Raw genomic sequence first — 61201 nt, 5'->3', positions numbered from 1 at the left:
ACTTAAAAATCATGAACTTAACACTAGTGGTGGTAAGCTAGTGTTAAAACTAAGCTAAGCAGCATGTTTTATATTGGTAAGAAGCACACTTTTTTGTTCCATAGTTTTTATTTGTGAATTATGAAAATCAAATTAAACCTTGTTAAGTAGTACTACATAATTGTATAATAAATGGTGCATTTATTAAAAATACATTCAGAAGAAGGGTGTTTTATGTCATTTCTACACATCTGTAGACATCTATACGTCTCTTCTTCTAGATGGTAAATTAAATAAAAATAAAATACATAAAAATACATCCACTTGTAAACTCAATCCTCCAAAAATTACATGATTTTCACTGAACAGTGAGGTCAGTTACAGGAGACACTATAGCACTCCAGTGCATTTCATGTAAAGGGACGATTCAGTTTTTTTCTGATCTAAAGGTCGTGTGTGTGTGTGTGTGTGTGTGTGTGTGTGTGTGTGTGTGTGTGTGTGTGTGTGTGTGTGTGTGTGTGTGTGGTTGATCAAAGTGTGAAAAGGCAGGACCATAGAATAAAAAAAAAACAACAAGCTATTATTTTAGAGAAAGCTAAACTAACTGATTTTGTCTATACAAATCATTCAGATTTTAATTTGGGGTACACCAAGCTGCCAGGCATTCAGCCAAGCTAAAAATGATCAACATGATCCACATTTATGCAAGTACACATATGCTCAAACAGCAAAATGTGCACGCTTTATTCTGTCTGTTCTCGGATTGTGCAACAGGTGTAAACATCAGATTCCCATATGGAGACTTGACATAGACTTACACACCTTAGTTTTGACAGGATTCCTTGCATTTCTATCAAATTGTTGGACTATATATTGATGTTTAATTACTAAATGCAATACACAGCCACCGCATTGTATTAGCATTATATCCTATGGTGTTTTCTTAAGCTTATCTAAGCAAAACACATAACAGAGTCTCATTATAATGCAGCAAGGTTATGACAGGTGTAGGATTGAAAATTAAAGAAAATGTAGTGTACATGCATAGTAAAGCTTCTATAAGGAGTTGCTATGGAAATACAAATTGGTAAAACACAGTTATACAAAGTGTAAATCTTAATTAAAAAGTGATGTCAGTATTATTTTGAGAAAGGCAACACTCAAGACTACTTCAGATCACAGAGTACCTCCACAGTACTTTGCTTTTCTTAGAAGTGTTTTTGTTCCTTTTAAAGTTTGGTTATTTACAGCCAGTAGCTGGCAAAGCTATGTATGGTGTAATCAATAATCATTCTACAGTTAATGTAAGCTGTAAAGATTTGTATAGTTTGTGTAGTTTTGTTAGCTGTTGCTGCTTTGGTGCTTTGTTGTTATTGTTATGATGTTGTCAGGATCCATTGTAACTTCATTCTTATTTTATAAGCTGGCAATACCTTGCTTGTATTGTAATTTATATTTTCATGGAGTCAATGTCCATAAATAGCATTTGTTGATGGGACAAGTGGGTTGTCCAGTGAAGTCACCAAGGTTTAGAATTTACATTAAGTTCACAGCAACTGCTCAGACTTTAAAAATCCTCAACATCGGCTGAACCCAAACAAGATGGATGGTATCTGACAATGATCGACTCTAGCAGTACAAACACATATCAGCTCCTAGTTGTTGTTGTTTTGGGAGATGGCCACTCTCTGAGCTCTCTGCGTGAGACACTGAAACACACCATGCACAACCTAGACTGCTTTACAGAAGCCAAGCACATATCCACTGCATATCAGAGGCCATCCATCATAGCCAAAAGGTCATCACCTTTGCTGCTGGAGCTTGGAACTGGCTCGTCTGACTCAGTGAACTCCCCCATGATCTTTGCCAATTCTGCATTGGCCAGATTGTCCTGAAAAACAGTGAAGACAACCAATGAGATCATGAAGAATGTTTTCCTCTCTCATTATGTGTGTTTAATCTCAACGAAATCTGCTAATCCTTGTGTAATCTGTGTAATCCTTAATATAACTGACATGTCTATTAAGATGAGCTCTGTCAGAACATGCCGGGATCATTTGCAATCAGTGATGTCTCTGTACTTTGGTTTGCGTTGTACGGGGGAAAAAAAAAGAAAAAGAAAAAGAAAAAAAGACTTTGGGGCATACTGTTACAGGAAAACAATCAAGGACGGGGTGGTGTATTGCAGCCCTATGCGAAGCAGATAGCATTTCCTAATGTGTTTTATTCCTCTTATACCATAGCAATTTTCCAACAATACAATCTTTAATGTATTAATATACAATATATTGTACCTCTAACCGTTTATAGTTATGTTTAGTTAGTTCCTATGCTATAAGCAGTCATTCTCTCACTAGCTTCTCTTGATGTAGGTAAGACCAATAAAACCACAGGCAGCTTGCTATGTTTCTGAGAAACAGGAAAGCAGAAAGTCCTCTGGCCAGAAGACCATGGTGGAACAGTCACTGACCTTCACAAAGTGCTTTTTTTTTTTCTTTTTTAACAGAGACTTCTTCCACAATTGCTAAATAAATGTTTCTTAACAGAAATCTTTACCATATCATAGTCTATGTCTTTCTTTGTTAAACATCACACATCATTATATTATATATTATGTAGAGCTTCTGCCATTTGTTACTATAGAAAAAAGCTCATTAATATATACCTGGGATTTGAACTATAACACTACGGTCAGACCTTCTGGCCAATCAGATTCAAGAATGTAACAGAACAGTGGTATAAGGAATGGTATAATTCAACACTAAAAGCCACTATAGAAAACCGTCATTGTAGACAAATTCCTTCCTACCTTGGTTGCTTGGATATTTATAACTCCATAAGAGAGCTCTGCTGGTCTTGAGATCAAAGCTTCCCTGTGGGAGAAAATTAAAATTTCAATCATTAAAGAACCACTGTAGTTTCAGTGAAATAAAAACTATGCCATTAACCTGGGTATAATGTATGCCCTGTTCGGATGTGAAACAATTAGAGGATCACTCAAATAACAACTCACTCTTCCTCCTCATCTGTAGCAAAGAGGTTGACACGGAAACCAGAGTCAGTGTTGCTTGGTTTTCGAACCTCCAAACCTCCCATCAGCTTAGCAAGTAGATTCAGCTCTTCTTTTGCCAGTGGGTTTGGTATTGTGTTGACCTTAATAAACATGAATTAAATGCACAATAAATGCAAAAATATTTACTATATGTATTAAAAGTAACTTACTGCTGATGAAACACACATGCTCATTTATTTAGATTTGTTTCTATACAGGTATATATTCATTCAAAACACTCACTCCCTTACCTTTGTATGTTGTGAAGAAATTTTGGACGTTCCAGACATGTGTGTCTCCACTGGGCGACTTACACTGTACCTGTTACGGGACATTCAATGTTTAATGTTTAAACATTGTTAAGTTTGTGCTGACAAATCTGTAGATCAATTTTTTTATAATGCTTTATACCGCAGCTCTGTTGAAAGCTTGATTCTGATTGGTTAATTAATTTCTCTAATACCATGGCTCATACAGTAGTTCCAGCTGCAACGTGATCATTCAAATAGGACATTGTTTGTATAGGAACAATTTGCACAGGAAATTATGTGGTGCACAATCCACATAAATGGATTTAAACAATGTGTGTAATTGTTCATATGGTAAAGCTTTCTGTGAGTAGTTGCTTATTTTGCATTTTTGGAAAGAGCGTCAGTACTTTTTTCAACAGTCAGTGATAAGTCATGTTTTGTATACATTAAACATGAATGCACAATAAACAATTCGATGTGTTGTTTTTTTATTTCATAACAAATTGCTGTAGAATAAGATGAATAGAACACTTCAGGACATGCTGTTATTGGAAAATAATCAGGGTGGTAACAGTAACTCTGCTTTACATTGGGTTGCAACACATCACCCCATATTTTCCTATAACAGCACGCCCTGTCATGTTAAGCGGTTACTTAAAATATCAGATTTTTATAGAAGGCTTTAAAGAATGAGGCTACACTTTTATGGGGAAATCCCAAGTAACCATACATTTCCCTTTAAGGTTGAATGGTGCAGTGACACTCACATGTTTGTGCCTAGTTTGATAACTCGGTCACCAAACAGCTCAAAAGAACCCTCACGGAGAGCAGCTGTATAGTTTCCCCCATCATGAAACTGCAACCTCTTCACCTCCTCACCATTACAGCTTAACATTCTGGAAACCAGGAAAAAGAAATGCGATAAGTGTTTAATAAGCACACCAGGAGGGAAGTATCAGCAGATGGTTTCTTTCAATCATCCTCTTCAATGTTAGACAGTGCTGAGGGCTACATATTTGCATTTCAGAGAACACGTCATTAAAGTACATTATTTTTCATGATACAGCTGTTGAATGTGTTTATTTTGTTCTCAGGGATATTTTCCCTTCACTATTCTGTAAGCACTCAAAACGCTTACACAGAGATCTGAGCTTGTTAAATTGAGAAATTCCAATGAAACCAAGTTAGTTGGAATTATTTCTACCAGTACTAATTAAACTGAGTAGATAAAGTAATAGCACTAAACATATCTTTCATGACTTTCTCTAACTGCTGATTTTCCCCCTAACAGGTTATTTATTTATTTATTTGTAAATGACACTTTATCCACAACTCACTACATAGCTAATACAGGTACATTAAACACAAAGTGATACCGTATAAGTCCTGGAGAGTGTGTGCCATATGGAACAGGTCCTGATGTAGGAAGTACAAAGCGTCCATTGGAGTTTTGCACTTTGTCTTTCAGAAATATGGATACCTATCAAATCAGTCAAATACAATTTAGTTTATAACCCTTCTATATACACATATACACATATATATGTATGCATTATATATGTTTAATATAATATAAAAATTATAATGTGTACACATAAAAAAAATGCATAATATATAATGCAACAATGCATTATAAAGCAAATGGATGGCTTACTCGTATATGCATATCCTGAAAAAAGATTAGCAATGTTTGTCTAATTAGTTGAAATTCCCCACAAGATAAAGGAGTATATATCTGAAAGGTAGAGAGAAAGGAGAAACATGTTAAATATTTTACTTTCCAACACTGATGAATATGTTTGGTATATAAAAGATACCATTTGCCTAAAAATAACAGCAATATAGGAAATATTCAACAATACAGGACAGCTGGCCTACCTCTATGAGTTGAGTGTATGTTTCATCCACTTGGCTGAGAATGCTGGGGGTATCCCGCACAAATTCCTTTATTGCATCCATGTGATTGAAGGTCACAAGAAGAATATCTTTAGGACGAGGGCATAAAAGGACTTGATATTTAAATGCCATAGTCATCAAGTCATAAAGCTGGACAAGGGAAAAACCCAAAGCAAATATGTTAACAGAACAACTTTTTAATAGTCACTTTTCATAGATATGTACACACACTAGAGGGTGCCATTTGGCACATAATTACCAAATAGAATATTTGCAATAAACAATGTCATAATATAAGCAAAGGTTTAAGAAAGCTTCCAGTAATAGTTAAGCCTACATTGAGAGTATACTATAATTATCAGTATTATTTGGATAAAATACTATAGAATCTCAGCACCCACATTTTAAATCTAAATCATGCTCAACAGCTGTTCATCATCTTAGAAAGTAAGTTACATAAAGCACTTTAAAGTATACCCAATTATAAATATGGGGGCAATATAACATATAATAGAAAAGACTTTCATCAGCTTGAGAACAAAGATAATAGAACCAAATGACAAATTTATAGCTCCCATAACCAAGGCAATGCAATATATGGACAATATAATTAGGGCTGCAACTAACAATGATTCTGATCATTGTTTAATCTGTCGATTATTTCTTGGATTAGTTGGATTTAAAGGCCAATTTTTATTTTCTGCATTAAAAAAAACCCCAAAACAAACCTTATTTCACATTCCTCCCAATGTTGCCCTTCAGACATTGTGCAAATTGAAGGTGAAAAAAGGTATTAAATTTATCCAAGTATACTATAAATGGTGGAAATGAGTTTTAAAAATATTAACATTATACTTTGAAAACAAAAAAAAACTGATTGTCCACAAGCTTTAAAGCAGAAGTTAAATCGCTATATCAAAAATGCTAAAAAAAAAGAAAAAGAAAAGCACAAATTAAGTGTTAACTGGTAAGAGGTTGAATGTTCTGCAGTAACACACACATTCACTCATCTGAACACAGTAACGTTACTTTATTCTGTAAATGTATGACACTTTTTACATTTATATACAATTACATGTTATAACTATTACAGTTACTGCTCTGATAAAAAAAAAAACACACACAATTACATTTGTTTCTAAATATAGCATCAAACAACATATTTGATCAAAATTAATATGTTAGAGTTATTGCGCTTCCTTTCTATTGCGCTGTTTGATTGATGCGCCTGCGTGTACTTGCGCTCATTCAGTGAAGTTTAATGGAGACTCACTCGCTGTTGGGACGCACAGTCCCAACCCAACCAGACTTGCTGTCCAAAACATGAGAATGTTTTTTATTAAGCGCTTCAAACAAACTTGTAAGCATAATAACGTGGTTTGTCGTGTCAGATGCTGAGACAGATGTGCGTGCTGTTTAATGTGTTCCAGACATGTTTTCTTCAGCGCAGAAATTACATTTTTATGTTTATATACTTATCTGTAAATGTTAGAAATTCATGCCAGTATTCCCATTTTTACATAAAGGCTCATCCTGATAGCAAGTGAGTCTCCATTAAACTTCACTGAATGAGCATGAGTCCATGCATGTGCATCAATCAAACAGCACGCAACAGAAAGGAAGCGCAATAACTCTAAAATATTCATTTTGATCAAATATGTTGTTTGAGGCTATATTTAAAAACAAAAGTAATTGAGTGTGTTTTTTTTTTTATCAGAGCTATAACTGTAATGGTAATAACATGTAATTGTATAGAAATGTAAGAAGTGTCATACATTTACAAAATAAAGTAACGTTACTGTGTTCAGATGAGTGAATGTGTGTGTTACTGCAGAACATTCAACCTCTTACCAGTTAACACTTACTTTGTGCATTTGTTTTTCTTTTTTTTTTTAAATTTAACATTTTTAATATAGTGATTTAACTTCTGTTTTTAAGCTTGTGGACAATCAGTGTTTTTTTTTCTTCCAAAGTATAATGTTAATAATGTATAGCATAGCCCATACAGATACTTTTAATACCTTTTTCATAGCCTTCAATTTGCACAATGTTTGAAGGACAACATTCGGAGGAATGTGAAATAAGTTTGTTTTTTTTTTTAATACAGAAAATAAAAATTGTTCTTTAAATCCAACTAATCAATTAATCGAAGAAATAATCAACGGATTAATCGATTATCAAAATATTGTTAGTTGCAGCCCTACCTATGTATTATCAGACAACAAGACAACACGTGTGTAGTCTGATTAAACATTATGGTACCCTTGATACGCTTTATAATTACTGTGCTGTTTATAATGCACACATTAATTGTATTGTGCTTGACTTTTTTGTTTTTTTTATTATACACTGCACCATAGTCCTGAAGGCACGTTAATCTCTCCCCACTGTATATGTGTATAAGCTTGGGATGACTTAGAAGGACAACAAGCTTGATTTGAATATGATGTTACCTTGTCCATACTGGCTTGGTTAAGTCTCATAATAGAGGCATGGGCAAGTCGATCAAAGACCGTCCTCAAAGCCTTCTTGGAGTACAGCTCTTGTGGCTTGAACAGCTCCTCTAAGAATTTCTTGTTGAACATCGTGGTGATTATGTCATTCATCACTGTCACAACACACAGCAGAGAAATAGAAGAAATAGAAATAAGAGAAATATTAGATGAGAATACATTCGTGTTAATGGAGCTGGAACCCAAGCAAGCAGCATGCCATCTACATAGCTGAAATAGTACATGCCAAGGTGCGTTCTCACAGAGATATGTATATAACATTTCTCTAATCTTTTCAATGCAATGTTTCTAGGTTATTACATTGAAACATAAAGTACTGTCCTAAATCTTCTGCTATCACTCACTTTAGCAAGTTGACATACATTATTTCTGTTCTTATACAACTGATGACAAATAATTTGCCATGACAAAAAAAGGTCCCAACTCTACCCAGCATGGTGTTCTGCTTCCTGCAAATGCTACTTTGCTATATAGCTAGCCATTAGCAAAGCAAGTAGGGGAACAACAATACCTCTTTTTCTGTCCTCCTCTATCCATCCTGCTACAGTGGCTATAAAGATTGCAAAAGGACATGTTGAACACTTTGTGAAAGCTATTGCTGGCTACACAGTCACCACAGTGACCCCACCCACTCATTTTCCCACTTCACGTGTGCATTTTCCTCCAGGCTACTTCACATTTCAAACCCATCATGGTTAAAGAAATGCTAGTTTCTATAGTAAAATGTGCATTCCTGTAACTGTTTTGCTTGTAATTAGATATGTGCCAAAATTAAATTCTCGTATCACAATAACTAACTGGCAGATGTTTCTCCTGTTGGGGCAAATCTTATAAACTGATTTTTCAAGGCTGCAATTGCCCCCTATTCTCTTCTGCTCACAGTCGATTTATGATATCTTTATCCAAAGAGGTCCCCATCCACCATTTGGAAACAACCAGTAGAGTAAAAATGCAATGCTATTAAAAGCAGGAGCATGGGTGGTACAGCTGCATTTCGGTCACTGCCACGTCTAATTGCAGGTTCAATGCTTTGATTTAATCTAATCACAGTTTCCTTGTTCAATTGGTACCTGTTTGAAAATTCAGCACCATCATAAAACTCAACAAGGTTGAAACGCTCCCTTATTTTTCGGCAAGGGACACTTTCATTTTCTCCAATCCACCAAAGAAGTGCTATCATTTTGACAATTCAAACCTCTGCGTTTAAAGTGATGGAGCAACAAGATTATAGTTATTAAATCCAGGATTAAAGTGATGGTTTAAATGTAAGCCTGCTTATTTTTTAACAAGGTTTAAAGTTTGCCGCAACAGAATTACTAGATAAACCTTGATTTAATCTAGATTTAAGATGAATCCTTATTAGTGCAGCCCACCCTATGTGATTTAGGGATGCAGTGATCTGATACACGTGTGTTGAGACTGGCAAGCCATTACTTTCATGTAAATACAGGCAAGTACACTTTGTGTCTCTGTTGATGTTTCAAAGAAGCTTTCTCTAAGAATATTGGTAAAAAATTGCCTACCTGCTTTTCAATAGAAGAGTTAGTGGTGATATTTGAGTGATATTGATATTTAACATTATCGTGTTGAATATGCGCGATGCGTTGCTGATTATCGGCACGTACCTCTTATATATATATATATATATATATATATATATATATATATATATATATATATATATATATATAAAGCCATTTATGGTCAGCTGCTGCTATTTAAACGTCAGAAGTTCATTCATAAGCATGCTCCTAGAGCAAATGAATAAAATAACATTTAAAACGAGGGGTGGAAACAACCACGTATATCAAACGACAAAGGTAAAGACAAATAAACACACGCCTTCTGGTGTTATTGGTATTTAAACACACTCTGAGTTAGCCAGCTCCGTCTACACTGCTTAGATTCAGCTAACTATCATTACCTTTCTTAGCTTTGTCGGTTGGGATATTCTGAGCGCGCAGGCGCTGGTCCAAGATGTACAGCATTTCCCCTCCGAGATTAATGAACACAAGAGGCAGAGTTCGCGTCGACATCTTCCCGAGTCTCCTACAAACAGCGCGTACTGAGAAATACCGCAAATTGGCCCGTAAACAATGCAATGTTTAAGGGTTTGACGGAAATAGATAAAGCGCAGGGAGGACGGGAGAGCGTCCGCGAGCTGCCACACGGTTGCCAGGTCACGACCAACAAGAACCAATCAGAAAACGCCTTACTGATGTGAGCGGCGCTAGAACGCTAGGTAGAGGAACACAGTTAGCGCAGAGAACATGATAGGCTAGAGAAAAAAAGCCGTATCCCGAATAACCATGTAGCGATAGTGCACTACATGTGGTGTAGAAGCACTGTCTGGCTTTTGGTCTTCTGCACACTAAGTAGTGCACTTACTGTAAGGGATTAAAAATAACGATTGGTGCCAAAATGGCGTCGGACAGTAACTATGGCTTGCGTGTCGCTCCTTGCAAACGTTGTGTTATTTAATTGTTGTTTTTTCTTAAACCGCCGGTTCCCAAAAGCTGAGCTGAAGTCGGGGAAGTTAAAGCAGGGAAAGCTAGATTTTGCAGGATCAGGGTTGGGAACCGATGCACTAAAACAACCACTGATTGTACTGCCTCATGCACTGCAACAGGTTATGCTGCAGAAACTATCACTTAGGGACTTTAAACCTGTCACGTTGCACACTGCATATAGAGTATACATTTAGTATATACTATTCTATACTATTCGTTCATCCATCTTCAGTAACAGCGTCATCATGGTCAGGGTGGTGGTGGATTCAGATCCTAACTTAGGAAAGCATGGCACGAGGCAGGAATACACCCTGGGTGGGACACCAGCCTATGGCAGGGAACTGCGCGCGCACACACACAGACACACTCTTAGGGGCATCTACTGGCATTTTTTGTGAGATGGGAGAAACCAGAGTACCCAGTGGAAACCCACACAGACACAGGGAGAACATGCAGAGAAACACCACACAGTAACCTGAGCTCAACACTGAAATGGGGATCCTGGAGCTATGAGGCAGCAACACTACCCACTGCGCAGCTGTGCCAGCCCTATACTATAATATACAGTATATGGCCAAAGGTTTGTGGTCACCTAACGATCACACCAATATGTGGTTCTTTCCCACACCGTTGCCACAAAGTTGGAAGCGCACAATTGTACAGGATGTCTTTGTATGCTGTAGCATTGTATTTCTCTTCATTCAAAATAAGAGGCCCAAACCTGTTTCATTGTGTCAATGCCCCTGTGCACAAAGCAAGGTCCAAGAAGATATGGTTTGCCATGGTTAGAGTGACTTTCACAGAGCCTTGAATTCAACCTCACTGAAAATCTTTGGGATGAAATGGAACACAGACTGCACCCCAGGCCTCCTCGCCTTAGTGCCTGACGTCACTAATGCTCTTGTGGCTTCACTGCTGCACTCCAAATTTTAGTGGAAAGCCTTCCCAGAATGGAGGTTATTATAACAGTAAGAAGTGAACTGAGGCTGGAATGGGATGTTCAAAAAGCACATAAAGTATAAGTGTTATGGTCAGGTGTCTACAAACTTTTACCCTTATAGTGTATATACTGCTCATGCTTTACAAAATCACATTCTATCATTGTAGGATTTTTGCATCATTATGTATCTTTCGGTGTCTGAGATATTTTGTAGCTTTAAACTCTGCTGTAAAACTATGGACACATCAGTTTAATCTACTTAAATTGCTGCTATCATACAAGCACCCAGAATATAAGTTACAACTGTGCAGTTTATCTCATCATGGACATGAATATCATGGCAATATTGGGCTTTCAAGAATTTCTTTGAACTTTTCTTTTTCTGGGGCAGAATGATTGTACAACATACATCTTTAATAATAATAAAAAAAATAATAATTTGGTTCATAAGTTTTCATTCATTTGGGGTTTTCTATAATCAACACAAGACCAAAATTATACATACAGGGTCAAAAATATACATACAAACACTTAGATTATTAATTCAATGGTGCTGAAAGTACAAAACGTTCTTTAATTTGCCAAGACCAAGGCCTCTTAATTTCCTGTTAGTGATCATGACTGACTACAGCTGGCAGTTTCTCTGTGCCAACATAATAAGGGTTTGTTTGACATCACTCATTGGATTGACCAACACACAGTACTATGGGAAAGTACAAGGATCACAGTGCAGATGTGAAAAAGAGGATGGTGGATTTACACAAGTCAGGAATGTCTCTTGGAGCCATTTCTAAACAATTGCAGATTCCAAGATCATCAGTGCAAACAATTGTACATAAGTACAAGATATTGAGTTATTTGTGGGGTGGCTGTGGCTCAAGTGGTAGAGCGGGTTGTCCACTAACCATAGGGTTGGTGGTTCGATTCCTGGCCCATGTGACTCCACATGCCGAAGTGTCCTTGTGTTGCTCCCGATGGCAATTTAGCACCTTGCATGGCAGCTCTGCTACCATTGGTGTGAGTGTGAATGAGACACAGCGTAAAGCACTTTGGATAAAAGCACTATATAAGTTCGGACCATTTATTTGGCCCCAACGACCAAAGGCATTATGCTCTGGGGCTGTTTTGCTGCCAGCAGAGCTGGTGCATTGCACAAAGTGGGTGGAATAATGAAGAAGGAGAAAACCATCATGATGCTGTATGGTGTCAACTGTGATGACATACTTATGACATTCTGATTCACAGTTTCAGGTAATTCGGTCATCTTGTTGTAACCAGGACAAGCGTCAGCAGAAATTATTCAGCATAATCTTAAACTATCATCCAGACGGTTGAAACTTGGACACAATTGGGTGTCCTAGCAAGACAGTGTCCCCAAACACACATCAAAGCTGGTTGTGGAATGGATAAAGCAGGCTAACATTAAGCTTTTGGAATGGCCTTCCCAAAGTCCTGATCTCAACCCAATCGGAAATTTGTGGACTGTGCTTAAAAGTCTAGTCGGCCAGGAAACCAACAAATGTCATTGAACTTTACTAATTCTGCCAAGATGAGTGGTCAAATATCCAACCAGAGTTCTGCCAGAAGCAGGTTGATGGCTACCAAAAGCGTCTGCTTGAGGTGAAACTTGCTAAGGGATATTCAACTAAATATTAAGTGTGCTGTATGTATATTTTTGACCCTGTATTTATAATTTTGACCTTGTGTTGACTACAGAAAACCCCAAATAAATTAAAACTCGTGAACCAAATTCTTGTTAAAAAAAAATATATATATTAAAGATGTATGTTTTACAATCATTCTGCCCCAGAAAAAGAACAGTTCAACAAAATTATTGAAAACCCAATATTGCCATGACATTCATGTTCATGATGAGCGTATGTAAACTTCCGACTGCAACTGTAAACTAATCTAATGTTCAGCAAAAGTCAAAAAGAAAACCACCATGATGCTGTATGATGTCAACTGTGATGACATACATATGACATTCTGATTCACAGTTGCTGGTAATTCGGTCAAATTGTTGTAACCAGGACAAGCGTCAGCAGAAACAGTTCTGGAGGCCCACACAGAGGAAAATAACATAAGGGATGTAATTATTACATTAGCATATGTTTTTGAGGATTAATATAATCATTCATCGATGTTTTATCAATCAATGTTTCAGTGTATTTTGAGAGACTAAAACACCCCTTTGCATTTATCATATTCAAAACTTGAATGTAAACATATGTGAGGAAGAACCAAGTGCTTTACTCAATTCAAGTCAAGTCAAATCATGTGGCTTTTTTGACATTTCAACCATATACAGCTGGTACAGTACACAGTGAAACGAAACAATGTTCCTCCAGGACCATGGTGCTACATAAAACAACACAGTAACCACATGAGATGACAACTAAATAACCACAACTAAATAAGACCTACAAATTTCTCCATAAAGTGCACCTGCAAATGTGTGCAAACAACACAAGACAATACAGTAACTACTAAACAGGAAAAATAGGCACAGTAAGTGACAGTGTAGTGCCGACCAGTACACAGTTCTAGTATGGAAGTGTCCGATATAACGGGTAGTGCAAAATGTATTGACATGGGGAAAGAAATGAAAAGTATAAGTAGTTAAAAATACCATTAGCCATAAAGAAGGATCTAAAGAGCACAGTGTCAAAACAGCCCAATTTTGAAGAAGAAGCCTTTATTTGTCACATATACATTACAGCACAGTGAAATTCTTTTCTTCGTATATCTCAGGTTGTTAGGAAGTAGGTATTTTGATGACACGTATGTTTCAAAAGCAACTGTTAACTTGAAAATGTTACATAAAATAACCCCTTCCTGAGAACTTACCACAAAATGTAGCCCTTCTCATTTTTATGAAAGGTGCTAATAATTTGGCAGGTGACAGAACAGGTTGTCAGACAGTGGTGAGTAGCACTTGCAACATTGGCAGAGTTTTGTGGGGTGGGGGCGGAGGCGCAAACATCAAATCCCTGTACATCAAATGCATCCAGAAGAGAGCTTGAAAAAAGTCATTTGATCCCTTCCACTCAACACATATCATATTTAAGCCCCTTCCCTCTGGCAGACTATACAGATTCCTGATGACTGATGAAAATAGTTATTTCTTTCCTTCTGCCAACTCAACTCAACTCTACTCATAACTGCTCTTTAGTGGCTGCTGCAGATCCTCTGGTTCTCTCAATCTGAACTCCTGTAATGTTTGCACAGACTATACTTTATCACTCTGTTAAATCTCCGTTCCTAACTCTGATAGTGTTACTATGTAGTCAATACACCTACTTCAATCACTACTGCATCTACTTGTTTGTGTCTTTACTATTGCAATATTTACATATTCCTCTGCTAAATATGACTCAGGATTAATGTATATAAAAAAAAATCCATTTATAATCCCGGATGCCATTGCTGTATCACTCATTTTAAGAACACTTGTAGTTTCTCTAGTATCTTGCACATGTTGTCTTGCCCTGCAAATTACTGTTTAGTTTACTGTTGAGCTGTACCAAACCCACGTACCCCAAACATAACTGTGTGGTGTTAAAATATATTTTTTAAAAATCATCTTTTGGTGAGGACATTTCCAAAGTGTACCCAATTTCACTGGATTTGGTACATCAAGGAATAAAGTACAGTTTATTTTTATTTTATTTTATTTATTTATTAATTTTTTTAGAGCAATCTGGTTCAATAACAATCTGAAATCTTGAATGATGTTAGTCATATCATGGTAATGTTTCCTGGCATACTGTGATTCATGGTCAAACCATGATGAAACTAAGCAATAACTAAGCAATAACGAAGCATCATATCCTGCTTCAAAAGTAATACTAATTCATTATATAATTTTAATAATATGTTTTTTTTTGTGTAACTTTTTATGATAATTATTGAATCAATTATGAATTACATGTTCATTTATTAGGTAATTTCAAATGGAAATAAACTGAAGTACACTCTGAGGTTAAATGGTAAATGGTATGCACTTATATAGCACCTTTTAACCCTTTAGCAGTTCTACAATGCAATTTACACTGTTTCTCAATCACCCACTCACACTCAGACTCACACACACACACCAATGCTAGTAGAGCTACCATGCAAAGCACTAGCCTGCCATCGATAGCAACTTTGTGTTCACTGATTTGCCCAAGGACACTTCGGCATGTGGAGGTGTGTGGGCCGGGGATCCAACCGCCAACCTTGCGATTAGTGGACAACCCGCTCTACCACCTGAGCCACAGCAGCCCAACAAAACAACAAAGTTCCTGCATACTTTGGTTTGAAGAAATCCTTAAAGATTCTATGTAGAACCTTACTAATGGTTTCCCTATTAGAGAGGATTCAAAATAGAATCTCTTTATGAAACTTAGAACCCTTAGCCATCTAAACAACCCTTGAGGAAGAGTTTACTTCATACATAATTACAGCTTAAAATTAACATACCTTCATCCAGGATGGTTATGGGCTGATGACCACTACTCAAGAAACTATTTAGGGAAGTCAGTACCAATAGCTATATATAGAGGGAGATTCTACTTCGAAGCCTCTCTAATAGGATAACCTCTGTAAGCGTTTACATAGAATCTAAGGATTTCTACAGAGGAACAAACTAAAGAATGCTTGAGCTTTTGTTTTTTTTTTAGCCTCAGAGTATACTTCACTATATACAATTTCAAAATTACCTGAGTACCTACCAAAAGTGGCTCATTGATACATGTGGGGAGCGAAGGCTAACCTGTTTAGTCCGATCTCACAAAAGAGCTACTGTATCACAGGTTGCTGAAAAAGTTGGCTATGATAGAAGGGTGTCAGAACACACAGTGCATCACAGCTTACTGTGTATGGGGCTGCGTAGCTGCTGACTGGTCACAGTGCCCATGCTGACCCCTGTACACTGCCGAAAGCTCCTACAATGGGCGTGAGAGCATCAGAACTGTAACATGGAGCAATGGATGAAGGTGGCCTGGTCTGATGAATCATGTTTTCTTACACATCATGTAGACAGCTGGGTGCGTTCTTGTGTCCTGGCATTCATGTGGATGTTACTCTGACATGTACCACCTACCTAAACATTGTTGCAGACTAAGTACATCACTTCAAGGCAACAGTATTTCCTAATGGGAGTGGCCTCTTTCAGCAGTATAATGTGCCCTGTCACACTGCAAAAAATGTTCAGGAATGTTTTGAGGAACATGACAAAGAGTTCAAGGTGTCAACTTAGCCTCCAAATTCCCCAGATCTCAATCCAATCGAGATCTGTGGGATGTGCTGGACAAACAAGTCTGATCCACTGAGGTCCCCCTTGCAACTTACAGGACTTAAAGGATCTGCTGCTAACATCTTGGTGCCAGATACCACAGCAAGCCTTCAGAGATCTTGCGGAGCCCAGGCCTCAACAGGTCAGAGTTGTTTTAGTGGCACAAGAGGGATCTATGCAGTATATATATATATATATATATATATATATATATATATATATATATATATATATATATATATATATATATATATATATATACTCTTTGTGGTTTTTCATGGTTTAGATCATTTGTGTAACCTGAACAAACCCTTCACATGGTCAATTGTGTTGACATTTTCTACTACATATAGTTAAAAAGCATGTATCTCAGAGGTTAAGCTCAAATGTTAAAAACTGAGAAAATTGCATTTAAATATTTCATTCCAATTCCACTGAAATAAGCCCCACCTACATCTACATATTTATATTACATACAACATTACAGTCAAATACTAAAGAATTTATCACTTTGATTATTAGGATCATCCACATCAATCTCAGTCTCATGAGCTTAGGTAAAAGTCATTCACAGCATTTAAACATGAACAAATAATGCGACTGATCTCTGTTCATGCCAACACTGCTGGGGAAATAATGTCTCAGTCAGTTCTGTTTATTATTATGTCTTTTTTATTAGGTCATTTAAACATTTTAAAACTTTGTCCAGTGTTATCTGTACAGATTAGAACATTTCCACTTGTTTTGGTAAAATATATTATATTTTCTTAAAGTAGAGATGTGAAAGAAAAAAAAAAGTTGCTCATTTTGGCTGTTTTCTGGGGTTTTCCCAGATTGCTACACATTTAACATAGATCATTACATTTTGAAGGTGTTTTTGAATTCATATTTGGTACAATAAATCAAGTCAAATCAAATTCATTTGATTGTTCTGTTACAAAAATTATAATGAAAAAAAGAAAGGGAAAAAAGAAAGGACAATACACATCTCTAGCCTGCAGTGATGGGGTTCTCTCCTACAAAGCACAGTTACTTAATTAGGCCTCTCCATTTCTAATACGAATTTCTCTGGCCATTCGACATGTCTCAAATATTCCACAGCAGCAGGTCATTAGGGCGTCATTGCATATTGTACCCTATAAAAGAAATGAAAGATTAAGTCAATTTAATTTAGTTTATTGTTAATTTATAAATGAAGTCTAATAGTCTCTGGGCAGGAAATTTCATGTTCTAGGAACACTCACTTGAATGCCGTAGGTCAGTCTCATGTGTGTCCTCATAGCGGCCATGCCTCCAGGAACACATGCAAGGCATGCGTTTTCACCATACTTATTTGCTGTGTAGCAGCTCAGTGCAATTGGACAGATGCAACCAACGGCACCTGAAAAGTAAGTCAGTATGGAGAGGGGGAGAATATCTCAATCAAAATTAGAAGTAATATATTCAACATTGCTGTGAATTGACCATTATGAATGGAAATGGGAAGTGGTAGCTCAGTTCTTTAATAGTGAACGAAAGGTTGTATTTTTAACCCTGTTTGTCTACACTCATAGACCATTAATTTAGTTATGAAGTTTGGGTTATCAGCAGTGTGAGTACTCACAGACGAGGAGGTCACTACAGCAGGAGCAGAGGCCAGTGCTCCAGTCTCCTGTCTGTACGTTGGTGCCATAGGTGGCTGCACCCGGCTGATGAGTAATGACTGGGTTTGACATGTCAATGAACTGGTGTGCTCTACAAGGGTGTAAAATGTTTCCATTTGTAGAGTAAAAAAAATAAACAACAGAAGCATCAGCTGCATGGAGTATCAGTGTTGGATGAAATACTCAGAAAGCCTATATAAAGCAGAACTAAGGTGATATCATATAATGCTGTTTAAAGTGAAATCTCAAATTCCAGAAATTTACACCAAAATTACCTCAAGACTGAAAAGCAAATGCTGTACAATTCCTAAAGTTTGATGGAAAATTATGCAGTACATTACTAAATATCTGTGCAATTTTCCCTTGAAGAATTCTAAATTACACTCTAAATTTATAAAATATAAAGGACCAATACTTTGAAGTTCAGCAGAATTCACTCGTACCTTAAATGCTTAGTTTATGAGCTCAAAAGTGACAAGATGTTAGTGGATTAAAGTAAGTTAAAATTTAACTTGCATACTGAGTGATAGAAAAAGACAAAACTATAAAACAAACACCTCCCTTATTGTTAGTGTGTATATTATTAGCTTGTTTTAAAGTGTGTGATTTTTAAAAATATAGTGGACTGATTTTGGTTATATAGAAGCAATAGTCAGTGAATCTCTGATAAATTCTAATTAATCTGAAATCTGCCTCTCACATATAATCTGTTAACTGTACATTAAAAAACAAGGCAAAAGCAAACTAAACACAGGAGAGTGGCATAAATAAAAAAAAAAAGAAAGTTTAACATTTAGAAAAAAGTAACATCAAATGTGAAATGAAGGCACTTACCTCGCCTGCTACTCTCGAGCCTCTCGATCTAAATCTTTGAGCACAAAGGAAGTTGTGACACCACCACGCCTGCAAGTTTCCGAAGCTCACTACAAACCTCATAGTGGCTTGATCAGAAGAGAACACCGTGATCACTCAGAGCAGGAGGAAATGTGACCGAATTCATGATTAAACAATAAACTCATACTCTGACCCAAGTTAATGAACACATCTCACACATTGGACTGCCAATCACTTCTTATAAGCAAAATAATAAAAATAAAATAAAAAAACAACAACAAAAACTGAGCACAGCCAAGCTGTAGAATCTAACCACAACCACAAATGCATCAAGTTGCAGCTGCTTTTATCTTTGCTTCACCCTTTCATTAGTCAGTCTGATAATCTGATGTACATTAGATAAAGAAAAACAGTTCTGATGTAATCCAGTACATAGAAGAAAGTTGAAACAGCACAAAACTATTTAATTCATAATAGTGATAAATGGACAATATGAACGTTTCCCATGTTTATTAATGTTTATCATAAAGCAACACAAATAAAGAACACATCAGATTCGGCAAAGCATCAAAAATATTTTCAACAGAAAACAACAGATGTCAGAAGCTTCAGTATCCATTTCTCTGCCAGTTTGATTAATTTTGGTTATGTCACATGATATTACTGTGTAATAATATTTGTTATGGTGGATTTTATTATACTGGAGTCCCCAGGGTTTCTGTAGGATTAGAGCTTGTGTTCCTAGCTGCCTTCTGAGCAAGAGCTTTATTTCTCTTCTCTGCCTTTTGCTTCTGGACCTCTTTGAAGACCTAAGATGCACACAGAAAAAGGCATAGATTAATATGAGTGCAGAGACTTGTGCAAAAATGATCAAATGGTGTGTTTTTGCCACTTCTAAGAATGAGTGAAATTAGAGATTAGTCTCATAGATCACTGTGTTACCTTGATGCAGAGGGCCTTCTTTGCAAGCCAGCGACGGGTTGCCCGTCTGTAGTACTCTGGAGGGAAGACGTATGTGATCCCTAGCTCTGCACAGACCTTCTCAAAGGCATCGTATCGTGACCTTCTCAAGTATTTGAGCAATTTCTTCCTGCGGTCAATGCTCATCAGCATCCACCTTTTGTTAGCTTTGTCCTGATACAAAATAGAACAACAGAGAAATAAGATATGGATATGATGCAGCTACAACATTGTTTACCTTTTGTTTTAAAATATCTATATAAAACTACAATAATCTCAATTCATGTATACAGTAAATGGCAGAAATTTTAGAACGACCCTGATATGACAATGTCCTCCTGTCTTAAATTCCTTAAAGTTTCATACTTTTGTATTCTTTCCCTTATGACCCCCTTTTTTTTTATATCACATGGATTGCAATTAAGTCAGTAATAGCTCCTGGAGAAGAAAAAAAAAAAAGCTATTTTAAACCAATGCATTTTTCAAGGCAGATAATTAGTGTGCATGTATTTAAACTGTATATATTTATCTATATATAGTGTGTTATTTTTGCCAAATACTACTACTATTTCTGTGTAAAGTTTATTTTATACAACATTTCTGCTCATTCTTTTGAAAGATCGATGTGAAACGTATTCTTTGTTCAGTGTGTGCACAGGATATCCTGCTGCTCGCTGAGGTGGCAATCAAAGTAGTGTGTGAAGTGCTCTCATAACTTTAATGAAGCAGAGAAGATAGATTGCACTTGTTCTCTGTTTCTTACCTTAGGATGCTTCTGCAAATGCTCCTGAAAGTTGCGTATTCGTGCTGTCAAAATGGCCACTATAATGCAAGCAAGGAAAGTCCATTACAATGACATCAAGCCAGGAAATTACATTAAAACATCCGTCTGAGACAACCTGAAAGTGAAGTAGCAAATGCTCTGCTTATCTTATTGGGACCAAAAAAAGGAACCTACCCTTGACCTCTGTTGTGTTTCGATCATTTTCATGCCTCTGGACCTTTGCAATTAGCTGTTCCTCTTTCAGGCGCAGTCTTTCACTCTGGATGTAGATATTGTTAGTTTAATGTTTAAATCATGTATGTAATATAATGCTTTAAAGAAATGTAAACATGGTACCACTGAAACTTTAACAGTATTCCAAATAAAGTGTACATTAAAATAAAAATAAAACAATTGGATATTGGAAACAGTGTATCATACATGATTTGCAAGCTCCAGTGAGAGAAGCTTCCTCACCACATCATCAACCCTGAAAACACATGATGTAACAAAATTTGTGTAAAACACTGAAGGGAAATATTTGGAACTTGGACAATTAAAGGAAGTAAAAACTTTTCAGTGTAGCAACCCCCCCCGATTTTGTCAGTTAAAGTCTGGTAAAAGACAAAAATGTATCACATTTAAAACATTTATTCTGATATATTAAAATGATTTATTCATATCTGGCTGTTACAACACAGTAACTGTTTTGTGAAGCAACTTGTCACTTGTGATGTAGCAACATTTGCGCAATCGTAAAATGCTCAAGCTGTCCTGGTATTCCATCACAAAGAATCTCTGGGCTTCTTCTTCTTTTTATTGTTGGTATTATCAATAATAATAATAATAATAATAATAATAATAATAATAATAATAATAATAATAATCCATCCATCTTTTATACCGCTTATCCTTCCTTCAGGGTTACGGGGAAACCTGGAGCCTATCCCAGGGAGCATCGGGCACAAGGCGGGGAATAATAATGGTAATGATAATAATAATAATAATAATAATAATAATAATAAAAAACTGTTGAAAAGTTTGAGTTTAGATTAAGTTTGACTACTCAGGTATTTTTTTTTTATCCATAGACTGATTGTGCAGGTCAACAACTGTCTTTTGTATTAAAAGCTATTTTGTTCTTCCTATTTATACCCCTAAGGACATTGTCAGAGGCAGAAATAGTTCCTAAAGACTGAGATCAAGTTTAAATTTTTAATCAATGATGATTCCAGGTTTGCCTTTATTTTAAATAACCTATGGCAATAATACCATAATTTAAATGTTTATCCATTCTGTGTAATGTTTCTTTATTTATGTCTGCTAGCTTTATTCATATCTGGCTGTTTAAAAAAAAAGAAAAAGAAAGAAAGAAGAAAAAAAAAAAGAAATGTATTTGTCCAGTTCACGTTATTAAATTGTCCAAGCTGTCTTGAGGTCATGGCACAAAGAATCTCACTTTTTTATAATTATTTGAATTTTATTTTTTTTTTTAAAGTAAAGCAACTGTTGAAAGGTTTTACATTTTTATTTTTAAAAGTAAGATTTTTATATTAGCGCTAAGATTTTTATGCATAATTTCTATAAATGTTTCAGTGTTCCCATCTGTCCCCTCATGATGGGCACTTTTTACTGTTCAAAAGCATCTGCATGAAACCACCAGTTCCATCTTCCTGACAGAAATGGTATTATCTAGCATCTGTGTTATCTTTGAAATCTTTGATTTACTCAATGAGTGGTAGGGAAACTATTCAATCCAATACCGCAAAGCCCTGCAGAGAGTGGTGCGCTTAGCTGAGCGCATCTCCGGGTCTGCTCTCCCCTCTCTCCACAACATCTAATCATGTTACTGGCCTGTTGCCAATTAACCTCCACCTGTTTCTTTGTAGTATCACTTACTTTTCCAGCCTTTTGTTGTCCCCGTCCCAACTTATTTGCAACATGTTGCGGCCATCAAATTCCAAATTACCTTATTTTTTCCCCTTAAAATGGTACATTTCCTCAGTTTAAACATTTGATATGTTTAAATGTTAGTCAATGTTCTATTGTGAATAATATATGGGTTTATGAGATTTACAAATTATTGCACTCTGTTTTTATTTACATTTTACCAACTTTTTTGGAATTGGTGTTGTACACCAGGCATTGCAGTACAAGAGCTGCTACCCGCCCTGATAACTGTATGTTGCAATACTGTATGTCCACCTGCTGCAATCAGGCAAACGCTTCGGTAGTTTAATGGCTAAAACTGAGAGGCTTAGGAGGGGCTTCTTCCCTCACGCCATCAGACACCATCAGTCCACTATACAGATCCCTTAGGACTCCATAAAGAATCTCTTGTTACTCTGCACTCCATTGACACTCTGCACTTTGCATTTTGTATCGTTGCTACACATACTGCATATTTTGTACATTAAATTTTTTGCATATTCGCCGCTTATTTTGCACATCCCTGTACATATATTTCATATCTTATTCCATATTATGTCAGTCATTTCTGTTTAAAAAAAAAAATTATTTAATATTTAATGCACAGTCTAAAGAGGAGTAGACCAGATTTTCATTTCACTGCAAGTTATATACTGCATATAATTGCGTTTGTGACAATGAAAAAAAAAATCTCAAATATCCTTCAGAAGATTTATACATTAAACAAAACACTTGGCAACACATCTGCAGGGTTTGTTTTTTTTAAACATTATTATCATTCACAGGACTTGCTCCATGGAACAAATGAAAATTATGGCCCATAATAGGATGCACATATTAACACTAACGCTAAGCCAGACAACTGAACAGGAAACATACGTGTGAGCCAGTGGAACAGAAGCATATTCCAGTTTCAGCATTGATGGTGGCAGGTCTTGTAGCTGACTCTGAAATTCTGTTTTGAGATGGAAATAATTCAATTCAACACCAGCACTAATCTTCACATTCAAAAACATTTACAATCACATGCAACAATAGTAATATAATACAAATCAGGGCTGGTATCTATAAAGCTTTTGAATATTACTGTCAAAAATCATCTCAGACTTTTTTCTATCTAAGTAGACTTTGGAGTTAAAAGCTAGTTCTTAGAGCAACTCATATTGAAGAGTAGGAGTTAATCCTAGGAGTAAATCAATCTTAGGCATGAAGTATGACAATCTCATTTCCATAAATCGATCCACCACACCTCATTTCTGTATTACAAGCCAATATAAGTGCATAGGAAATGTACACAGTTACATCTTCTCCATATTTACTTGTGTGAGGACAATCATCATTCTGTGTTCAAATGCAATCTCCACTGGACCCAAACATAATCCCTGCAGCTGAGGTGGTGGGGGGAAAACAAACAAACAAACAGAGTAGATTTCAGATAAGAGAATGGTTTGCCGGGAGATTATGAAAATATGCTATGTGCTATCAAAATGCCAGATGCAGATTTCTGCCTTAAAAAAACAAAAACAAGAAGCCAGATAGATGATTATTTCCAGGTATAATTGGAGACTCTATAAAAACCCATACAAGAAGTTTACATCAATATTGGTCCCACATCATTTGTCATAGACCCATGTATGAGGTGTCAAACTGACCGACTTATTGAGGACAGGTGTGCTATGAATTTTCTAAGTGATCAGTATTCCGGAATTCCCGGCGCGGAAGATCAAATTGCCCAAAAATTCCCATTGACTTGCATTAAAAACTTTGAACTTGAAGAGCTTTCAAGCTACTTCCAAGAAACTCAGCACAGTCCTTCAGGTCGATCACACTGGTCAGGCTCTATTTTTCCAAACTAATCTCCGTATTCCCATTGCGGACGATGAAATTTCCCCACAACTCACATTCACTTACATTGAGGGAATGTTCAGAGCTTGGCTCCAACTGTCAAAACTCACACACACCTGAGTGCACATGGCCTGAAGCCTAAAAGTATCGGGACGCTGCCTATTGTCAAGCTCCGAAAGTGTTGGTACGCTGCCTAGCTCCAAGAGTGTTGGGATGCTGCCTAGCTCTATAAGTACTGGAACGCTGTCTAGCTGGTTTGGTTCTCTTGCAGTCACTTGCATCATGGTAGTGACTGCCCAGTGCCGAGTTTTACCATGGCAAGCACCACTCACATTTCTTCAGGAAATGTACATGTCTAGTTTATATTCATAATCCACAGGCTATTACATTGAGCCCTTTTTCTCTTGAGAACAAATTAAAAAAGCAGCCAGAGACGATGCATCCAAAATCATTTGTGCCTCATCATTTGCCTGAATTGTGCTGTGTTTGAATGCTAATTAAATCTGTAAGAAAAAGAAGGATAACAATGTGATACAATTAGTGCATCTTAATGAGAACTTCATCATCGATCAATTGCATTTTTCAGAACAAGGAAGACTGAGTGTGCATGTTTTTTCTCTTACTGTTCTTAACTTTCACTACTCTTAACCATTTGTGATATCCCTGAAGCACTCCTAAATACTCACCCATTTAAAAGTCCTCTTAAGGAAGGCTAAACAATCTTCCCATTCTTAGGCTTAAATATTTGCATAAATTTCCTGGTTACCAAGAATTTGTACCATTTAAAATGAAATTTTACACTAAGAAGTTTTATACATATCAGCCCTGGTAAATTTTTCCACCACCTTTACACAGCCTTACCTGGCTTTTTTTGTACAGCTCGGGCATACTGTCTCACTGGCTGGCTTGTGAGGGCTTCATTATCTGAAATAAATGCAAACAGCTTAAATATAATGTACCAGACTTCAGAAGTGAGAGAAAAAACTGTGATGATGCCTGTGTTTGTCAAATTATGACTGTGTTCTAGTCAAGAGTGATATTTCAATGAGCAATTTTGCCGAAATGCCAAGCAAACTAGGCCAACACTGAGCCACCTAAGCTAAAAAGTAATGAGAAAATACGTGATTAAAACCAGAGCTGACATGAAAGTCGCAGAAATGACACTAAAGGAAAACAGCTCAGAAAGGGGGGGGTCTGGTGGAAGTGACTTGGTAGCCCACATCCTTTCCACACACCCACTTATGAGTGTTCTCATGTCACCACATGCCTGTTTAAAAGTCACATACAAATAGTTGAGCATACAGATAGCCTTTTTCTCCTGGAACTATGTACTACATGTTATATTTTGAGGAACTGTACATTATTATTGTAAATAATGTCCCAGATATTTGAAATAACATAGGTAGTTATAGGCAGAAATATTGTCTTCTACATATCACTTAAACTTATTATTTTAATTTTCATTATCTTTCTGCTTTTTCTTACTGATATTACTTGCATAGACTACTTTTTAGATCCAGAGTCCACCACTGATGTGGCTTGTAACTCACTCACACAGGATAGCTTCTCATAGTATAGATACAAAGTATCTATGTAGCAAAAGTATTTAACACCTCTCTTTACTCTTACTGTTTCACTTTCATTACAACATTGCTGCTAAAATTAGAGCAACGTCATTGCTTCTCCCACATATAAATCTTTATGTCAACCACCATAATATTCAGCCCAGACCTACATAAGCTGGGTTATGGACATGGACACAAAACAGTGTAATATCCACACCCTGGTTGAGTGCCCATGTACATTTCCATATACCACACACAAAAAAAACGCCAACAACAGCAACAAAAACTATACGGACAAATGTTTATCACAATCTTACAATCACGCACTTATGTGGAAGTTCCCCTCACCCAAACCTGTTCCAGCATGACAATGTCCCTGTGCACAAAGCGAGGTTCATGAAGACATGGTTTACTAAGTTTGGAGTGGAAGAACTTCAGTGACCTTCACAGAGCCCTGACCTCAACCCCATCAAACACCTTTGGGATGAACTGTAACACCAACCGCACCCCAGGCCTCCTCACCCAACAACAGTGCCCAACCTCACTAATGCTCTTGTAGCTGAATGAGCACAAATCCCCACAGCCACACAAAATCTAGTGTAAATCCTTCCCAGAAGAGTGCAGGTTATATTAACAGCAAAGGGGAACTAAATCTGGAACGGGATGTTCAAAAAGTACATATGGCTGTGATGGTCAGGTGTCCACATCCTTTTGGCCATGTGCTTTGTATCTAAATTTGGATAATATATGTACATGTAATGTAATGAAGTATCATTAAACATTCCCCCTGCCAGTGAAATACTGAACAAAAATATTTAATTTATTTTATATTTAATGTATAGCAAAAGCTTTACTAACTGTCAGCTTAATATTTCTGCCTGAAGCCCTGTATGCCCTCTAGCATTAGTTAAAATTTAAACTTTGTGAATGTTCTAACTTTTTTTTTTTTTTTTAACAATATTTGCTCATTGTATGGAATGAAGCATTCAAACTCTTGAAAGAAACTCTTTTCTTGTGACCCAATCACAAACTGCATTTCATCAGGCAAATGGTGCACTACATTTATATTTACGGTATTACATTTATACAACTGAGCAGTTGAGGATTAAGGGCCTGCCCAACAGCGGCAACCTGGCATTGCTGGGATTTGAACTCATTACGTTCTGATCAGTAGACCGTCTTAAACACTGAGCTACCATTGTCCTACATCATTTTGTTATACCCTTAGTTCTGAGCAAACACTTTGAATGGGAAGCCTACTGTGATTTGGCCTAACTTGAAGAAGGCAAATTCTACATGAATCATGGGAAGAAATGTAAAATATATAATAATAACCATTAATGTACTTAATAATAATCTCAATACATTACATTCATGATAATTCCTTCTAAAGCCACCACTAAAAGTACAAAAAGAAACATTTTCTCAATCATTATACTAGTAAATGCCATCAACAGCAATAGTCTACACTACTTCAAGCTTCATTTGTTCAACATGAATTTAACCTGGACAAGAAGGATAACAAAAATAAAAACAGCACATGGAAACAAGTGAAAAGAAAACCCATACAAAACATGGGAGAATCAGTTTGTTAATGTGACATGATACAGTGCCTAGTGGAAAAGTGCTGGAAGAGCGATGCTTTGCATCAATGACACTGGGCATCTAATTATTAAGTACTTACATAAATTCAGTGGGTATTCAGACCCCTTTACTTTTTGACACTTTATTGGATCTTTGGACACTTTATTGGACACTTTATTTAATCTGAAATGGATTAAATTAACTTTTTGGGCCATTAATCTACTTTATGAGTTATTAATCTAAGCACAATAACCTATAATGACCCATAAACTAGAACTTGACTGAAGTCCAACTATGGAAAATTATATTCAATTGATATAAGTGAATATCAAACCAAAAACCAAGCCACGAAGTCCAAAGAACTCTGTTATGTTGAGACATAAATTTGGGCAAGGGTATAAAACCATTTCTAAAGTTTTAAAAATGTTCCCTGGAGCTCAGTAGGCTCCATCATTGTGACACATGTCAAACTCAAGGCCTATGGGAGAAATACAGGGGCCTGCATGTTGAAATATTCTGTACTTCTCAATATTGCCACACTCGCACATCTAAAATTCTCACCATAGTGTAGCAACTGCACAGCATACAAAAACTTGCATCTCGCATTTCTCTACTGCACTTGATGAAACTCACACTCGTTTCTAAAAACGATTCAGCAATAAATAAAAGTAAGGGTTTACTTTGTTTGATGAGGAAAAAAAAAAATCATTTTAAAGGCACAATCTACTATCAAACAATCTTTCCATATTAATAACATTGCCATAAAATAGTTTTAAACAGTTCCACTGAAAAAATAAATAAATTTCCATGTTAATAATAAGGGAAAATTACATCTTATGTCTTGTAAATCCTGATCTACATTTATTTTCCTTTTAGTACTGTAGTAAAACTCCAGCAGGCTACTTCATTAGCTTTGATTTTTGATTTACATCCACAAACAGCTATATAACACACTATACGAAAGATAATATTTGAAAACCCATAATAGGTGCACTTTAATTTCAAGATGGCTGAAAGACTTCATCAACTCAAATAAAAACATTGGCTAAATTTAAACAAACAAACAAACAAACAAACAAACAAACAAACAACCTAGACCTCAGTAAAATGTTGATGCTAGTTCTGTGTATCCTGCTCCTGTATTGTAGTGTGTTGTACTACAGGTCTGAAGAAAAAAAATCGTTAAAAAGAGTTCTATATACAGGAGCGAAAATAAAATCCCTCTTGACCCGAGCACCCTGTAGTGGTAAATAATGGTACTGTATACATAAAGGCAGCACTGACACATCAACCCACAGTGGATAAACTAAACCCAATAATTTGTGACGGCGAAAACAGCGTTGTTTGAAAAATAAACACATAACGATTCGCTACTGAATTACACAACTTCGCTAAATCGAAATCATAAACACATGATGCACGATTTCCTCTGACATTGATGAAGACGGACATACTTTTAACTGATGGAGTCGCCAGCCAGGGCACGTTAACATAGCGCTGTTCCCTGGAGCTACAGTGACCGTGTAGCCGCGCCGCTAATGGGACACTCCAGGCTCGTACAGCCGTCGCTGTCGATTTCAGGCTGTGTTTTAATAACATTGCCTTCGTAGATATCTATTATGTAGTCAACAACAGTCTAAACGTGTATTTGTCCCTCTCACTGAACGGAAGGCGCCATTTTGCCGACCCTTTTTCTTCTTCTGCGGCTTGAGCGGTCACGTGACAAAACGAGCCCGTTACCGCCACCCTCTGTAATGTAGACTAAATATTTCGATATTTCCGTCTTCTAGCCTCCAGAAATAAAAATCAGGGGTGCAAAACTGGTCAGTGCTGCACTGTCCTTTACTGTGCCTATTGTCTGGTGCACCTTATGTGCAGTAGTCCTGTGTATATATTTGAAGTCTTATTTACTTCTGTATAGCCTACTGTATAGTAGTTTTGTGTAGCACCACGGTCCTGAAGGAACACTGTTTCATTTCACTGGGTACTGTATCAGTTGAATATTGTTAAAATTACAATAAAGCCACTTGACGTGACTAATGGGACACTTTTTAGAGCTAATCGGACCATTGGAAGCAAAATCTAATCCACTGTCATATTCTTTAAGCTAAATACAGTCTGGTTCTTTTCCAGGTATTAGGCCTAAAAGCCTGTATATATGTCAAGACATGGGCGTAGGATTTTAAAATCTAGGTTTTGCCCCCCCCCCCCCCCCCCCAATTTTTCCTAATCTCAAATTTTATATCGCATTGCCTGCCTGTCTCCGGGAATTTTTGAGTTGGACAGTCTCAAAATGAATGCATTCCACAATTTTTAGAAACATAATTCAATAAAAAAAGAACTTTTGCTATAGTAAGCACAGGGGTCAGACTCCAGTATCTAGGGATCTCTGAACTTTTGCCTGCTGATGAGCTTGATGAGAGCTAAGTGTTTGTCACTGCAAGGTAACAAGCAAAACCTGGATTTTCAGAGAGGTGGCTACTCTTACACATTGAAAATGGAATGGATTCATCTGGAGATGACGTGAATATTTTGTGGCCATCCGTGGGGAAAAAAACTCATCCTGAGGTGAGAGCGGTTACGACACAGCATTCAGACGCTCTTGAGCACACTAACGTATAGATGAAAGATTTACCACTTTGTAATTGAGGTAGGATCACATAGCTATTTCATGAAATTGCTGATTGTTTGCTGGGTTTGATTGACAATTTTGTTGTCAAAATAATTATTTATCCTATGGAACTGTCAAATATTCACAAATTTGCAAGCTACACACCAAAATTGTGTGTCTGTGCCATTGCTACGTGTCCATAAACAGTTTAATGGTAACGGTAGTCAAAATGTTCACATGGAGATGAGCATCCTACTATATTTTAAGAGGAACTGGACAGAGGAGGATGAACAGCAGATCATAGAAGTAGAAAAGACTGAGGAGGACAAGCTTGTAAGTTGAATGGATAGCCACCAGTTAGCCAGCTAGTTCACATCACACACCGTGTTGGATGTTTGGGACGGGAGTGCCGTTGTGTGAGGATCGCTCCCACTGTTGGTGAGTTATAAGATAGAGACCGTGTGTTTTCATTTTCTGTCGTGATTCTTGAAAATGTCTCCATGGTAGGGCAGTGCTGCTACATCAAGAACTGTCATAGTAGGTCTCCCTGTCATCCAGCAAGAAAACTGGACAATGGCATTTTTTTTTCTATAGCTAAACAGCCTCCGACTCATACTCATAGCTTCAACTCACCAACAGAAACAACCATCCTCACAGGATAGCACCCATGCCTCAACATGTACTGTGGCTAGCTATATTAACTAGCAGCTGTTCTTAATGATTATAGCTGCTAGTGTTTTAAATGAACAATTCTCTGTTTGGAGTAATACTAATGAATATACTGAGCTTCATTCAGTGACATACATCAGAACTCATATCTCCATTTTTATTTATTTTTTCATAAATCAATGCTATTGGTCACCCTTTACATCTGTCTGTGTGTTCTACAAATATATAACCAATGAAAAGTCAGTAGAAATGAAAATTTAAGTGCTTTATTAAATGTGTTGTTTTTTTGGGGGGGACCATGCCCCAGAACCCCCCTAGCTTTTCAGCGTGCTCCCCAGGTTCAAAATTGCTACTAGACTCCTGCATCAAGAGCAGAAAATTACATTTATTCAGCCTGAACAGAACCACTGAGATAAAAGCATTTTTTTGCCTTTATGGCAATTTGTTATCTTTCTTACCTGAATTGATTGTTCGTTGCATATCTGTTTTAATTCTACACTCATTCCCATGTTAGTGTTCTGTTTACCATTATACTGATTGACTACAAAAACAAGCAACTTATTTTTCAACTCAATGGGTATGAGAAATATTGATAACTTCTCAAATGAATCCATGAGCTATACTAAAGAAGTATGTATGTTGCATAAATATTATTTTGGTGTTTTCTTATTATAAAAGTTTCCTACATAGACCTGAAATGGGCAAAAATAAAAAACTATTTGTATTTCATAACCGTAACTCTTTATGACAGTTGTAGGAAATGCAGACTTTGATTTTACTGTGAATGTCCTTAATTTCTAAACATCTGAGCATAGGGAAATCTACCCAAAATAGAGTCTTTTATTAGATCCTTATGTCCAGAAGTGGACAAGAACTGGTACACCTGTAGGGGTTGTATGAGTGAGGGTAGGCTGGTCAAGAGACAGATATACTTGAAAAATAGACAACACGTGGTTTATTTGAAAATTTATTGAGTAGGAGAACTATTGATAACTGCTCAAAATAATTCATAGGTTATTTTAAACTCTCTTCCATGTCCAGAACAAGTTTAAGTTTAATCTGAACTCAACTAAATTGTATTTATCTAGCCTTTGTGTTATATAAGTACCACAAGATAAGTTTTATAAGTTTTACATAATATGAATTAGTAAATCAGCAGACAAACAATCTGAGTACAATGAAAAAGAAAATAAAAAGTACAAAAATGAAATGATAAATTCAGATTGATGCAAAGCCTGATAAAACTTAGAGTCAAATGAAATTAATCATAAAACAAAATTCCAATAAAGCTCTACAGTACTTACAGCAGGGGTGTCCAAATATTTTCAAAGGGGGCCAAATGAGACCTCATCAAAATACGAGAGGGCCGTACACACACACACACACACACACGCACACGCACGCGCACGCACACGCACACGCACGCACACACACACACACACACACACACCATAGGATATTGAGTTGAGATTAAATAATTACTATGTGCTGTGTCTGCTGCCACCATCAGTTGAAAATAAATGCATTGCGTCATACATTCTAATAGAAAAGCCACGGAACAGTTAATATCTGTCTGCAGGCCCCATTTGGACTTTGCACATCCCTGACTTACAGTATCCGAATCTCAAATGCTGACACCCCCCCCCCCCCCCCCAACACACACACACCATTTTTTATTCTAAAAGTAAAAAAACAGATCTGCATCCCGAGCAAATTAACAAACAAGAAGACTTATGTCACACTTGAATATTAGGGTAAACTGTAAGTTTTTAGGGAAGGTACAGGAAGTTTTTAGAAATCAGGAGGTTATTAGAATACTAAAAAATAAGTATTAAGAATTAATTAAAATAATAATATAATAAGAAAATGAATATTATGGAAAAAAAAATCCAGTAAAAATAAAGGAATCGTTAGCACTACAATGGATATTTATTCCATAATTACAGATGGTATCTCCCAAATGTAGACTGAAATCAGTAGAGGCCCTAGTACAGAGCCTTGATGAGCACCAAATGTTACTTAATACATTCAGAAAAAAATATTTTCACTGAGATACTGATAACAATCAGTCAGATAGACTATATTTTCAAACCTATGTAACTTGATATTGTGGTCTGCAGTTGTTTGTCAGACATGACTCTGGAATACTGTTTGAGTTATGAGTTCAAATCCTGGTTCATCCAAACTGTTGGGTCCTTGAGCAAGGCCATCAACCCCTAACTGCTCAATTTTTATCCTGTCTCAACTGACCAAGCACATAAATATTTTCAGAGCCATTAACTACTTCACAGCGATAGCAGCTGAAAAAAGTCAGTCCATCCAGGATTTTCTGATTGCAGAAATTAATGCAAAATTAAGCAAGCCCTGAAATATTCTGACTAGCTTGCAATTTTGCAAAAGTACCTCAAATTTACCAGGTCTCTGGGCTCTTCAGATTTGAGCCAAGACATGTCATGTGACTTCATCACAACTTGCATTCAGCCAAAGCCCTCTTCGATTCATGTGAGCATACAACATCAGTACAGCTAAAAGGTCTCTTTACCAACAACATCTTTCAAAGTGATGTTTGTTGGTAAATGAGACCTTTCGTGCAATTGCACTTTTGCTAGTTCAAGTAGTTTTCCGCAGAAAAAGCAAAAAAAAATCTGCAAGTTGCAAAAAAAAATAAAATAAAATAAAAATAAAAAATGCTGCAGCAAAATCAAGCATTTCTGGCTGCAACAATCACAAAAAACTTAGTGAAATCTTGTATGGACTGAAAAGTGCGATTACTTACAGTTATAACAGATAAGATCACATTTATCAGCCACTATAATGCATTCTGCAAATTTTTATTTCATTGTCAATTTATGATTTTTCAAGGTCAAGTATTTATAATATTATTAAAAATGTATTATTTTACATCCCATCACATTGTCTCCTGAACATGTTACCATACTACCTCACTATCCATTTGGTATCAGTTACTGTCAAGATTGACTGAATTTGATATTTTAGTAGACCTTTAAAATAGAAAGTGTGACCAAACATGGCTGCACAGGAAAATGGACGCACAGAGTAACCACAAACCCAATCAAGTATAACCTCTAAATCATGAAATGCCTGGTTTAAATTATGCTTCCATTTCTCAGCATGTCACAGTGGGCACTCTAATTTATGCTTCACTCAAAGTTAATTTAGATTATTAAATCATTAGATCACATTTTATAGGTCAGTGCATGGACAGATTGAATGATTGGCCAATCACATACATCATGTACAAAAGTGACAATGCTCTAACAGTGACAGAGATAGTCTTTTGCTGCAATCTAACTTCCTAACCAAATCTTAGCACTTAACTCATGTATATATTCCTAACAGATATTACCATGTGAATTATATGGTGGTGCAAGTTAATACTTTTCCTTTTACATCCTACTGGTTGCCTCATATTATTAGTTGCTAAGGAGTAGGGTCACAGGGTCACAGAATGTTGCAATAAATGACTCTGCATGTCTCTATTACAAAAAACAATTACAAAATAAAGTCATTATATTCCAATGTAGCACCAAACCGAGGTAAAATGTAACCATTGTTTCATAACTGCACCAGTTTATGGCTGTATATGAATGCACACATTGAATTTAAGACTTACTGTTAATTTCCAAAGACCTGAGCATAGGGAAATCCACCCAAAGTGAAGCTTTTTCTTCTCCGGTACTTAAATTGTTGTGAAATGTTGAAAAGTGGTCTATATCAGGAACATTGACTTGGGTGGACATTTTCTCATATGGACGAGGACTAGAAGGTTCCTCTTCTCCCAGTAGGGGTTGTGTGGACTCTGAGCGCAGGTAGACTGGTGGAGAGACAGGCTGGCGTTGATATGGCCCAGCAAAGACAACTGTAGCATAAGGCACAGATTCGCTCTGCTGCTCTGTTTCAAAGGTTTCAGAATCATGGGATGAATCATCGTAGCCTGCATCAACACTTTTGCCATTATATGGCCAATTGTCGCTCTTGATGTTCTCATCTCCTTTCGACAACTCTTTCTCAGGTGGACACAGAAGACTAATGTGGGAGAGATACACCAGCACAGGGTCCTTGACCTCTTTAAAGGGAGGCATGCACTATGGAGAAAAAATTTCATATGAAATACAGATATACTGAATAAAATTGATGTACTTAAACTGTACGATAAGTAAGGAATAAAACGCAAGATCTTATAGTAAGATAATCAACATGGGGACGTGTGATCCATTTCCTGATCCCAGAAGGTGGATTATTCCTCTTATACCATACCAATTTGCCAAGTAATATAATTTTACATTCATTAACAAATGACAAATAATGACCAAAGACACTTTTAAATTACTTATAGTTACATTTCATGTTATGGAATGTGGACAAGACAAATTAGTTCCTGTCCCGTGTTCTAAGGACTACCCTGTGGCAGAAACCTTCCTAATTGCTACAAAGAGCTGACACCAGAGACTCCTTCCATTCAAACAAATTGCTGTGATATATATGAGGATTAAACACTTCGGGGCACACAATCTCGACATACTACATCATAAGGACACATGCAATGACATTCATATGCTGTCACAGAAAATTATTTGAAGTATATGATTTGAATCAATGAATCAATAGAATAATAAAAGAGTAATAAAATAATTGCTTCTTCATGCTGTGTCACATGCAAAAACAAACTGGGCATACTTCTAGAGAATCAGCGGTTGTCCACTTTTTAATATTGCTGTTGGCAGGGTCTGGAATCACTGGCCACACATACTTCTTCATCCTTTAAAAAACAAACATTGGAGAACTCTGATGTTGTTCTCCCAATTATATAACAATATAATAAGCAATATGCTTTTTGTGGAGACTCACCACTTTTGTTTGATAAAACAGGTAAACACACCAAAGAAGAAAAGTGTCAATCCAACACATGCTGGAATCACAATGAGAACTATCTCAAAGGCATCTGAAAACAAAACAAAGGCAAAACATGGATTTATGAAAAGCCTTGTCTTATTATTAATAATCTTCCACAAAATATTCTATAATTGATACCAATAGATGCAGTTTTCACTGTGACGGTGGACCCATTCACACTGCCACCATCTGTGCTAGTCATTATGAAGAGTTCATAGATGGTGAAAGGATTGAGATCTTTAAGCACCACGTGTCTGTTTGTGCTCTCAGTCTCTATAACTACATGAGAAGGACAAATGAGAATTAGTGGAAGAAGCATTTCTTATTAAACAAAAAGCAATTGAATAGCAATTGTATACAGCCTACCTCTTGTATTGTTTTTCTCATCCCTGTAGAAAATCCTATAGCCAGTAATAATTCCATTCCTCTTCTGCAATGGGATTTCATCCCAGGAAAGTTCAAGAAAAGAAGGTGTGATCTTTCCAATCTCTAATTTTGGAGATATGGAGGGGGCTGCGATCATGAAGAAAAACCACTATTAGAGCAGCTCATTCTTATTCTTATTCTTATTCTTATTCTTCCTCTTCTTCCTCTTATTATTATTAGTAGTATATAGAGTAGTAGAAGTAGTAGTAGTAGTAGTAGTAGTATCAAACAGATTTGTGTTTGGCACAAACACATGGAAAGACCACTAGAGGGAAGTCTTGTATCATTATAAAGGTGCTATATTACTCTCATAATTTTTCTGCCCTAAAATTCACAATTTTCAGGTGAAAATGAACCTTTTTGCTTTGTGTATGCTACAGTGCTGTAGGGCCGACCAATTCCACCCCCATATTTCGGGTATACTGAAATTTCATAAGGCATGTAAGGCTCAAGACCTAAAATGGATACACAGATACAGTTCATTTTAACATTCATAGTAAGCAAACATTCATTGATATTTAGAGAAAACACCAAAATCATGCTTTGAATTTTCACTGTACTCGATGCTACAAAGCTGGTCTGATTTTGGTCCAGAATTTCAAAAGAAACATGATTTGGATTCGTCCCACATAGTGCTCTCCACTCCAGCACATATGCACTAATGACTGAGGTCTCTGGGCTTATCCATTTGGCCAACAAAGACTCTTCAGATTGTGGAAGTATTTCCAGAAATAGGACAGGATCCATTCCTGAAAATCATACAAAATCAACAAGTATTTATAATTGATACACTTGAAATGCTTGGTTATACAAAATGGCCTTCATCACAATGAGCTCTGTGTCTTAATGCTATTGCTACCTCTTCGTCTGTACAGTGGCACATCAGTAGGGTTAGATTTCCCTGCTTCATTCTTGGCTGTCAGGAAGACCTTCCTGACCTTTGCATGGATCTGGAATGTACAGTGTTGCTGATCTGTGACACACACAATTTCTTTCTTCTTTGTGAATTCTCCCATTAGTGATACAGTGTAAGACACATTCATGCTGTTGGCACGGAACTGCAAAGATGGCTGAGAGAGCAAATTATGACATGAATATCAGACAGAGAATTGCCAAAGAGTAATTACATTAAATAGTTCAACTATACAAGATTGTTTATACAATTTAGTAATACCACAATCACACCACTGATACAGGAGACAATATCACTGTAAAATGATGCTAAAAATCGATGAGTACAGAGAGATCTCGTCTCTATTAGCCAATCTCTCACAGATTGTGAGGTGTTGTATTTGTGGAGTTCTCACCTTCCAGAACAGCTGTGCTGTCTGATTCCTAGTTTCTGGCCTCTGCAGCTTCAGCCATGTGTCTAGCCGGCCAGTGGGAGCTGAAAAGAGACCACTCGATTCAGCACATCAAGGCTTTTAGTTGCACTGGTGATTAAGTAAAGCTTTTAGAGCCACTGTAGCATGTGCCGTTCTCATCGCCTCATATACTGCACTCTAAATAATTTACAGTTAGAAAGATATGTGTGAATATGATAAGCCCAAAGAGGGAGGTTTGTGAATATGTAAGTCATGGGCAATTTCTGGATAGACAGTATGACTAGCTTTCATCTGTGGAGTTAAAACAGAACCTGGATCTGAACTCATGCTTTTAAAAAAAACATATCATTTGCTTCTATTGAATATTTTCACTACAAATCTTAAATGCTTGAATATCTCAGATTCAAATTCACCTCTTTGAAATTCAGGTCTTATTTTATTAAAAATATATACTTTATAATTTTTTTTAAATAAATATATATAGTTTTATTTATAAATATTTGAGAAAAATTAAAATTATTTATAATTATAACTTCCTGGTCTGGATTCAAACTAAAATTTCATGACATCCACACTCACTGTCCACTTTAATAGGAACACCTGTACACCTGCTCATTTAAGCAGTTATCCAGTCATGTAGGAGCAGCACAATGCATTAAATCATGCAGGTACAGGTCAAAAGCTTTAGTTAAAATCAAACATCAGAATGGGGCGGATCTCTGTGATTTTAACTGTGGCATGATTTTGGTGCCAGATGGGCTGGTTTGAGTATTTCAGAAACTTTCTTTACAACTGTAGTGACCACAAAAAGCATCTCAGCATGCACTAAACACCAAAGCTTGAGGAGGATGGGCTACAACATCAGAAGACCACATCAGGCTCCACTCCTCTTAGCCAAGAACAGAGATATGTTAATTTCATAGACAGTGTAAAAAAAAAAGATTTTAAAGATTTTTTAAGAAGCTTCCCCCCCCCCCCCCCCCCCCCCCCCCCACTTATTCCAGTCTACACCTGTCCAGTTTATGTAAGTCTATGCCCATGAATTAGCCTCAGGTTCTTGTTCTTGGCTGACAGGAGTAGAACCTGATGCTTTTCTGTTGACCAAAAATGTAAGGAGTGTTTATTCGAAATGCTACAGATTTCCTTTCAGTTCAGACCAGTCTAGTCATTCTCCTCTGTTCGCTCTCATCAGTAAGGTGTTTCAGTCAGTAGACCCTTCACTCACATTAAGTTTTTTTGTTTTTTGCACCATCACGTATAAACTCTAGATACTGCTGTGTGTGAAAATCCCAGGAGATCAGCAGTTTCTGAAATCTAGCACCAACAACCATGACACAGTTAAAGTAAAAGAAATCACACTTTTTCCCCCATTCTGATGTTTGATGTGATCGTTAACTGCAGCTCTTGACTGCTTTCTGCATGATTTTATACATTGTGCTGCACATGCTACTGTCGGGTAGCTGGATAATTAATTTACAGTATGTGAAAAAAGCTATAATAGAGATACAATTAAATTGTAAGTACCTTTCATGGGTGTAGTAGCCACTGTAGCATTGCTCCACTCACTCCATGGGCTGCTGCTCTGATATCTTACCCTGATCTGTGATTCATAGCTCATGCCATGAAGCAGACCACACACCTTAACTTTGTTTTCAGGTTTTCGAATAAACTGTTGGAAATAATTAAATAAACACATCAGCCAAAAATGCAGAAAATATTTTTCTGATTAAAAGCTTAAGAGACTTTAAGTTTTTCACTTAATTATATTTCCCAGCTTTTTTATATGGGTTTCTAGAGTACTACGTAGCAACCGTTTTCTGATTTTTATTATTATTTTTTTTTTATGGTACTGAAGGGTATTAGTCCGGGGGGGGGGGGGGGGGGGGGGGGGGGGGGGGGGGGGGGGGGGTTGCAAAGATACATAACCTGCTCTTTGTTAGAAATGTTGGTGTTCACAGGTTTTAATTTGATCTCTATATGTAAGGTCTTTCTTATCCACTTCTGAGTATTTGAGAGACTCCATTTGTACTCAAGGCATCCAAATGTTTGTGTTCCAACCCCTTGAATCACTGGAGCATCCAGCTTAGCTATAAAGGAAGCACATGACATACTTGAATATGTTTACAACCAATGAAACCACATCAAACATTTAATGCTAGGCTAAACCTGTTCTGATTTATTGCACATAGAAGTCCAACTGGAACATTTTTAAAAGTGTCCTATGCCCTTTTTCTGTTCTTTTGGGTAGTGTATAGAAGTCCATTTCTAACCTGTTTTCATAGGATCCAGCACCAGGAGGTTAGATGTGGCCTGGCCAAAGACATTCATTGCTACCACGTAAACTTGCACTTCACGAAACAAAGTGAAGCCGCCACGTGGAACCCTGTAGAAATTCTCCTCAGGTGGTGGAGCATAGGCGAACCTTTGTAATGGACTTGTTGTATCTCTAAATCAAACAAACAAGGGTCATCCATCAGTGCTACTGTTTAAACATCTCAAGATAATTTAGATTATGATCAATGGCAGGATTAGGAATAAGAATTGGGTACTTCTTACAGATGCATGATTTCTGTGTACAGGGTGTAGTTTGTTGGAATGTCTGAAGCTTTTTTACCAGGGTCCCAAGTACATACCAGAGTAGCAGGTTCATTAAGATTTAATAGACAATTCAAGTTCTGTGGGACGGGTGGAGGATCTTTAAAAATAAATGGGATTATAAACAGAAATGAGAGACAGCTTCATCAAATTACACCATGCAACACAACAGTGCATAATAAGAAGAATCTGAAGCTTCTCTGTTACAATTTCCCTTACCAGTTTCTTATTAAGTTACATGGATAGCAGAACAGTAATATGTATTTTACAGTAATATGTAATATTGATATTTGTGAAATGCACAACATAAATTAAGATTGTATCAAAATTATGTTCTCAATTTCTATGTTTAACTCATGAGTATGTAGGGGACAGCTGGCACAATTGTAACACGACATAACTGTAACATGCTTGTTTTCTCTAAAAGTACACATGCAACAGCAGCTTCTTTTTATGCATATGCGTCATATGCATACTTCTATGTGTCTGTCTAATATTAGTTTTCCCTTACATGTTCAAAAACTGAAATCTGTGCGGTTGTGTAAAATGATCTCTACACAAAATGTTAGCATAGTTTTCACAGTTAATGAATGGAAAAAGGTGAGAATACGTTGCAATACGTTATAAGTGTATAGTATCTTGCTTCAGGGATGTCTCAGACTGCAGTGAAAAGATGCACATACTAACATACATTGTCTTTATGAGCCCTGCATTGTCAGTCAATTACAATATATCTTTAAATGTGTGATTGTTCTGTGTGGGCTTGTCCGCTTGTGCATAATGGACATTCAGTGATCTCTTGTAATTTTGTTATATTTTTCAAGCCATTCTCAAAGCTATATCACATGGAGTAGTGAATGTATGGTGGTTTATTGATTTTTTACAGTGCTTTCTAAGTGGTGTTAATTGACCCACGCAATGTTACAGTTGTAATACTGGCCTCCTTTTGGTTTCAGTGAAATTGTACAATCATCCATGCTGATGATATTAGTAAACTGGCACATATGCCAGCAAATATATGCATGATGTTATGTGGGAAGTGTGAAGTATGTAATTTAAATCATCACTGAGAGATTCAGCTCAAATAAAAATGTTACCATTGTACCATCTCTCCTGGCTATAAGTATATAATATATAATTAGGCACAGACTAAACACAGTAAACACACTTACACACTGCTCTAATCTCCACAGCGCCTACCACGTTGCATATATCATGTAAGCAGATAAAACATTCCAGCACAGCTTGCATGTCAGTGAAGTTGGATATGAGGATTTCATATACATTCTTCTGACTGCCTTTACTACTGGGCATAAAATGAGCATTCTTCCTCCACTTAATGAGAAAATCCTGGGTTTTTGTGAGCGAACACTCTTCTTTGATGTAACAGGAAGCTGTGACTGCTGAGCCAAATGGAACCACCGTTGATGAACTGTTTACTTCAGCACATGGTGATGCTCTGACGTCTTTAGGGAATAATATATAAGAAAGACACATATCAAACTTTGAAACTCCCTGAATAGATACAACGTATTAACAATTACATCCATACTAAATGCATACACAGATATGAAAGTAGATATTGCGCTATAACAATAGCGTTACTGTTCCCACCACAAGTCTTGTGAAACACAGCATTGCAATGTCTTCTCAACAACTAGGCTATTTCAAAATACATGGTGAAACCTGTCACAGTATTACTTGTAAACATATCTTACATTTTACCAGCTGGATTATTGACAAATATATGAATCATTATAGTTATCACACAGGGAGCATAATAGAGACAAAATACACAATTTAATTTCCCCCTACAAAAACAGAGATATTTCAATAATGACCTACAAATTCTTTAAAAAAATATTCCAAATCAGTGAGTGACTTTAATGATTTGAAGGCACAGATTACAGAATTAAATGCTCCTAGTCTTTGAGAAAGATAATGTTTTTCAAAAAAAGCCCATGGACCACTAGCCTCAAATGTATGAAACAAACAAACAAACAAACAAACAAACAAACAAAAAAAACAACTGTTCTCTTACTTTCTGTGAATGAATACAGAATTGTCCAAAGCACAGCATGTAATGTAGTCCTGTGCAGAGCCATGATGGATCTGTAAGACAGCAAAAATGAATTGCTCTGTCATTTACTATATTCTATACATTACCTTCATTGCTTCACTTCTAAGATTTAAATCCTCCATAAAACTGACCCACCTGTCTGAAATGTGATGCATTATCACATTAAAAAAGAAAAGTTGCTACTTCAACCCCAGCAAAAATTATTATTATTTTTCCTTTATTTAATGGAAACACCGTATTTAATGGAACACAGCTACTGAAATACAGAAGTTATTATCTGACTACTAATTAAAAACCTGACAAAGCAACATGAATAAAATAATGCACGTACACACCATCTACTGGGTTTCTCACAACAGGAAGAAAACATGTAAGTAGGATTACTTTGCTACCATTTCTGTTAGATCTTTCTAAAAAAAAAAGAGAGAGAGAGAGAGAGACCACACAAAATTAGTCTAACTAGCTGAACATTCCTCTTTTTTCTCTTCTGTGTTTCTTCTTCTATATTGGCTGTTTTGCGGTGTACCGTTAGCTCTATCCTAATTCACAGGGGCCAACTGGAGCAGGAAATGTCAGCTTGTTGTGCAACATGCACCGACCATTTCTCACATACTGCTGTTTTTTCTCCCTCTACTATCAGTCCTTTAGCCACACAACCCATTAATCTGTGTGATATATTTTATTTTATCATAAAATAAAGTGGAATAGCAGATGTGCTCGACTCCATTAGGTGGAGTATTGAAAATGATAAATAAGTCAACCACACATGATAAAGCTAGTTAAAATAGTAAATTCCTTTTTATTTATTTTTTAACCCCCAGCAAGGTACAACTGGGGCACTCCAATTCACATAACCCCTGTGGTAAACAGAGAACACTTCCTCCCCTGGTTGTGTTTGTATGCATGTGTGAATATTAGAAAGATGTGACTATTGAAGTTATACTCAATTCTTTTCTTATCACTGGCTCCCATAAAGGCCTTTACTTCTCAGCACTTGCCTTACAGAGAATTCACCAATTGCAAGGGCTAATTGCCTCTGGCTCCTAAATGTGCTTTTCAGCCGTCCAAGGAGAAAGCAGTTATTATATTTGTAGTAATTTATTTATTTATTTTTTTATGACTGCCTGGCATCTTGCTCCAGCACAATGATTTAATGTGCTTGTGAACACAAATGAGACTGCCAATTTCTCATTTTCCATCACAAAACCTTAGTGTTGCTTATGTTTTTTCCTCCCTCAATTTGTCTCCATGCATTTATTAATAATGTGAATGGCAAAACATAACAAATGACTTACATATAGATGTAGTATTTTAGCATCTCTGTTGCCACAAATTGCTTTGTTTATTTCCATAAAATGTGTTCATGGAAATAACAAGTAATACAGTCAGCAAATAGAAGTTGTTTTGTAACTGGCTAGTGATTTTTAGTAGTATGTTTTTAAGTATTCTCTCTTTTTTTTTGTTCCATTCTCAAATACAGTGGAAGTAATCTGTTATCTGTTACTCTTCTTTCTGGTCCAAATGTCTTAGGACACTGTGTACTAGATTAAGATATAATCTTACAGGAAACACTATGCCGTTGTCAGGCTTCTTTTCTTTTCTTTACTTTGCCATTTTGACAGTGAAGAACAGACTTAAACTATTTTGCAATCTATGTCATTGTGCAATAACTGAAGAAGAAGAAGATGAAGAAAAAGAAGAACTGTACCTCAAAAACTAAATCTCTTTCACATCCTCCTTAATAAATAAATTGCTGAATCTGTTTTATAAACATATATATTTTTACTGAAATAGGTCTTACAATCTTATATTGAAAATGTACTGTCTAGCTTGTATATGTCTAGAAATATATGTTTAAAAACATTTTGATACAACAGTACCAATGAATATTAGAATTATGTAGTTCTCATGAACAATATAGATATTATGTAATAAAAAAGAGGTTTTAAAATCCAATCATCAAATTTTGGCTTGAAAATATTGAGACAGAGACACATATTAAAGTAAACAGGAAGTGGTACACAGTAGAAAGTACTCTGCTATGATCATAATGCATTGTAAAATGCCATTTCTGATGTGTTGATTTTTTTAAAATTAATGGATAGAACTATGTGACATACATTATAATACCTAATTTGAATTAAGCTGAAAGACCTGAAATAACTGAAAGTTTTTTTTCTTTCAGAAAACTGGTTTCATATAAAGACACAGAAAGAAATGTAATCACAAAATAACACTCACCACATAAAGCGGCAAGGCATCGGAGCTTTTATAGTCTCTAAGAGCATACAGATGATATCAGACTAATTTGATTGCACTTTGTAACCTCCGTTTGTATCAGGCTAGTGTAGCTCAATGGTTACACATTTATCAAGTGAGATCACATGATTTCAGGAAAAAAGGAGAACCAAGCCTCAGACTGAGTTTAAATGGCATTGCAGAGATTAAAAACATTTCATAATAACAGGCTGAAAAGGAGAGACATAGAGTGTCTTTATAAAAAAAAAAAAAAAAAAAAAAAATTCTATTCCACATTTATCACAGACATTGTGACCATTTTGGAGTCTGTTATTTGTTTGGTCCACCTAATGTTAGCGCTGGGTTTTAGATTTAATGATTATGTTGCCATTAGTTATTTTGTTGCATAGCACTGTGTGGCTATCTTTTTATTTGCCGTTCATCACAGAGAAATTCTTGAAATTCATTGTAGAGTAAACTGAACAACACAGAGGACCAAACATATATAGCAAGTATATAAAACATCACACTTTGCTTTGGTTATATATATATATATATATATATATATATATATATATATATATATATATATATATATATATATATATATATATATATATATATATATGTTTAATGGTCTCAAGAGATCAGTGCTTGTCTTGTATGTTATCAAATATGAAAGTGGGAATTTTCTTATCTCCTTTATCCAGGGAAGGCTAGCATGGAATCTTTTATACAAAGAAAATTTGCTTCATTTAGTGAGTGCCTCAACATTTTAAACGTGTGACAATATTTAGTTAGCATATCATCCACCAATCACAAATACTGTAATGTCAGCTCAAGAAGTAAGAAGTATTGGCACCCATCATGAGTATATAAAATAAATAGCACATACGTGACTTCTTGAGCTTAAATATATAGCAAGTATAGTATAGTACAGTACATACACTCCCCAGCCACTTTATTACACCTGAACACTTGCAAATTCATGCATTTATAAAAGTATCCAAGCAAGTGGCAGCAGCACAATGCATAAAATCATGCAGTTACAGGTACAAGAGCTTCAGTTCATGTTCATCAAATGCAATGAATGGGGAAAATGCAATCTCTGTTGTGCAAACAGGCTGGTTTGAGTATTTCAATCTCTGATCTCCTTGGATTTTCACACACAGCAGTCTCTAAAGGTTATGCAAAATTATGTAAAAACAAATAAATAAATAAAAATTAAAAATTCAGTGAGCAGAAGTTCTGCAGATAGTAATGCTGTGTTGATGAGAAAGGTCAGAGGAATATGGCCAGACTGGTTCAAGCTGACAGGAAGTCGTCTACAAAACCACTCTTTACAACCATGGTAAGCAGAAAATCATTTCAGAATGTACAACATGACGAACCTTGAGGCAGATTGGCTACAACAGCAGAAGACCACACCAGGTTCCACTCTTTTCAGCCAAGAACAGGAATCCGAGGCTACAGTGGGCGCAGGCTTACCAAAACTGGACAGCTGAAGATTGAAAAAACATTGATGTATTATAGTTAGTATTTTATTATACAAAATATAATTAACATATTATTAGTATAATATTTTAGTATAATATTTAGTATAATATTATACATTATATACATTTTTAAATATAAAATGTTTCCTTACTAGTGCATTTTTTTTTAAAATGTAAAACACTGCTTTATCAGAGCTTTCCACTAAGTTAACCATGTTGGTGAAGCCTCTTCTGAAAAGAATGACAGTGATGAGTCTCTTCCTGTAATTTCTTCAAGGCTGGAGACACTTTTATAGGGTCCTTGGAAATGTAAACACCCCCCCCCCCCCCAGGTTTTAAGGTAAAGTGTGCTTCTATTCACTGGAATTCATAATTCCATCAATCTGCATAGGAGCGCCTGCACCATTAATCTCCAAAGCATCAGTGATACACCACCATATTTTCCATTCGGTATAGGGATATTTCATTGCATGTAGTTCCCGTTTGTTACAAACTCTAAAAAAAAATTCTAATTTGGTCTCATCTGCACACAGCATATGATTCCAATCATATGTCCAATGATGCTTGGCAACTTTCTTTGGTGCAACCTTTAAGATCATAAATGATTGTGGATGATAGATAGATGGATAGATGGATGGATGGATGGGTAGGCAGATAGAAAGATACATAAGCAGAAGGAAATTATGTAATGACACTGCAGATATAACAAAGCTGACCTCCCCCTCCCCAGTGTTAATAGGTAGGAAATAACAGCCCAATCTGGGATTTTTTTTTAGTTCCATTACCATGACATTAAAACAATAAAACACTAACACAATACTAAAAGTAAATACAACTTAAAAGAAATGATTTTTGAAAGATAAAAAAAGAATTCTAAACTATTTATGCACCATTATGACTAACTGAAACGAAACTGGAAATGAAAAACGTCTGGGTTACGCATGTAAACTGAGAAGGGAACGAGACGTTGCGTTTAGCATAACACTATGGGAGCGCCTCTCGAGTGCGACCGGCATCTGAAGCTTGTGTAAAATCATGCCTAATTATAGGCCTGCCATTATCAGGTGACGTGGCAATTAAGCATGTTGCGTGACATAAATATGGCACCTGTGAACCGCGCCATCAGCCTCTATTATCTGAAGCAAAGACGCAATTCATAGGCCTGCCCTGGTATGACAAAGCTACGCAACATCTTGTTCCCTTCTCAGGTAACAGGGTTAGTTCCCAGGGGTAGTTCCCTCGAAGTTCCCTTTCAAAGGGAACGTCAACATTGCGTTTAGCATAACACTGTGCGAACGAGAATACCCACTCCATCATATTGAGGGTACGGCCTGTTCAAAAAGACCCTACCCCGAGGGTTACTGCAAGACACTTGAGCCCGGGGTGGAATGAATATCCAGGCTGTAATAACGAATGAATGTGTGTCATAGACCACCCTGCAGCTGCACACACATCCTGTAAGCATACCCCTTTGGACAAAGCCTTTGCGGAGGCGACCGCCCTAGTGGAATGAGCCCTTATGCCCAAAGGCGTAGCGAGACTGCACGCCTCATAAGCAATAGAAATTGCTTCCACTATCCAATTAGAGATGCACTGCTTTGACACAGCATCGCCACTACTGTTGCCGCCAAAGCAGACCAGCAGCTGCTCTAACTCACGCCACTGGCCGGAGAGGTGGACATAAGTACAGAGAGCCCTTACTGGACACAGCAGGTGCATTCTCTCTTATTCTGGTGTGGGGAATGGAGGAGGGCAGAAAGCCTGCAACACCACACGGTGGGCAGCCGATGTAGGCACTTTAGGAATATAATCCGGCATAGGATACAGGAAGGATTTGGCTAATCCAGGGGCAAAGTCAAGGCAGGAAAGGGCAGACATAGATAGAGCTTGTAGATCTCCTACTCGCTTGAGAGATGTCAGAGCCAGCAGAAGAGCTACATTTAGTGTCAGAAGCTTCTCAGAGGCTGACTCTAAGTGCTCCAATGGGGCCCCTGACAGACCTTCCAGGACCACAGAAAGGTCCCAGGAAGGTATGCACAGCCTGCAGATCGGCCTCAGCCACCTGACGCCACGCATGAACCTCGAAGTTAGACGATGTTGCCCCACAGAGGCTCCATCAACAGGGGCATGGTTGGCTGATACGGCAGCCACGTAAACCCTGATTGTAGAAGGAGCCAATCCTGCTGAGAAACGTTCTTGTAAGAACTCCAGGACTGTAGCTATTGCGCAGTTCACTGGGTCTAGCTGACGTTCCTCACACCACAAGACAAAAAGCTGCCACTTGAGCGCATACAATTTCCTTGTGGATGGTGCTCTAGCATTTAACTTGGTCTCTACAACCTCAGTTGTGAGACCAGAATCTATGAGCTGGTGCCCCTCAAGGGCCAGACCCACAGTTTCCATAGTTCTGGCCGAGGGTGATAAATCAGCCCCCCGGCTTGAGACACTAGATCCACTCTAAGGGCTCAAATGGGGCACCTGACAGACCTTCCAGGACCACAGAAAGGTTCCAGGAAAGTATATGTGGCCTGCAGAAGGGCCTCAGCTGCCTGACACATGCATAAACCTCGAAGTTAGAGGGTGCTGCCCCACAGAGGCTCAATCAACAGGGGCGTGGCTGGCTGAAATGGTGGCCACGTACACCCTGATTGTAGAAGGAGCCCACCCCGCTGAGAAATGTTCTTGTAAGAACTCCAGGACTGTAGCTATTGCGCAGTTCACTGGTTCTACAGCGGATCCCTGTGGATGGGAATCTTCCAAGGAGTGCCATCTAGCAGAGATATTATCTCTGAGAACCATATTCGAGCTGGCCAAATATTCCCACAATGTACATCGCACTCACTGACAAACTTTCCTTCAGCCCAGAGAAGAATTAGTTGCGCCTGCCTGAACAGGGGGCACGGACATAATCCTCGCTGGTGGTCAATATATGAGACTACAGGTGTGTTGTCTGTAAACACATGATGACCTCTCAATTGAGGAAGAACGAATTTCAGTGATAGATATATGGCCCACATTTCTAGGCAATTTATATGCCGCTCCAGATGAGGGCCGCACCAAGATCCAGCTTTATCTTGCTCAGTGTTGATAGGATTGACCCTATGCATTCTGGGGATAGAAATGCCCTCATCCTAGTAGAATCTTTATAACCCCTAGAAAAGTTGTCCAGTGCACTGAGGAAAGCATACTTTTCTGAGGTTCAACCTGAGCCCCAAGCTCCTCATGTGGGCGAAAACAACATCTCGATGTTGACCGCTAGTTCCCTGGATCGTGCTAGAATTAACCAGTCGTCCAGGTAGTTTAGTACATGATTGCCCTGGAGTCACAATGGAGCCAGAGTGACATCCATGCACTTTGTGAAGGTGCGAGGGGATAAAGCTAGCGATATTTCTATGTGGAAATATGCACCTTTAGATCTATCATAACAAACCAGTCCTCAAACTGAATCTGTGGAACGATAAGTTGGGTGTCAGCATCTTGAACCTGTATTTTCGAAGAGTACAGTTCAGATGCCGCAGATCTAAAATTGCCTGCATACGGCTATTTTTTGCGGACCAGGAAATAACGGCTGTAAAAACCTCCCTCCCTCAGGGAATGGGTACATGTTCTATGGCCCCTTTGTCAAAGAGGGATCTTACTTCCTGCGCTAACGTCGGGCTCTGGTCTGTGCTGACTACAGTGTTGAGCACACCTCTGAGCCGGGGGGGTGTCGAGCTATGAACTGGACCCGGTAGGGTCCATCTGGCAGTAGTTTCCACACTGCTGGCTTGGCCTTTATGAGCATTCTCAGATCAGGCCTAATAGCAGGCCAGACTGTTGCTGCCCGGTTCCCCTGGCTGTCTGCGGGGGTTGGCGGGCTGCCATACTTGCCTTCTGGGTCTCCCTCGCACTAGTGCTGGACCGGGCTCCACTCGTGGATGCCCGGGTGATTTCGAGACAACAGGGAAGGAACTGGCTGAATGCTGCCATATGTCGAGCTCACTCAGCAGGTCTGCTTGGTAGGCCTGCAAACCTGTCATTGTCTGCAGTGACCCACAAGCAAGACTACTACCCCATAGGCCTTGCCCACCAATGCCACGATGGCCTTACATGGTGGCTTGGATGGTAAAGCTGGCCGCCCTAATTACCTGCCGTCGATGGAGAGAGGTAGTTCGCAAGCGCCTCCTCCACCTTCAGCATAGCTAAATAGCCATGCCGTTCATTCCCCACAATGACCGAATAATCCAACATCGTGGGGTTATAAATATGGCTTATGCATGGTTTTCTCCCAGAAGCCTGATATTTTGTCATGCACTTCTGGAAGAAAAGGGAGTTTCTGCAGTGTAATCACTTCAAGCCTTAGTAATCACTTCAAGCAGCTCTTTATATGCTCCTCTCAGTTTTCAGCACATCCTTCTGGCTCCTCGGAGTCAGACAGCAATTATTACTATTATTTTTTTGTGTTTTTTCCCATTTGGCTTTCCATAGTGGAAGGAGGAGTCGCGACGCGAGCTCCAAAATCCAGTGGAGAGCCGAACCCGGAAGACAGAGCAAGAGATAGAGCAGCGCTCGTCTCCGCCTCCTCTTCCGGATCCATAAGAGATCCCCAGAACCTGAGATGGCTAGCTGCCTCGGGAGCGTCCGGCCCAGATCGCCCCTGAAACCCGAATTGCTTCGGCTTACGAGAAGAGCGTGAGTCGCGAGCCGAGCTGCTTAAAGTAGGCATTACCATGCACAGCCTCTCGAGGCTGCCATCGCATGCTACACTCCTAAACACTTCACCCGGAAAGTGTGCACTATTCCCCGTGATGAAACGGAAGCAAGCCATAACACACTTCCTGAATTCTCTCACTCATATTTTTCTCTCTTGCTCATTCCTGTTTTTTCTTCTCTCCTTTTTTTTTTTAAAGGGATGGAAAAGTTCTGAGATTTTGAGAAAAGATAGCGACGAAATGAACCGTCTTTTTGTTTCTTTACACAAACAACTGACATGCAATCTTTCGCTGAAGATAATAAAGGTTGATGGCACGGTTCACAGGTGCCATAGTTATATCACGCAACGCGCTTAATTGCCGCGTCACCTGATCAAGGCAGGCCTATAATTAGGCAGGATTTTACACAACCTTCAGATGCCGGTTGCGCGTAAGAGGCACTCCCATAGTGTTATGCTAAACGCAACGTCGAAGTTCTCTTTGAAAGGGAACAAACTACAAATGAAAACAAAATAAAAACTAGCAATATTTTTAAAAATATAATAACCCTGTTTGGCAGTGGATAGGAAGCTGGAAAAACCTGAGGAAACCCTCAAGAGTTCAGAATCAAATTGGAGACCTTGGAGTAGTATTTTTTTTTTTTAGCAATTATGCATCACCATGCTGTCCTCTTTGAACATTTTCTCATAATTATTTATTTTTTTGTTTTGTAGCCTTTGTTTGAGTTAAAGATACTGTATGTTTGTGTAATTGTTTTATACTAAGCTTTTTATCTGTTCTTTTAAAGGGTGCTTTTTGATTCTATATAATGTCCTCTTATTTTGCATTTGTGTAGTCAGTTGATTTTGTTATCATAAAAAAACACATATTTACCTATTATATGCAGCATTCCTCCTGGTACACCACTAGTGATCAGTAAATCCACTGTTCATCATTTTCATTTTCAGCAACACCAGTTCACTTGTGCTTTACCTACATAGTCTCAGAAGGTTTTCAGGCTTCATTCCCTGCCATCTGTGTTTTGAAAATATTCCTTTTGAAAAAAGAAATTGGCAAAGCTATGCAACAAAAACAGGAAATGTTGCAAGCATGAGGATCTGACTGTGGTAAAGGAGACATGGGTGTAGGAAAACAAATCTTGGGTGTGTGTAAATGAATCATACTCTGAGTGTAAAATGTGCCTAGATCCTCCAGGGTAACACATACCACTTGTTAAATTAGGCTTATTAGCTCATTAATTTATGCAATGACTCCATGGCTAGGTGTCTAAATTTGTATCCCCGATTCAGCAGTTTATCCACTTTATTTTCCTTCTGACATTCTGAAACACAACAGCTAATTGGAAAGCTGTAAAAAAAAAAAAAAAAAAAAAAAAAGGACTAAATTCCACTGTTGACAGGGAAAAGAAATGAGACTGCATGCTAATACAAGTGCATTATCTGATTAGGGTAAAGCTGACATATTTTCCTTCATCTCAGTGCTAATCAGCAATAATGAATGGAATATACCATAGAGGACATTACATGCTTTATAAGCTTGGAGCCTGCAGTTATTCCAGCAACTGATGCATATTCAGCCTTGTATAAATACAAACATTTTGTTCTTGTCTTGATTGAGAGGTGTCAACCCAATCAAACTAAACTGTTTGTAAGCTTTCGGATGAATTTACTTCATACAAATTTACTGTGTATGACTGTGCAACCATAAGACCATGCTGCATTTTGTTTGTGATTGCTCCCTCAAGAGTATTTTCAATAGACAGACTTTTGAGACCCAATAAACCAACTTCGTCAATCTTGAATCACCATTTGTTGAGGGTCAATATACTTAAAGCTGAAACCCTGTTTATAGAGCTTTACTCCTTAAATTTAACCCCATCCAGGATAAAACACACCCTTAGGTCCAGTTTCACTTAGAGAAATTACCAATACAGCTACCTGAAAACACATAAAGTGCTGGATCTGCAAGCAAAAGCTATATTAGGCAATAGGACAATGGCATTTTGCACTTTACATCTGTCTTAAGGGCAGTGGAGCAAGATGACTTGGACTCACAGTCCTGCTCCTTACAAGCATCCAATGCACTCCTATCTAGTAGCTGTCACAGGCAGGCTGCAAAATGGAATTGACTATTGATTTCCTTCTTACCACAGGTCAGTAGCACTAGCAGGGAGGTTAGCAGAAGGCAATATAAATTATATATCTCCCTCTTTTATACCCTTTTTTACTAAGAGACGGCTATGTGGGAGGGAGGAATTGAGAGGGCTGTTGGTTAGGGGACAGGGCAGTGTGCAACAAAGAGAAAACTATACCACTGTTACTGTCCACAATACCTTGCTAGATAGAAGGACAATATGAGGGGTAAGAATGCTATTGTAACAATGGTGGGTGTTATCCCTTACAGAACAATGATTTTTATTCTGGCAATTTCTCTATATGACTAGGAGATGACTGTTAGAACTGTTAGAATGAAACAAAACACAAGGGGATTAAGGCCTGTTTACCAATTATATTGGACTGTCATTTGATCACTATGATTACTGATTCCACATCAGAATCAGCTCAGTAGTTAATGGACAAAAGTGGACCACAGTGAAGGATTGAAATATATTAAATAAATAATTTAATAATAAAACTAATAATATTGAAATAGCTCAGGTCTGTTAGATAGATTTTATTGCAGTTTTGTTTTGTCAAGTGTAAACCAGCAAAACTTTTAAACAGTTAACTGTAGTGTATAGAGTGGACCTATTTCTTTAAGTGGAATCACTCCTCTCAGCATTGACTTCTGATTGGTAATTAGCCATGTGCATTGATATGTTGTTTGCTCTTGCTGGTTAATACATGAGTTAACTTTACCTCAGAGTGTCTCCTTTATTTATCTAACACAAAGACACAACATTAACAATATGTTCTCATAAGTGCAAATTCAAAAAGGTTATGTTTAAAGCAAGAGGCAGAGTTAGCAATAGCTTTTCCTACATTATTTACCTGAAATACAATGAACTCATTCTAGATTGTTGGAAATCCATCCATTCATCCATCTTCAGTAACTGCTTTATCATAGTCAGGGTTGTGGTGGATCTGGAGCCTATATTAGTAATACAGAACACAAATTGGGAGAATTCATCCCAGATTGGACACCAGTAGATCACAAGGCACTATGCACACACATCTACACCTATGGGCAATTTAACAAACAAACCTGCCTGCATGCATGTTTTGGGACAGTGGGAAGAAACCTGAGAACCCAGAGAAAACGCAGACAAACATGGGGTAAAACATGAGAAACTCTGTACAGATAGTAATCTGAGCTTAGCTACCCACTATGCCACCATGCTTCCCTTGTTAGAGTCCTTGAGGGGTTTATTTTTTAAGTATGTTATTATATAAATCTGAAAAAGTATTACATTATTATGGATACTTTCATTATCTATAGATGATTCACATGTCCATAAGATAAAAAGGAAACACCACAATCACTGATTTGTTAATCAATATCAAAAAGCCAACAAACTGGACTGTATCTTCCAACAAAACCGATACCTAAATAAAACAAATATTTTGCCCCCACCCCCATAGCATTTGGCAATAATGTTTACAATGATAACTGTTTTCTAAACTTTTACAAGTAAGATCTGGCTATGTCCTCAATTTCCTATTAAATGTACCTGAAAACCCATTTGCCTCACAATGAAAATCTTGCTCATTGCATTTAGCTTGCTGATATATTCCGTCTTTTCCATTTATAGTGCGCTTCTACATAGCCATCATTTCAACAAATGATGAATGGCCATATTCCCTCTTTTAGGAAAACATAGTTAATTGCCTCACTTTGTTCTGTCGCTTACTATTCCATTTGGGTTAGTGAAAGGTGTTTAAAGTCAGCTCCCTTTTCAGTGAGATTGATTTATGAGCCACTCTGTTTAACTGTGTTCATGCCATGGTTCCAGCTTTGAAAAGTGCTTTTAGGAGCAGATGAAAGTCAGAAGTAACATGAGGTCTATACACTGATAGGAGAGGAAAGGCCTGCTTTAATTAATCAAACCTAAAAAGTAACATTACCGTGCTTCACACAAGCTCCAGGAAATGTATATGCATGAGTATCTGTCTGTCTATCATTTGCTTTGTACATATGCAGGGTTTATTACAACTTTGTATGACACGTTTGACTGATGGACAAGTAGGTTGCGATACAATTACTACAGTTGTAGGTATTAGTAGGCAAGCAATGAGGTCAATGAAGTGACAAGTAAGATCAAGTGCTATTTTAACTATATGCAGACCGATTGTACCAAGAGAAATGGTTGTTGTTTAATGGGTAATTGTTTAATAGTTGATTCAGTAGCAGTAACAAAATCTTTATTTATGGGGATGGAAAGTACATCAATGAGTTTAACAGTTATTATATGTCTAGGCAAGTAGCCACACTAAGTAGACACATTACTGTAAGTCACACAACAGAGTTTGCAAATATATTTTAATAACCCTTGGAGAGTTTCAATGAAACCACGATATTTAAGAAAAGTTAGATCTAAACAAAAAAGATCCAACCAGAAAAAGGACAGGAGTTTCAACCAGCATGTTTGTCTTTTTCCCAGTTGTCCACATTCAGAGGAAAGCCTGCTGAAGCAGATACAAGAGTTATATTTGAGATGATGACCAATGATGGTAGGCATGGCTGCCTTGAATGGTTCCATGGGGAATGGAACCACAATGAACACCAGGCCTGTACTGGTCATTAAATGTGCTAGATTGCCAATGTATTTGAGAATTAAAGTTTTGATTAGGGGGCACTGCAGCCAATCCACTCTGGGCACAGTGGGGCTCCTTCATGTGCCAACTGATATTTGCTGGCAAAAGGGCTGAGAAATACCAAATATCTTTAGAGTTTTTGGAGGGACTGAGTAGTTGATCATGAATGCCACTGCTAGTTAGGAATACATTCATTCCAAATGATGCCTGGATGATTCATAGAGGAACCACTATCGGCAAAAGTTGCTTTTTTTCAAAATGAGCATAAGGCACACTGAAATTGACAACAACTTGAGAAAAAAGTAGAATCTTGGAAATATTTACATGAATTTCAGAGTTTCGTAGTTTTTGGTATGTCTCATTTTTTTTAATAACAGTGTGCACTTAAGCTGGCATGGACTCCACAAGTTTGTGTAAAACTTTATGATCAATTTCAAACCAAATAACTTAGACTGTTGTCTGAACATATGCTTCAGCAAAAGAGATTAGGCATGATGACAATCTGACCTTTTGTATATAGCAGTTAACATGGTCAATATTACAAATTTACTTCATTTAAATAGGGACCTAGAAATAGTGAAGGATCTTGAATATAAAAATTTCAAGACATTGAATTTCTTTGATTTTAATAGTTAAAAATTCTAAGACCAATCTGGTGTCAGACTTACATATACAGTATATACACTGATCATCCATATTATTAAAACCACCTGCCTAATATTGTACAAGTCCTTCTTGTGCCACCAAAACAGCTCAGACCCTTCAAGGTATGGACTCCACAAGACCTCTGAAGATGTGCTGTGGCATCTGGCACCAAGACATTACCAGCAGATCCTTTAAGTCCTGCTAGTTGTGAGGTGGGGCTTCCATGGATTGGACCTGTTTATCCAGCACATCCCACAAGTGCTTGGTCAGACTGAGATCTGGGGAATTTGGAGGCCAACATCTTGAACTCTTTGTCATATTCCTCAAACCATGTCCTCAACAATTTTTGCAGTGTAGCAGGGCACATTATCCTGCTGAAAGAGGCCACTGCCATTAGGGAATAATGTTGTCATTGTAGCAATGTGGCTCACTTTGTCTTTCATACCAACTACGCCACCCCGAGAAAACGGGGAAAATAAAAACTACGCCACGTATAGCAATGTGGCTCGTTTCGTTTATATACTATAGTGATCCTGCCAACTACGCGGAGAAAACGGGGAGAAAACGGGGAGAAAACGGGGAGAATAACCCAAATAAGGACATGCAAGTACGTTCCACTTAGAACAGGCAAGAGGCATGGGTTTCCATACAAAAATACATTTTATTTTGAAGTTAAAAAGACTGGCCAAGAACTATTTCAAAAGAAGCAGTCAACGCAGTCAGGCATTGGTCAAATAAAACAGTCACAAGAGGAAGTTAACAATAATTATAGGAGGGCTGACACCTCCTGTATGAAGGGCAGGCTAGTATGACAACACCAGCTATACAAAAGGGAAATCCAATTTCACTAATCAGAATCATACCCACAAAATTTACTGCAAATAAACACAGCAATAAGGACGACCCTTAATTAAGTAAAGCCTAAAGGTGCAGCAAAGAACTCCCCCCCAGCCTCAGGAAGCACTCAGCTCCTACAAGGAGAAAACAAAACACAAAATCAAATACAATATACACAAAACGGACAAACAAAAGAATAAAGCAAAACAAAAACAAGCTTACTGTCACAAAAACACAGATAACCCACACTTAAACTGATTAGAAGTAGCAAGTTTACCAAAGCTGACCAAAACCACCACTACCACTTAGCAGTATCAGCATAACTGATAAAGACTATTACAACACACTTGGATGAAAGAAAATTGGTCTCAGTGACAGCAACCAACACGAAACAAAACCAAATCAAAACACAAACAGAATCAAGCAGCGCCAATCATCAAGCAGCAACAATCAAGCAGGCAAGCACTAAGAATCAAGCAGCAAAGCAGCAGAACCAAACAGCAACGTGGCTCCGCGAGTGAGGGGGAGGCGCTATAGCGAAATGATCACATCTCACTCAGCCCGCCTTAACGCATGCAAAATCGAGGACCCATGATCCAATGACATGATACTCACGATGGTACATACGAAAGTCATGATAGCGTCTTTAATAGTTGTGACGACAACAGCTGGTGCTCCAAATGGAGCTACGTTAAATTACCGTGCTACACAGTTGGGAGCCTTGACGGCACAGCGCACTGATTGTGAGCAGCACATTACACCCACACACAGTCTCAGTAGCCCAACGTCACACTCTGTAGTGTGTAGCAACGAAAGGAAGGGGTGGGTTTTCGACCATGATGCATTCTGAGAGGCCTTAACGACCATTTATATACTGTGGTAGGGAGAGAGCCCATTGGCCACGTAGTTAATAAGGGTGACGTTTTAACCACAACACACACCCCACTACATCATGAAGGGGTGTACTTGGTCTGCAGCAATGTTTAGGTTGGTGTTACATGACAAAGTAACATCCACATGAATGTCAGGACCCAATGTTTCCCAGCAGAACATTTCCCAGAGCATCACATTTCCTCCACCAGCTTGCCTTCTTCCCATAGTACATGCTGGTGCCATCTTGTCCCCAGGTAAGTGACGCACACCTGGCTTTCCATATGATGTAAAGGAAAATGTGATTCATCACTTCAGGCTACCTTCTTCCATTGCTCCATGGTTCAGTTCTGATGCTCATGTGCGCAATGTGGGCACTTTCGGCAGTGGAGAGGGGTCAGCAAGGTCACTCTGACGGGACTGCAACTACACAGCCCCATATGCACATGTGCATCAATGAGCATTGGGTGCTTATGACCTGGTAGCTGGTTCACCAGTTGTCCTTCCTTGGACCACTTTTGGTAGGCTGCATTCTGGGGACAGCCCAGAAGATCTGCCGTTTTCGAGATGCTCTGACCCGATCATCTAGCCACCACAATTTAGCCCTTGTCAAAGTTGCCCAGATCCTTACGCATGTCTATTTTACCTGCGTTCTTCCAACAAAACAACTTTGAGAACTGACTGTTCATTCGCTGCCTAACATCACAAAACACACACAACCGATTTCAATATGTAGTCATTTCCACCCCAAAAGTAAACCAACATTTAGAACCAAGTGGAAAAAAATAAGTACACCCTTCCTACTTCCACAATCATTAAGAGAGAGAGTAATTAGCAGTTAGATGTTACTAATGAAATGCACAAGATTAGTTAATCATCAAGAAGTGTGACTACCTCTATAAAATCAGATCTTTTGGCAGTTTGGTGTTCTGGAGCACTCAGGTGTGTATCATGTGAAGAATAAAGGATGAAAGGACATTAGCCATTAGGACATTAACTTCAGAGAAGCAATTGTTGCTGCACATCAATCACAGAAGGGTTATAAGGCCATCACCAAACAATTGGAAATTCACTATTCTACAGTGAGAAGGATTGTTAAAATATGGAAAGCCTTCAAGACAGTTGCCAATTTTCCCAAGAGTGGGTGTCTCAGCTAATTCATCCAAGGTCAAAACCGTTTAATGAAAGATATGTAAAGAAAAACCCAAGAGCCACACCATGTGACTTATAGGCTTCTGTAAGCACATTAAATGTTTATGTTCATGACAGCACAATAAAAAAAAGACTGAACGATTCTACTCAATTAAATTTGATTTAAATAGTGATTTTAACAATGAACATTGTCACAAAGCAGGTTTACAGAAATATATAAATTGAGGATATAAAGTTAAATTTGATAAATTTAATCCTAAGAAGCAATGGTGGCAAGAAAATTACTGAATTAAAAAAAATAAAAAATCTCCATTTACTAGAAACAAACCCCACAATTACCAATTCAGATATTTTTGTGTTGTGTGCTTAGAAACAGCTGGTTGATCTTTTACAAATGTTACATTCAAGTGGTAGTAAATGTGGATTTCTCACTTGTCAACATTTCTATGACACAAAAAAGCTCAAAAAGCACTCATTTTCTACAATTTAACCAAAATCAAAATGTAAATCCACCCACCCACCCAGCCTATCTATCTATCCATCCATCCATCCATCTCTCTATCTCTCTATCTATCTATCTATCTATCTATCTATCTATGAATTCTGAAAGGCATAGCTGTAGGAACAGCTTTGGAGCTCACAGTGCTACAATATGATGTGTCTTACCTCACATTTCAGAAAACAAATTCTGGTAGTAGTGTTTGGACATAACAGGCTTTATAAAAGGTCTGTCCAGCAGTCTGTCCAAAAACAGCTGAAAGGCAGTTAATGGTTTTATTAGATTAGGAGAAAAAGGCCAGTTTCAATGCTGAGAATTGGACATTTTGCACGATTGCTATGGAGACGTTCAATAATTCACTCAAATTATTTCTGTCAGCAGTGACAAGCTAAACGGCGACTTGATTTAATTCTGTAATTGCACATGCACCTTTACCCTGGGCCCATACTTTGGTAATTAATAGGGCCTTCCATTTTTTGAAAAGTGCCACAGCAACTAATGGAATTCAAATTGAAGTTGATGTGTAGCTGAGGATGTGCAGGCTAGCCAAGCTGAGCCATTCACCTTTAAATGGGCTCAGAGTTACTGGAGAAAAAGAGTTGCAAGATATAAAAACTTAGAGTTATGCAAGAAATGGATCAAATAAACAGGAAGGCAGATACACAAATAAACAAACAAACAAGATGGCTTCTTGTTGGCTTACCAAATTCTATTAACAAAATAAATAAATAAATAAATAAAAATTATTTCAGCAACTAAAAACCCCACTCATTTCCCATGCTAGTGGTTTGGTGGGGAGATTTTGTTCACATATTGTATGTGCCTTAAATTAATATGTGTAGAGACTGTAAGCTGTAAGATTCAGAAAGAAGCTCAATCTAGCTAGACTGTCATATCTCAGCCCAGCCACTACTCGGTTTCCCGAGAAACAACACTTACTTCAAACATGGCCGCTGAGGACTACACTTCCCACACACACATGCGCTCACCTTCCTCGGAGTTCTGATCACACACACCTGCAGCCAATCATTATCGCCCTCTCACCACAGCATATAAAAGACTTTGGATACCTACAGACTTTACGAAGTAAAGGTTCAGCTGACTTATTTCCCTGTTATTATCCAAGCCTTCGTGACCGTGTTTATTGCTAAGTGACTTTGACCGTTGTTTACGTCCTCGACCTCGATTTCTGCCTTGTCCCGTCCCGTTTTGTTTTGTTTGCATGATCGCCGGACCCTTGCCTATTTCTCAACTGCGAACTTTGACTATTCCTCTGGATTATACCGCCTGAATCTGCCGCCTGCATCTGCTTCCGTTTCTCAACGGTACGTGACCTAGACTAACCTCGCCATGGGCTGTTTATAATCAAAACCAAAACATGTATAATATTAATACATTTTCTTAGCAGACAGTATATAAGGCCTATACCTAAAATGTATGATCCATAACTGTTAACTACATATGTCAGTTGTAAATGTATTTTTTTTTTCTTCAAAATATATTAATCAACCCTATTTTTGGTGTGAGATAGGTCTTGGCTGGGATTAAGTGGGCATGAGAAGTCACCATTGCATATGGATTGTACAACCCCAATGCCAAAAAAAAAAAGTTGGAATGCTGTGTAAAATGTAAATAAAAACAGAATGCAGTCATTTGTAAATCTCATAAACCCATGTTATTCACAATAGAACATTTGAACTGTAAAAACCTATGTTATTCACAAAAATTAGGTAATATTAAATTTGATGGTTGCAATATACCTCAAAAAAGTTGGGAGGGGGGCAACAAAAGGCTGGAAAAGTAGCTGTTACTAAAAAGATACAGCTGAAGGAATATTTTGCAAATAATTAGGTT

The 61201-nt window shown here is 37.6% G+C and overlaps 4 protein-coding genes across 8 annotated transcripts; all 4 read right to left on the bottom strand.

The window, feature by feature from the left end:
• Positions 1 to 492: 492 nt before the first annotated feature.
• On the bottom strand, positions 493 to 9896 carry oscp1b (organic solute carrier partner 1b). Of its 2 annotated transcripts, XM_047157233.2 has the most exons (11): positions 9616 to 9896; positions 8203 to 8241; positions 7632 to 7786; positions 5161 to 5328; positions 4937 to 5017; positions 4659 to 4762; positions 4050 to 4178; positions 3283 to 3352; positions 2993 to 3132; positions 2789 to 2852; positions 493 to 1870 (listed from the first exon to the last, which is right to left on the bottom strand). In XM_047157233.2, the coding sequence occupies exons 1-11, from the start codon at positions 9725 to 9727 to the stop codon at positions 1751 to 1753; spliced, it is 1182 nt and encodes a 393-aa protein (XP_047013189.1). In that variant the 5' UTR covers positions 9728 to 9896; the 3' UTR covers positions 493 to 1750. The 2 variants fall into 2 exon arrangements, with proteins under 2 accessions (XP_047013189.1, XP_017330982.1); XM_017475493.3 differs by lacking the exon at positions 8203 to 8241 and having other exon boundaries at positions 9616 to 9894.
• A 7180-nt stretch (positions 9897 to 17076) lies between these two features.
• pl8l1 (plac8-like protein 1) lies at positions 17077 to 18926 on the bottom strand (the record flags this gene model as incomplete). Its single annotated transcript, NM_001201216.1, is given in 4 exon segments — positions 17077 to 17558; positions 17667 to 17803; positions 18026 to 18156; positions 18900 to 18926. Coding segments are annotated over 3 exon segments (348 nt in total). The 3' UTR covers positions 17077 to 17459.
• A 468-nt stretch (positions 18927 to 19394) lies between these two features.
• mrps15 (mitochondrial ribosomal protein S15) lies at positions 19395 to 29257 on the bottom strand. Its single transcript, XM_017475504.3, has 8 exons — positions 29000 to 29257; positions 25258 to 25320; positions 23431 to 23506; positions 21064 to 21112; positions 20818 to 20902; positions 20623 to 20681; positions 19842 to 20033; positions 19395 to 19708 (listed from the first exon to the last, which is right to left on the bottom strand). Exons 1-8 carry the CDS (start codon positions 29142 to 29144, stop codon positions 19595 to 19597), a joined length of 783 nt encoding a protein of 260 aa, XP_017330993.1. The 5' UTR covers positions 29145 to 29257; the 3' UTR covers positions 19395 to 19594.
• Positions 29258 to 31776: 2519 nt separating this feature from the next.
• On the bottom strand, positions 31777 to 51612 carry csf3r (colony stimulating factor 3 receptor (granulocyte)). 4 transcript variants are annotated; one of them, XM_053682582.1, is made up of 16 exons: positions 51464 to 51612; positions 45795 to 45904; positions 42127 to 42197; positions 41258 to 41551; positions 40047 to 40185; positions 39761 to 39936; positions 39417 to 39577; positions 39015 to 39159; positions 37473 to 37552; positions 37025 to 37235; positions 36522 to 36914; positions 36106 to 36252; positions 35878 to 36018; positions 35695 to 35788; positions 35524 to 35605; positions 31777 to 34931 (listed from the first exon to the last, which is right to left on the bottom strand). In XM_053682582.1, exons 3-16 carry the CDS (start codon positions 42188 to 42190, stop codon positions 34449 to 34451), a joined length of 2610 nt encoding a protein of 869 aa, XP_053538557.1. In that variant the 5' UTR covers positions 42191 to 42197; positions 45795 to 45904; positions 51464 to 51612; the 3' UTR covers positions 31777 to 34448. The 4 variants fall into 4 exon arrangements, with proteins under 4 accessions (XP_053538557.1, XP_017331009.1, XP_017331015.1 ...); XM_017475520.3 differs by lacking the exons at positions 45795 to 45904; positions 51464 to 51612 and adding exons at positions 42501 to 42575; positions 44407 to 44557; XM_017475526.3 differs by lacking the exons at positions 45795 to 45904; positions 51464 to 51612 and adding an exon at positions 44407 to 44556 and having other exon boundaries at positions 36522 to 36620; positions 36726 to 36914.
• Between the last annotated feature and the right edge of the window lie 9589 nt (positions 51613 to 61201).

Source organism: Ictalurus punctatus, chromosome 1 (assembly GCF_001660625.3).
Source record: "Ictalurus punctatus breed USDA103 chromosome 1, Coco_2.0, whole genome shotgun sequence".
NCBI lineage: Eukaryota > Metazoa > Chordata > Actinopteri > Siluriformes > Ictaluridae > Ictalurus > Ictalurus punctatus.
Note: the sequence above shows the minus strand (reverse complement) of the source record. Positions and strands in the feature narration are given on the sequence as shown.

Coding starts and splice junctions, on each gene's coding strand:
- oscp1b (XM_047157233.2), bottom strand. CDS start 9,727: ATGTCGACGCGAACTCTGCCTCTTGTGTTCATTAATCTCGGAGGGGAA. Junction 4,763..4,936: donor TTCAGGATATGCATATACGA/GTAAGCCATCCA, acceptor CTGATTTGATAG/GTATCCATATTTCTGAAAGA. Junction 3,353..4,049: donor ATCAAACTAGGCACAAACAT/GTGAGTGTCACT, acceptor GTCCCGTAACAG/GTACAGTGTAAGTCGCCCAG.
- mrps15 (XM_017475504.3), bottom strand. CDS start 29,144: ATGTTATTAAAACACAGCCTGAAATCGACAGCGACGGCTGTACGAGCC. Junction 21,113..23,430: donor TCTGTTCCACTGGCTCACAC/GTATGTTTCCTG, acceptor ATGTGTTTTCAG/GGTTGATGATGTGGTGAGGA. Junction 20,903..21,063: donor CACTGGAGCTTGCAAATCAT/GTATGATACACT, acceptor ATCTACATCCAG/AGTGAAAGACTGCGCCTGAA.
- csf3r (XM_053682582.1), bottom strand. CDS start 42,190: ATGGCTCTGCACAGGACTACATTACATGCTGTGCTTTGGACAATTCTG. Junction 36,019..36,105: donor TGAGAAAAACAATACAAGAG/GTAGGCTGTATA, acceptor CTTCTCATGTAG/TTATAGAGACTGAGAGCACA. Junction 35,606..35,694: donor TGTTTTATCAAACAAAAGTG/GTGAGTCTCCAC, acceptor TGTTTTTTAAAG/GATGAAGAAGTATGTGTGGC.